Raw genomic sequence first — 71,675 nt, 5'->3', positions numbered from 1 at the left:
CAGCAGAGATTTGTGTTGGAGTGGAGTAGTAAATGTTCTGAGTCCTGTCTGGTGTCTGCTTGTTCGTCTGTTGTTGTCTCTATGTTTCAGGAGGAGGCAGTGGATTAATCTAACGTGCCCTCGGAGTATCTAGACCTGAAGGAGGTGTTCAGTAAGTCTCCCACTGCTTCTCTCCCTCTGCATCGTCCCTATGACTGTGCCATAGATTTATTGTCAGGTAAGTCTCCGCCTAAAGGCAAGTTATATTCGCTCTCTGTCCCGGAGAGGGAGGCTATGGAGAAATATATTTCTGATTCTCTAGCAACGAAATTTATCCGCCCTTCCTCTTCTCCAGCGGGGGCGGGGTTCTTTTTTGTGGGGAAGAAGGATGGATCACTGCGACCTTGTATTGATTACCGAGGGTTGAACAGCATCACGGTAAAGAATATCTATCCTTTGCCGTTGATGTCTTCAGCCTTCGAGAGGTTGCAGGGAGCATCTATCTTCACTAAATTGTAAATTGGACTTAAGAAATGCTTATCATTTGGTTCGCATCAGGGAGGGGGATGAATGGAAGACTGCTTTTAACACCCCTAGGGGGCACTTTGAATACTTGGTCATGCCTTTCGGGTTGTCCAACTCCCCAGCAGTCTTCCAGGCACTCGTCAACGACGTGCTGAGAGATATGGTTTACCAGTTCATATATGTTTACCTGGATGACATATTGATATTTTCATCTTCTCTCCAGGAACACGTATAGCGCGTCCGACGAGTGCTCCAAAGGTTGCTAGAGAATGGGCTTTTTGTCAAGGCGGAGAAATGCGTTTTTCATGCACAGTCTGTTCCGTTTTTAGGATTCATTGTGTCGACTGAGGGAATTCGCATGGATCCTGAGAGGGTTAAGGCTGTGGTGGATTGGCCAAGTCCAGAATCCCGTAAGGCCCTACAGAGGTTTCTGGGGTTCGCCAATTTTTAACGGCTGTTTATTCGCAATTTCAGCCAACTAGCCGCTCCTCTGACCGCCTTGACCTCCCCCAGAACTACGTACAGGTGGTCAGACGCTGCTGAAGCAGCTTTTGCCAAACTAAAAAGCCGCTTCGTTTCGGCTCCCATCCTCATCGCCCCTGACACATCACGTCAGTTCGTGGTGGAGGTCGATGCGTCAGAGGTGGGGGTAGGTGCAGTGATATCCCAGCGTTCTACCACAGACAACAGGATGCATCCGTGTGCGTTTTTGTCACATCGATTATCCCCTCCCGAACGTAATTATGACATTGGTAACCGAGAGTTGTTGGCAGTCAAGTTAGCGTTGGAGGAATGGCGTCACTGGTTAGAAGGGTCAGGGGTACCTTTTATCGTCTGGACCGATCATAAGAATTTGGAATACATCAGAACTGCTAAAAGATTGAACTCCAGGCAGGCTCGGTGGGCACTTTTTTTTCGGACGTTTTGATTTTACTCTCTCGTACCACCCGGGTTCTAAAAACATCAAATCCGATTCTTTGTCGCGCATTTTTGATCGCTCCGAACGCCCGTCTACTCCCAAGTGCATTTTGCCGGAGAATCTATTCATCTCCACACTCGTATGGGAGGTCGAATCGAGGGTCAGAACGGCCCTAGAAGGGGTAACGCCTCCGCCCGGTGGCCCACCGAATCATTTATTTGTGCCGGAGGGGTTACGGTCAGACGTTATTCAGTGGGGTCATTCCTCCAACGTGGCTTGTCATCCAGGAGTTAATCGCACTAGTTTTTTTGTCAAGCAACAGTTCTGGTGGCCACTCATGGCTCGTGACATTCACAGTTTTGTTTTGGCTTGCTCGGTTTGTGCCACTGGTAAGACTTCCAATCGACCCCCAGATGGGTTACTTCAACCGCTGCCTGTCCCTTCGAGACCCTGGTCCCATATCGCTCTAGATTTTATCACCGCCCTCCCACCCTCCCACCCTCCCAGGTAACACGGTTGTTTTAACTGTGGTGGACCGAATCTCGAAGGCGGCAAACATTATTCCATTACCCAAATTGCCCTCAGCTAAGGAGATAGCGTCGTTGATCACGTCTTTCGCTTACATGGCCTCCCGATAGACGTGGTCTCCGACAGAGGACCCCAGTTTGTGTCCAAATTTTGGCGAGAGTTTTGTACGCTACTGGGAGCGACTGTTAGTCTGTCCTCAGGGTTTCATCCCCAGAGCAATGGCCAAACCGAGAGAGCCAACCAGGATTTGGAAAGGGTGTTGCAATGTTTGGTTTCCAAGAACCCTTCCTCATGGAGTCAACAACTGTCTATGGTGGAGTACGCCCACAACATATTACCAGTGTCATCCACGGGTCTGTCTCCGTTTGAATGTAGTTTAGGGTACCAGCCACCTATTTTTCCCAGTCTGGAGTCCGAGGTCGCGGTTCCCTCTGCTCACGCTTTCGTCCAGAGGTGTCACTGTACATGGACTAGAGCCCGTGAGACTCTACTCCAGGTGGGGGCCACACCAAGGCCAAGGCCGATCGCCACCGGTCGATGCCTCCCGTATACGTCGTCGGTCAAAAAGTGTGGCTTTCTACTAAGAACATTCCTCTCCGCTCCGTCTCTAATAAACTTGCTCCCAAAATTTATTGGCCCGTTTACTGTCACCAAAATCATTAGTCCGGTGGCAGTCCGCCTCAACTTGCCTCCAGTGAACAGGAGGATTCATCCCGTCTTTCATGTATCTAAAATTAAACCAGTGTTTCACTCTCACATTAATCCGCCAGTCCCGGTTCCTTCCCCGCCGCGTCTCGTAGAAGGGGAACCCACTTATTCGGTCAACCGTATTCTGGATTCTAGGCGGAGGGGACGCGGATTCCAGTACTTGGTGGACTGGGAAGGTTACGGTCCGGAGGAGAGAAGTTGGGTACCTGCTAGAGACATCCTGGATCACTCCCTTATTGATGATTACAATCGACAGGTAGGGGAGCCTGGGACCGCCAGGAGGCGTTCCTAGGGAAGGGGTTACTGTCACGGTTTATAAATTCATTGTCTCCTTCTAGTCTTGTGTTTCTGTTGTTAGATGTGTGGGTGTGTGTGAGTGGGCGGCTCCACTCTGATCAGGTCGATTAGCAATCCAGCTGATCGCAATCACCTCCCCAGCTGCTGCCTATCTTCTCACCTTTAAATATTCACTGAACTGTCCTCTCTTTGTCAGATCGTTGCTTGATGTTTCCCCGGGTGTGATCCTGTTCCCGTCAACGTCTTGTCCTGTTTCCAGTCTGGTTCCTCGGTTCGTCACACTTCTGGATATCTCATCACCTCATCGCACGGCACTTCACTCTGGATTACTGACCATCTTGTCCCTGCGTCACCAGCTTGTTGTGTGTACTCTGACTGTGTGTGTTACACCATTAAACGAGTTTTACTTGCATTCTGCTTCCGCATCTTCTATCGTGATAGTAACTGATTCTGTGTCAGAGAGAAGGGCGAGTATGGCTGTCATCAGCGTATTTGAAGTATGTTGTAATGGGAGAAGAGCTAATGCAGTCATTGGTGTACAAAGTGTAGAGAAAGGGGCTCAGGACGCAGCCTTCGGGGGCTCCCATATTGACAGTGATGATGGTGGATGTGGTGTTTCCCACCCTTACTGCCTGTGGTCTGTCACTGAGGAAATTATGAATCCAGCGAATAAGGAGAGGTGGCGCATGGAGGTGGTGAAGTTTAGTTATCATGGTGTGACATTGAATTGAAGGCAGAGCTAAAGTCTACAAATAGAATCCTGGCATAATGGCCAGGAGTGTAGAGTTAGCAACAAGCTAAGCAGTTAGCAACAAGCAGAGTTAGCAACAAGCTAACTCTGTTGTGTGCCGGCGTCCCTTTGTAGCTTCCGTGTATGCCGTCACATGTTATGTCATGAAGCAGCACCAATCAGGATTGGATTAGTTTCATTCATACTTCAGATGCGTTACGCTAAGGGCGTTCTCCAAAGGGTCGTATCGACGCAGTCCCGCAATAATGATCAGTTATAATACTAGTCTATGATACTCACAACAATTAAAAAACAAATACAATGACAAATTTATTGTCCCCATTTTTTATTTCATAGATAATGACAAGTGAGATTTCAATGACATTTTGACCACTGAACTAGGAAATGGTTTTCATTTCAGTAATCTGGTCACCACATTATCTACAGCTTTCATTTTAACTAGTATTTGAATGCAGTACTATGATGAATTCTATGCTTTCATTGCATAAATAAAGTGTCTCTAAATAAAGTGTTTTATGAGATAGAATTCTTCATTTAAGAGAAATAAACCTCCCACTGTATACTCTACTTTTCCTCTGGTTCTAAAATCTAAATATAACCACATTTAGTGTTTGTCTACCTACTTCTATCTTGTTTTGATTCCCTCCTGCATGATGAAACTATGAGGTCAGAATTCTCCTCTTTTGTGTTGCTTTCTTCTCATGTCAAGCTGTCAGCATCAACGCACGTTTCAAGAGGATTCAGTGTCATTTATCTTACAGGCCTGGATTTGGTTGCACAAAGAATGTATTTTATTCCTGATGAAATATGAAGGCTGATAACAATAACAAGTGCGAATCTGGAAGAACTACTGAAAAATCATGATCCTAACCTTACATACAAAATCTTTTCATTGTCAAAATATTGGTGTCCGGGTTTTTAAAAGCTTAGCTTAAAGGTGTGCTAAAAATGAGTGTTCATGAACGGCTCGGAGTGGAGCCTTTGAAATGAATTCAGTATGTCATGATTTAACCACCGGATTCTTCCAGCTTCCCTCTTCAGTGTCCTTATTTTATCTAACACTAATAATAATCTGGGTTAGCTCAGAGCGCAAACTAAGTCTCAGGAGCAAGGAGAAGCTAACTGAGTGGAAAATAAGCGTTAATATCAAAATTTACAGTCAGTTTTCTCTTCTGGGTCAACTGCTATTTATTCTTGCTGATAAACTTTGTCAATAAGCTATATTTCAATATATAAATGACAAAAAAAGCAAATTGGCAAAATTGACAAAGAAAGGCAACTCGCAAAAATTTTTTCAATGTAATTTAAAATGTGCATTTAAAATGATTTATTTATTTGTGTCCTTAATTCTACATATTGGCACCATCTCATCTCTGTTCGCATGCTTGCAAAAAGTATGTTTCAGGCCTTAAACTTGACATGAAACGGAAGTTGTGATAGCCTTTTCTTCCCTATTGTGGCATATCCGAGCGGGGCTTGATTTTGTCCATTGGGAATTGATTGGATGGTTGTGGTTTGCTATTGCTGTGATGTCTTGTGAGTGACAGGATGTCCCGCCCTCACGCCAGTAAACATGTCATCAGAGAAGAGATGTTGCTGCAAGAGGGAGGGAAAGTTATTTTGATTAAAGTTTATGAGGGCATGTGAATAAAAAAAAAGATGATGTGCAAGGATAAATCATTTGTAATATACGTTGCATTATTTCATATATTAAAAAAATAAGAACTGTCAATCTTGATTTGATGGTGACTTTAATATTGGGTTTGTATGAAAATACCAAACATTTTACATGAGTACTGGAGCCTGTAATGGGCCTATAAATAATGGTGGATATGACACTAATAAATAATACAACATGTAAATAATATAATACAAAAAATAACCAACAAAACATACATTTTTTCTTAACAGGGTTGTTAAAATTCATGGGCCCTGGGACAAAACAGGAGGCACGGAACAAATCTGAATCTGAAAGTATAATTTGAACCAACAACATGTGTGACCACTGCAGGATAAACACTTTTTGAGAAGACAGTACTTGTTATATTAAAATGCACATTGCCATGAATGAAATAAATATTTATATGTCAATATATCTCCTCCAGAATGAAATATAAATCAAAATAAAGAGGGAGGTATGATGAATCAGATCATAAATACTAAACTAAATCAATATCAAACAATCAAAACATATATGGTAGAAACAATTTATTAGTTCTTATTTTATTAATATTAGTATTAATACTTTTATATTGTCCCAGCTAACAGGAAACGTTCTCAGAACTTTGACTAACATTCTGGCAAGGATGTCTCAAAGTTATGAACAAACATTCTTCTAGTAATGTTAATAAAATATTTGTTCAAAGTTATGTCTTTAATCGAGCACAGCGTTAGTTCAGACAGGCCACGTAGGCATAGGCTGCGATCAGCTGACGCGGTCAGCTGTCAAATCGCTCCAACCACTACCGTTCTCCAATTAGACCGGAAGGATATACACGCGGCACTTCCGCCTGGGATATATGGTTAAACTGCTCGCAACCCTCCCCCCCACTCTGACCACTAAGTATCAAGCATTTTTCTGTGCACCTTTTGGCTGATGTCTTCTTTGTTTCAGATCACGGCTTCCAAGTCCTAGAGTCACGGACATCATCATGAGAAACACACCCTCCCTCATGGCATAGACGTCCCGGACTTCACTGATACATTTAAACCACAGCTAAAGACATTACTAACTGTCTTAATCATCTGTTTATTGCCAAGCCGATGGTTCCATAGGGGGGTTAATGCTAAAGCCATGTATGTCATTAATTATGGAGCAAGAACCCCCATAAGGAACCATACCGCCAAAGATAAATTGTGTTCAATAAACTCAAGTAAACTTGCCAAAGTGGTCTCGTCTGAAATAATGTTCTCTAAACGTTAGCACAACAACGTTATTTATATATCGTTTTCTGAAACGTTTCAGTTGGATGTTCATCCAACATTATTGAGAACATTTCAGAGAACATTCAATAGTAACTTTAATATTTGCAAAATGATCAATTGGAATGTTTTCTCTTAATATAATAACTAGACAATTTGAACATCCAGAGAAGATTCAGAAATAGAGTTTCATAAGTTAATATGAGCATTAGCAAAACGTTCTTATGGTGCGTTCAAGTCATCTCGTATAGATCATATTTACGAGTTGAACGCACTTGAACGCCACCACAATGTCATACATACCAGTGGGGAGCTAGGGATTTTCCCCGATCTTTCCGAGTTGTGGGCGTGTCACTGAGAAACATGGCGGAATACCACAATACTTAAATATTAGGCAGTGATATTGTCAATATTTTCTATTTACAGCGCAGTCAAAGGGTTAGTTCACCCCAAAATGAAAGTTCTGTCAGTATTTACTCACCCTCATATTGTTCCAACCCCGAAAGACCTTCGTTCATCTTCGGAACACGAATTAAGATATTTTTGATGAAATCTGAGAGCTGGATCACTCCTCCATACTAGTCCATAGGCTTCTTCAGGGATTGAACTTGCCGGCCTCGAAAAGTTATTAAAGACATCGTTAAAATAGTCCAAGTGACTACAGTGGCTCAATCTTAAGTTTATCAAGCGACGAGAATACTTTTTGTGCGCAAAAACAAACAAAAATAACGACTTTATTTCAACTATTCATTTCCTTCTCTTTGGGCCTCGAGTCAGTTAACGTAGTGTGATTCCGTAGAGCTACGTCACACGTAGGCTCACTATTGGCCGACTCTGGTCATGTGCGTGATGCGTGTGACGTACAACAACAGAAGCTTACGCTATTACACTAGTGAACTGACTCGAGGCCCACATAGAAGGAAATGAATAGTTTAAATAAAGTCGTTATTTTTTTTTTTTTGCGCACAAAAAGTATTCTCGTCGCTTGATGAACTTAAGATTGAGCCACTGTAGTCACTTTTGGGTGAACTAACCCTTTAAGCTAATTGCTTGCACAGAATATGACATTATAATATAACAATGCAACATGTAACGATAAAGTCGGCAGTGGCTTCATAAATTAATTAAAAACATTAAAAAAACAGAGTACATCTGATGCCAATTTATTTGTTCTTCATTTTCTAGAACAAGAGTTTAAGAACCTTATTGTATTTTTGTGTAATTAATTAAGAGAAAGTACTCCGCCATCTTACTCCGACGAAAGTGACTTGAACGCGCCTGCCGTCGCAAACACGACTTCCCACCTCGTACGTACGAACTTCCCAGGAGGACTTGAACGCACCATTAGAACATATTTCCTAGCTGGGATGTCAAGGCGTGCTAGCTCAAGTGATTTTGTTCTTAATTTTATTGCTATGCTCATTTCATCACAGCATTGGCACCATGTCCCTTGTCCCTGTCTGGACCCTTGTCTTTGTCTAGACACACCCGTCACCAAAAACACGTAAAAGAACAAATGTACCCCTATCTGATTGAACAGTGACCTGATGGAACTGTCTTGTGAAACACTGAGTACATACTATCATAAATATTAGCAAGAAGTTGCTGATAGATATCTAGCCTCATAGTGCTCTTGTATGATCTTACAGAAGCAATGTGTCAGTTCATCCTACAGCTGTTGGGGATAATGTGATACATCTTTATGGCAAATTTCCACTGGCCTGAAACATATCATGTTTGCGATGACAAATTCTGTGACTTAAGCAACGATACTGTAGTTTAGTGACACTAGTTTTTAGTTTCAGTAAAAGTAATAATGGTACAGAGCTTGAGGTGAACTTGAAAATAGGTCACTTAGGATCTGTTTTTTTATGATAAGGTACAGTAACAAGTATCTGACCAGATAAGATAAGACCGTATTTATGGTGTTTGTGTTTGAATGTGAAGAGCTTTAAATATTAGCACACTTTTATTTAGGCTACTATAAAATGTAGGCCTATTTGTAAGATGTATGCATTCGCATTTTTCCTCACAATCTCAGGTCAATAAAGTAGCACAAAGTTTTCATTGTATTCTCAAGTGTTTTGAATAGCATTCCATTTCAATCTATTGTGAACAGCCTCAAGGGAATGGACATACACACCATGATTCCACCATGAGAGATACACTAAATCTCATTGTGTTTGTCAAAGAAAAAAACTCTTCATTTTAAAAATCTGACAGAAATCCTGTTTTTTTATTGGCCAGAAAAAATCTTAGCTGACATTTAGTGTCATGTTGTGTTTAGCCCTCCCTGTATTTCTCCCCACCCCTTCATGCGGAGTTCCCCATCACTCAAAACTAAAGGGACATGTGCAGCAACAAAATGAACAGGGGAATAACGCATTTAACAGGTATTTTTGTCTTTGATTTCTTAAAATATTTATCTAATGTAAAAGCATCAAATGATCTTATTCCTTTTTTGTCAGGCCTGAATTTGCTCTTTCAGTTCGGTAAGGTGATTTTCAATTCACTGTGTGAAAGATTATTCATTCAAATTACATCACCAAAGAATTACTGCTGACATATTGTATCTTATACTCGGTTTCTCAGTAACCTGTTCAAGACTGGTGTGTTACTTCCCAAACTGGTCTCAGTACAGAGCAGGAACTGCTAGATACCTTCCCGAGAATGTGGACCCGAACTTGTGTACTCATTTGATCTATGCATTTGCCATTATAAACTATGCCAATAACATAGCTGCAAGTGAGTGGAATGATGTGGCCCTTTATTCGACCTTCAATGCACTTAAGAACAAGTATGTTTGTAGCTCATGCTACATGTTTCTAGTCTTATTTATATTTGATTTGTCAAATGTTCTGCTATGTGACAAAGAGCTCATAAAATGTCTGTTTCATTTCTAAAGAAATCCTCAGTTGAAAACCTTGTTGTCTGTCAGGGACCAAGATTCAAGCCAGTAAGTGTTCCTTCTGTGTTTCTGAGTAAAAGTTGCCCTCTACTGGTAACATACCATTTTTATATAAAAGCTTTCTTCTTTTCATTTTCATTCAAAAGGTCAGTTTGCAATTAATCTGAAATATTTGTAAGCCACATTACCAGTTAAATAAGCAGCCATACATTTTCATGTTCACACCAGATTCTCCAATATGTTGTCCAACTGGACAAACCGTCAGACATTCATCAAGTCTTCTATAGAATTTCTGAGGAAGTATAACTTTGATGGGCTGGATTTGGACTGGGAACACAAGGGCACTCCAGAGACGCGTCCGGAAGATAAGTTGAAATTCACTCTTCTGTGCAAGGTTAAGACTAATAATATGTTTTCAAATGGGGTTGCAAGAGTTTTCCAATGGATCATAAGAGGTCAGAGAGACACCTTATCTGTGTAAAATTTTAGTGGTACATAAATGTAACACTAAATTTAACACTATACTGTACAAACATTTGGGGTCAGTAGAATTTTTTTAACGGATTTTGAAGAAAAAAAAGTATCTTATGCTCACCAAGGCTGCATTTATTTGATCAAATACAGTAAAACCTGTAATATTGTGAAATATTATTAAAATTTAAATAACTTTTCTATTTGAATTTTTTCAGGATTATTGGATGAATAGAACGTTTAAAGCATTTGTTTGGAATATAAATCTTTTGTAACATTATAAATGGTCTTTATTGTTACTTTTGATCAATTTAATACATCCTTGATAAATCAAAGTATTAGTATTATCTTTAAAAAAACAAACTTTTGAACGATAGTGTACAAGGATGGAAATCAAACCATAATTGGGCAATTTATTGGCAATTGGCTTTTTAAAATCTTACCAAATGTATTGAGGTTTATGCTTTTAAACAAGCCAAAAATACAACTTGCTAAAGGACTAAATAAAACCCTTTTCCAAAAAACTTTGGTGAAACTTTAGGAACTTCTGGAGGCATTTCTAGCTGAAGGCCAGTCACACAAAGATGCGAGACTGATTCTAACAGCAACTGTTTCAGCACAGAAAGAAGTCATTGAAAGGAGCTACAATATTCAAGAGATCTCAAAGTAAGAACAACATGTCATTCCATGTCTATCCTTTCTTATGATCATTTTAAAAATGGCAGTTGAAAACAGTTTAAAAATGTGGAAACATTTTTTTTCTAGGTATTTGGACTTTATTAGTGTCAAGACATTTGATTTCCATACGTTTAAAGATGGCATTGTGAGACATCACAGTCCTTTGTACAGTGCTGTCCATGACCAGGAAAATATTAACTCAAACACCGTAAGCACAGTGACTGACATTGAGCACATGGGTTTCAAGACAGTGAATAACTTTAATTTGGTACTGTGTGTAGTTTGCATAATTTCATCTTTCATGCAGGATTTTGCCCTACAATACTGGAGATTCCAGGGAGCTCCTGCCAAGAAGTTGTTGATGGGCTTTGCCACATATGGACGTTCCTTCATCCTCACCTCCTCTCCAGCCAATAACTTTGCCTCTCCTGGACCTTATACACAAGAGATGGGCTTGTGGTCTTACTTTGAAGTAAATGGAAACATCATTTCTGGACAGAAACTAACGGCTTGCAAATACTTGTCAGTGATATCAAGTTAAGGAATATTTTCTTTTTTCAAGATATGTCTTTTCCTAAATGGTGGCGTAGTACAGTGGATTGAAGACCAGAAAGTTCCTTTTTCTGTTAAAGGCAGTGACTGGGTGGGATTTGACAATCTAAGGAGCTTTGAGATTAAGGTAAATTTCAATTAAGTCACGTAATACTGTTATGTCTACTTAAAGATTATTTTACATGACAAATAACAGCACTGCCTTGTATTGTTAAGATAAAATACTTACAGGAACATAGCTTTGGAGGTGCGTTTGTATGGGCTCTCGACCTGGATGACTTTTCTGGAAATTTCTGTGGACAAGGCAGTTACCCTTTAGTTAACAACCTGAAGAAATGGTTAATACTTGGTGAGATTTTCATAAATAAATAGATTTTTTTTAATGGTTATTTATGATCAGATTCTGAAATATATTTATTTATTTGCAACAGGAGCCTCCATGGCTACAAGCACCAGCACTCCCAACAGCACTTTTGCAACAGTTGGGAAGGGCTCTTCACCGCCAACATGTGTGAAAACTCTCAGCTCTCTTACAGCACTGGGAAGTCAGTTCTGTACAGATAGATCAGATGGACTTTATCACAGAATGGATTCCCTTAACTCCTTTTATAGCTGTACTGGAGGAATGACAAATATCACGTGGTGCACCCCTGCCGTTTTAAATCATTCTGGGGCAACACGACCATCCCAGATTATCATTTTCATTACATTAGGAAGTGCAAGTCTCCTAACTCTGTGGCATTGGCTTAGGAGTAACGAACTGATTTAATGTAAAAACATGGATGGAAAGACGACTCAGCACAAGTTTTAAAATCTCTATTAGCTTATTGCAGGATACAGCCTGCTATGCATGTTGAGCATTGTTGTGAATGTTACTGGTAAATCTTTTTTTAACTTTTTTTTTAAGTCGGCATGAAACGGAAGTTGCGATAGTAGTTTATTCCCTATTGTGATGTGTATCAGAGTGAAATTTAGGGCGACATTGATTTTGTCCATCTGGAATTGTTGGATGGTTGCTGTTTGCTGTTTGGATGTGAGTGACAGGTTGCTCCGCTTTCACAGTATCATCAAAGAAGAGAAGAGATGCTGCAAGAGGGGAAGCTATTTGGATTATAGATTAAGAGAGCACAGGGGCACATACATTTTTTTTTATATAATGACTGTGCACAGATAAAACATTTATAATAAATACGGCAATATTTCATAAAAAAAAACCAAGAACAGTCAATTTTGATTTCATGGTGACTTAAAAAGTCTGCTTTAAAATGAGCCTAATTTACCTGTGAGCCATTTTAGTCAATAGTAAAGCAACTCCTTTATCATAGAAAAGTGGCTCACTAATTTTTGTTGGATGTAAAAAATGTTTCTAAAACAAAACTGTTTTAGCAAATTGCCTCTACACATGTAATGTGAAACAAAAGATGTACTGTTGCATGTATTTACTGTTTTATTTTTCTTATTAATAATAATTATTATTATTATTATACATTTCATTGTTGGTGTCATTAAAATTATACATTAGTAAGTGAGCAACATTGTCTGTGTATTTTTGGCTATTCCACATTGTGACTGATCTGTGTCAGTTTATAGTCAGTTATAAATAAACCATGCAAAATATTGCTTTTATTCTTTTTATTGGGGCAATTTAACAAAAATAAAAATCCCACAGTATAGGGACTATTCTAGCTAACCTGACTGCAGTAGCCAATCAAGATTGCCGTGTTTTCACATGCGCTTCAGACACTGGTTCATGCGTGTATATGAGGTCAACACTGTAACGAATCACACAATAATAATATACATAAAATGTATTTAAGGGGGCCGGAAGGCCAATTTAGCTCAAAAGGAATGATTCATCGATTTGCAATGAATCTTGACCGAATCACTATGGAACCGAGCAAATGACTCGTTTAGAGTTCATTTGAACGGGCCGTAATTATAACCTTGGCAACAGATATGAATATCCAATCTATAGTGAAACACTATGTATTAGCAAGGTAACTTTAGATCGACAGTACAAGACATTAAATGTGCAAGCACAACACAAGGCAAATATCTTTTCAAATATAATGACGACTTTATTAACTATTCTAAACACATAAAACTAAGGTCTAAACACAATCACACACACACGCATTCATACAAGGCGCAGAGGAAGAGAGAGAGAGTGAGTTTTCACGTGAGATGCACTTTGTAAGACATGACCTGAACGAACCACCAAGCATTAATTTAAACCTTCGTTTCTTAGACAGGTTATTCAATTTACATTTAAAGCACCAGTCAGTTAGAGTCTGGAGTAAGTTACTTGCTTGTCTTTGTGTTGCTCAGGGAGTTCCGTTTTTGCGGTGCTTCGTCAAAGGGGTTTCCCGACCGGGTCCGTGTGGCTGGTTGTCTTTGAAGTGCCTGGATGGAAGTTTCTGAACAGCCGGTCACGTGTGGTTGGCAGGCGAATAAGAGTCTTTACAGTTTGAAGCGCGTTGCAGGAGAGACGTTTAAACGAACTTCGCAGCAACTTAACTTTGAACCGAGACTTTTACGAAAACAAGAAAATAAAGGAAGAAATGAAAGTAAGACGAGTTAGATGGCTTGAATGAGCTGTTTTAACCCCGATCTTGATGGGTTATTTGTCTGCTGGTCTAATTTGGTCTGGTCGATGTAGAAGCGTGCGAACACGCTCTTTGGTGTTTTCAGAGAGAAGCACGAACAGGAACACTCTCTTGCTGTTGCTAGAGAGAGGCGCAAACTTAGTTCAACACCGAACCGAACTCAAAACCCCGAACTGCTCTCTGAACCGAATTTCTTTTTCTAACTCTTACTCTAACTCCTTTGTTCGGGTCTTTAACTTAAAGTTAGTCCGACCTCTTTTGGAGAATTCTGACCAATGAGACAATGGCATCATTGTGGGAGGTGGATCGAGTTCCTAGTTATCGTTATCTGGGATCTGCTTGGGTTCCAGCACTTAGCAGAGAACAAGAGACCCCAGTTTAAACATTATAGATTATTATAATCATACAAAACATTTTACACAGATTTCAAACAAGCCACCTTTTGAATTAAAGACATACGATTCTTTTGATTGGAAGCACGATACTCTTTCATCCATACACACAGTTATATCACAATTACATGATTTATATGTGATCTACGCATAATACAAACATGAATTGTAGGAACAACAAGAATTATGATGTTTGATTAAGTCCACGGAGCATTGTTCTGCGTGAGTTTTAATTGGTTTGATATGTGAAGTCTGTAAGTCTCTCACGTTCCGTGAAAGCGTGGTCTGTTTTACATCGCTGTCCTGCTCAGCAGTGGTGGTGCTGAGGGAGGTCAAAGGTTGTCAGGCCCCTTGGTGGTCAGGCCTGTTTCACCATTTTTGAGCAGCTTTGTCTTGCTTAAGGATGAGACAGTGACAACGTTCTTCCTGTTTAGGCTTATCTCTTGGGCCATAAAAGTCTTCTCTGGGGGGTTTTCTAGACAATTTGGAGCCAGTCTTGTGACTTTGGAATGTGGTATTCAGATCCGAAATGCTGAATCACATTTGAATAAATCCCATGAGAGATTAGAAAGATTAATTCGTGTTTGGTTCATCCTTAAAGTCTCTACAACACTATGCAGATGCAGTGTTGAAGTTCCATTTCAAAATGCGAACTGTACACATTTCTTCTGCTGGACACAAAAGAAATATCCTTTTAAAAAAGTCTCCTGCTATTCCTCGCACAACCGCTATTTTACGGCTCCTGAAAACGTTTTCAATGGGGTCCGCAAGGGAGTTTAAAGGGGTCGAAGGAGGAGTTTAGAAATTAAAATAAAAAAATAATAATAATATAAATTATTATCTCGGCAAATCAGAGTGGCACAGATCATGGTGCTGAGTTGCACTGACTGACTGACTGCACAAAGTTTCCACCTTCTTCTCTCCACCTGCCTCACCTACTGTGAACTTCCAGGCAAAAGTTTGAGAGAGAGCCAAACGAGCATCAGCTGTACAGTAGTCTTGTGATTCTGTGTTGAAGATTTTTGAAGATTTTTATGATGGAAGAGCTAAAACAGCTGTTGGAGGAACGGATTAATCGCCTAGAAGATCTAATCACCAGAGTGCTTCTCCGGTCAGATAATGGGTCCTACTCAGTAAGTGTACCAACAAATGCTAATGCTAATATAGCAAAACATGCTACCATAAGGCCAGAAAGCTTAAGAAAACTGGTGAATAAATCTGAACTACTCCAGAGCGAACGGATGAATGAGACGAGAACGCAGCTCGAAATTCGGGAAAGCGAACGGATGAATGAGACGAGAACGCAGCTCAAAATTCGGGAAAGCGAACGATTTATTGACTCTGTGGCAGCTAATCTAGGGCTTGAGCCACTAGATAACGGACTCACTCAGATTGATATTCAAGAGCTTACCGGTATCTCCAATCTAGACCATTCTGTCACGGACTTGATTGACGTTTTCCCCAGCACATGTGTTGATGTCACTGGTTTGGCCGGGGAGGCTTTCAAATCGAACTTCCCCGGTGGCTCGTCTTGGCACAGGTACGGGGCTAGACCGAAGGCGTCAACTCCAGCAGGGACCTGGTCTGATGTTGTGCGACGCAGGGATAAGTCAAACGGGAAATCAAGAATGAGAGCGCCCGTCCTCAGATCGCCGCCAAAAATCGTGCTACAAAATAGGTACGAACCTTTGACTCAGAATGAAATGTCTATAAATGAACCTAGGGACGCTAACTACAGTACTTGCACAAGGTCCAAACAAAATCTAAGGAATGGCCCTAAAACTATTGATAGTATGGGCGAAAGAAGAAACATTGCTAACCTTACGGATAAGTTAGATACGATCTTGATTGGGGATGATATAACCAAACATATCAGAATGGCAAAGACTGAAAATCTAACAATGCCTGATACATCGGTTAGAGAGCTAACAGAAATGTTGCCAGTTGTTCTCTCCACATATCCAAGCACCATGCAAATTATTATCCACACTGGGTCTTTTGACATTCTACAAAGGAAAACGGGATCTGAGATCCTAAAAAAGGATTTCTCTTTGCTATTGAAGGAAATAATTAATCTCCAACAACAAGTTTTTATCTCAGGTCCCATTCCAACTATGGGAAAAGGAATTGAATCTTTTAGCAGACTCCTCGGGCTGAATACATGGCTGACATCGGCTTGCCTCAACCATGGGATAAGGTTTATTGACAATTTTAATATCTTCTGGAACTGTAAAGACCGTTTTAGATCCGATGGGGTACATCCAAATATCATGGGGTGCCGTTTGCTTGGTGCTAATATACGTCATGATGTTGGGATGCCTTTCTCAAATAAGACATGTAAGAAGGACAGTACTCACAGGCAGATTATCCATTCACTCATCCCAGCTTCTCCAATTACAGACAATCGCTTTCAGAATTTGCCTCGCGCCAAAAAAGGGGCAAAACAACACCCAACTCTCTCACTATCATTTCTACCTCATTCACATCCCCCGCAACTATTACATACACCCTCCTCTCCTTCATTACATCCATCTATGAGGGAGTTAGTTTTAACCAAAGTGAGCAAACCTCGATCTACTCTTTGTCCCTCCCCACCCCGTTTTTTAAAACGAGCGCTTAGACAACTGCCACATCGTCAAGCATCTTGTCCATTAACTATACAGAGCACAAAACACACTAAGTGATGTGTTCCGGGTTCCTGCCATTGTGAAAATAACTTTGCTGATTGTGTTGAGTATAAGCTAGGACCCGGTATTTCTATTCCTGTGATGATTGGAAATAGAATGAATCGTGATGAGCGTGTAACTAATAAAATAAATCAGTCTAATCTGTTAACTGTACCACGCCAACCCACCAGTTTAGGATCCCCCACTATATCTATTAAATTGGCCTTACTTAACATTAGATCCCTTGCCAACAAATCATTCTTGGTAAATGATATTATATCATCCCATAACTTGGATTTTATGTTTCTTACTGAAACATGGCTTACAGAGGACTGTAGTGCTATCCTTAATGAGACAGCTCCTGAAAAATTTGCGTATTTGACTACATGTCGAAATGGTAGGAAAGGAGGAGGGGTGGCTGCCTTATTTAAAGATACATATCAGTGTAAAGAAAATAAATTAGTTCATTTTACTTCGTTTGAATATCTTTGTTTTATATTGAAGGGTACTCCCAAAATTCTGTTTGTAACGATTTATAGACCACCGCGATATTCTGCTAATTTTATTGAAGATTTTGCTGAATTACTCTCTATTATATCGGTTGATTTTAAGTTGTTTATTATTACAGGGGATTTTAATATTCATATAGATAATAGTACAGACAATAATGTCAAAGATTTTTTTGCACTTTTAGACACCTTTGACCTCACTCAACATGTGAAAGAGAGTACACATACTCATGGTCACATTTTAGATCTGGTTATTTCGAAAGGTCTTGATATGTTATCTGTCATGGTTAAGGATTTAGCCCTATCTGATCATTTTTGTGTCTTTTTTGAATTGTCTACTACTTTTAATTTGCCAGTAAACTCTGTTTTTATCAAGAAAAGGTACATTAGTGAAAATACTCATGTTCAGTTTATAGAAGCTATAGCCAGATCTCCAACAATAAGTGCTGAGTCAGTTGATGCACTTCTAGATAATTTTAATGCTAAAATATTGAATGTCATCGATGGTATTGCACCAGTAAAAGTAAAGAGAAATATGAGCAAACAAAAATCACCATGGAGAACTGTCACAGTCTTCGTCTGCACCTGTCTGTCTTAGTCATCTACACTACACTACCCAGAATCCTCCTTGTCTCCACACCTGTACTCACTCCCTCATTATCCACCTGTCCCTCATCATCTGTGTCACCTGTCTTCACCTCGTTAGTGTTCATTTGTCTCTGTATTTAGTTTGCTTCTGTTCATTCAGTCTTTGTCGGTCGTCGTCTATGTATGGTTGTATTAGTGTGAGTTTTGTTTGCCTGCCTGTACCTGTTTTGAGTTAGTTATCAGTAAATGTTTAAATTGGAGCCTTCTTGCCTCAGACTCTTCTTCAACCCGCACCACAACCCTGACAGAACGACCGACCTTTAAAAAACTGAAGATGACCGAGCGGGAGAGAGGACTTCCATTTGCGGGGACCCGGTTGGCCATATTTCGCGGGACCCGTGGAGGCCGCAGTAGAGGAGGTGGTCGTGTAGAAGCCCGACACCACTCTACATTCTGGCCTCTTTTCAACCCTGGGTTGATTATGTCCAGTCCAGGGCTCCATCCGCCACCGTGCCCGTCTAGCCCAGAGCCCTCGCCCCTGGTCCCGACCCAGCCCAGATCTTCATGTCACGCCTGCAGAGCCAGTCTTCGAGCCAGAGCCCGCTGATCCTGCGCCAGAGCCCGCTGATCCTGCGCCAGAGCCCGCTGATCCTGCGCCAGAGCCCGCTGATCCTGTGCCAGAGCCCTCTTCACAGCTGGTCCTGCCCAGCTCAAAGCCTTCACTGCTGGTCCTGCCCAGCTCAAAGTCTTCTTCACCACTGGTCCCATCCAGCACAGAGCCCGTCGCCTGCCCGCCAGAGCCTGAGACCGTCCAGCCAGAGCTTCACATCCTCCACGGTCCTGCGCCAGAGACCGTCCAGCCAGAGACCGTCCAGCCAGAGACCGTCCAGCCAGAGACCGTCCAGCCAGAGACCGTCCAGCCAGAGACCGTCCAGCCAGAGACCGTCCAGCCAGAGACCGTCCAGCCAGAGACCGTCCAGCCAGAGACCGTCCAGCCAGCTCTGGAGGACGCAGTGCTCCTTGTGGGATCCATGGCTGTTTTGTGTGTGTGGGCAGCACACACATGCATTACAGCCCATGAACCCAGCCCTGAGCTTCCTTCGCCACTGGTTCCGTCCAGCCCTGAGCTTCCTTCGCCGCTGGTCCCGTCCAGCCCAGAGACCCCTTCGCCGCTGGTCCCGTCCAGCCCAGAGACCCCTTCGCCGCTGGTTCCGTCCAGCCCAGAGACCCCTTCGCCGCTGGTTCCGTCCAGCCCAGAGACCCCTTCGCCGCTGGTTCCGTCCAGCCCAGAGACCCCTTCACCGCTGGTTCCGTCCAGCCCAGAGACCCCTTCACCGCTGGTTCCGTCCAGCCCAGAGACCCCTTCACCGTTGGTTCCGTCCAGCCCAGAGACCCCTTCACCGCTGGTTCCGTCCAGCCCAGAGACCCCTTCACCGCTGGTTCCGTCCAGCCCAGAGACCCCTTCACCGCTGGTTCCGTCCAGCCCAGAGACCCCTTCACCGCTGGTTCCGTCCAGCCCAGAGACTAGTAATGACTCTGTCACTCTCCCCATTACATTTTTGGGGGGGGGCCATAGGGCTCCGCCATGGCCGCCCGAAGGGTCCGCACCGCCATGGCCGCCCGAAGGGTCCGCACCGCCATGGCCGCCCGAAGGGTCCGCACCGCCATGGCCGCCCGAAGGGTCCGCACCGCCATGGCCGCCCGAAGGGTCCGCACCGCCATGGCCGCCCGAAGGGTCCGCACCGCCATGGCCGCCCGAAGGGTCCGCACCGCCATGGCCGCCCGAAGGGTCCGCACCGCCATGGCCGCCCGAAGGTTCCGCACCGCCATGGCCGCCCGAAGGTTCCGCACCGCCATGGCCGCCCCCACGTCCTGCTCCGCCCTGGTCACGTCCTGCTCCGCCCTGGCCGCCTGCACGTCCTGCCCCGCCCTGGCCGCCTGCACGTCCTGCCCCGCCCTGGCCGCCTGCACTTCCTGATCCGCCCTGGAGGCTTCCCGTCCCAGTTTGGCCACGCCCTGGCCAGCCTTCAGGGCGCCCGCCCCCCCCACCCCATTGATGTTCTACGGCGCGAGGTCGCGCCTTGTTGAAGGGGGGCGTTCTGTCACAGTCTTCGTCTGCACCTGTCTGTCTTAGTCATCTACACTACACTACCCAGAATCCTCCTTGTCTCCACACCTGTACTCACTCCCTCATTATCCACCTGTCCCTCATCATCTGTGTCACCTGTCTTCACCTCGTTAGTGTTCATTTGTCTCTGTATTTAGTTTGCTTCTGTTCATTCAGTCTTTGTCGGTCGTCGTCTATGTATGGTTGTATTAGTGTGAGTTTTGTTTGCCTGCCTGTACCTGTTTTGAGTTAGTTATCAGTAAATGTTTAAATTGGAGCCTTCTTGCCTCAGACTCTTCTTCAACCCGCACCACAACCCTGACAAGAACCACCATGGTGGTAAATGCCCTTAAAAGAGAATGTAGGAAAGCAGAACGCAAATGGCGGAAAACTAAATTACAAATTCATTACGACATCTATAAACAAAGCCTTGGCAATTTTAATATTGAGTTATGCAGGGCCAGACAGCAACATATATCGGAAATGATCAATAATACTATTAATAATACCCGCACTTTATTTATCATGGTTGACAAGCTTACAAATCCAATACAGCAAGCAACATCAGAATTCGCATCTAATATGAAATGTAATGAATTTGCGTGTTTTTTCAGTGAAAAAATTATTAATATTAGACGGACTATTAGTACTACACAGTCTGACACTGATTCTCTACCGTTACTACATCCACCAAGACATAACTTGGTTACTATGTCGCAATTTAATGTAATCGATCAAAAATTCCTAGAAGAAATAGTTAGACATCTTAAATCTTCTACGTGCTGTCTAGACATACTGCCCTCAGACTTTTTTTAAACAATTCTTAGCTCTATAGTAACAGATCTGCAGCAAATAGTCAATAGTTCTTTGCGATCAGGCATTTTTCCAACGTCCTTGAAAATCGCTGCCATTAAGCCTATATTAAAAAAAAGAACAATGGATGCTTCTACAATGAATAACTATAGACCGATTTCAAAACTCTCTTTTATAGCCAAGATTATTGAGAAGGCTGTATTTATTCAATTAAATGAGTTTGTGACTTCAAGTGGTCTTTTAGATAAATTTCAGTCAGGTTTTCGACCACAGCATAGCACTGAAACTGTCCTAATTAAAGTTTTAAATGATATACGGCTGAATACTGATTCTGATAAAATAACAGTTTTGGTTCTATTAGATCTCAGTGCAGCATTTGACACTGTAGATCATAGAATTCTTGTAGATAGGCTGGAAAATTGGGTAGGAGTCTCCGGGACAGTCCTTGATTGGTTCAGATCTTACCTGAATGATCGGAGTTACTTTGTTACCATTGGAAATTCTGAATCTGATAGGGTGGGCATGACATGCGGAGTTCCACAGGGATCAGTTCTTGGACCACTTCTGTTCAATCTCTATATGTTACCTTTAGGCCAGATTCTACAGAACAATAACATTAACTACCATAGTTATGCCGATGATACTCAAATATATATGTCTCTTGATTCAGACGACAACAGTTCAATAGACTCTTTGTGCCACTGTATAGAGCAAATAAAAACCTGGATGAATCTAAATTTTTTACAATTAAACCAAGACAAAACTGAGGTTATTGTGTTTGGCAATAAAAATAAAAGAACAAGTATTATTAAAGAATTAGATTCCCGTGCCTTTAAAACCAGGGATCAAGTGCGTAATCTTGGTGTTATGATAGATTCAGATCTCACATTTAACAGTCATATTAGAGCGGTCACTAAAACAGCATTTTATCATTTGAAAAATATATCTAGAATCAAAGGCTTGGTGCCTCAAAAAGACCTAGAGAAGCTTATCCATGCTTTTATCTCTAGTAGGGTTGACTACTGTAATGGCCTATTAACCGGACTTCCGAAGAAGACTGTAAAGCAGCTGCAGCTTGTTCAGAATGCTGCTGCTAGATTATTAACCAGGACTAAGAGAATAGAGCACATCACTCCGGTTCTTAAAACTCTGCATTGGCTCCCAATCAGTTATAGAATAGTTTTTAAAGTGATGCTCTTAGTTTATAAAGCACTGAATTGTTTAGGTCCTGAGTACATTTCTGAAATGTTTCAAAAATATAAACCAAGTAGGGCTCTTAGATCAATGAACTCAGGTCAGCTAGTGGAGCACAGAGTTAGAACAAAGCATGGAGAAGCTGCGTTTAGCATCTCTAATGTACACGACTGGAACAAATTACCAGAAGATCTTAGATGTGCTCCAAACGTATTGATTTTTAAATCCAAGTTGAAAACATTTCTTTTTTCACGTGCTTATGACTGAGGTCTTAAACCTAGCTGTACTCTTCAGCCTTACAGTTTCTTACGTCTTTTTATCTTATTGTTTTAAATTTTTCTTGTGTCTGCTTGTATCTTGTATTTTTATTATGATGTTTAATTATTTTTCATTGTAAAGCGCATTGAATTGCTTTGATGGATGAACTGTGCTATATAAATAAACCTGATTTAATTTGATTTGATAAAAATAAAAAAATAATAAAAACATAAATAATAAAAACAATACTTTTAAAAAAGTAAAAATTTGATTAAAACAAACAAAGTAAATAAATAAAATTAGGGTTACAACCAATAAATAAATAATACATCTAAAAGTACAGTACTATGATGAGTAGAAAAAAAGAAACATAATAATGTCCCTTAACAGAAACTAAATATTTTCAAAATAATACTTTTCAATTTATTTATAAAGCACGATTAAAAACAACTGCTGTTGACCAATGTGCTGTACTAGAAGACATAAGCAACAGACATAACCATCAAATTCAAGCAGGCACAAAGTCACAGATGGACAAACAGAGCATAAACAGTGAAGTATCGCATCACAGACTGTAGGCCAGATCAAATAAAAACATTATTAACTTTGATTTAAAAATGGGTAGTAATCTATCTGGATGCAGCTCTGATTTGAACTGGTAAGCTGTTCCAAAGTTTAGGAGCGGCTACGGCAAATGCCAGATAGCCCCTAGATTTTAGTCTGGTTTTAGGAACAACTAAAAGCCTCTGATTGACAGACCTAAGAGCTCTTACTGGGTGGTGATTTATCAACAGGGTGCTAAACCGTTTAAAGACTTAGAAACCAATAGAGCACTTTAAAATCAATTCTATACCACACAGGTAGCCAGTGTAAAGACCGTCAAACAGGGGCAATATGCTCACAGTCAGCTCTCGCAGCAAATTTTGGACCATCTAAAGGCAATTTAAAGACAAGTAGGCTACATAGAGTTATAATAGTCAAGCCTATAATCACTCTTTCAAAATTATTAAAAAAGTGAAAAGACCAAAGACTCGCAATTGATAGAAACTTGATTTTACAACCTGATTAACTTGTCTTTCAAGCTTTAGAGCACTTTCGAGAAGGACTCCTAAGAGTTTTCACATAAGCCTTAACATAAATTAGGTATTCTCTGGGCACCAGAAGGGGTAAAAACAACAATCTTGTTTCTTGTTTAAGCCTAAAAAAATGTAAAGGCATCCATGCTATAATATCCACAAGGCAAGCAACTACACCATTCTTGTGTTTCAGGGAAGATACATTTCTGTGTCATCTGAAACGTGTACCATACTTCTCAAAAAAAGTCAAGTAAGTTAAAGGTGCAGTCTGTAAGAATGACAGTGGTCGAAATAGGTACTGCAGTCCAAATTCAAAATATCTGAGATCGTCGTTTCTCCCACCCCACCTCCTCAGACTCTACGGGGCTCACACGGGGTAGCCAGTTTGAGCACCCGCAACAGGAGTGCAGTATCACAGACCAATAGGGTTGGGAATCGTACGAAATTTTTCGGTTCCGGTTCCGATTCCGCCAAACAATTCCGGTTCCGGTTCCCATTCAATAAAAATTATTAAAACAACTAATACAAATAGTAGTACGGGGAAAATACACAATCCTTTTTGTGTTTTATTTCTGATACTTGTCAAATGAGTTTAACAGACTGGCAATGTCAACAAATGCAACATATTATTTAGCAATCATTTTTTTCTGAAGGAAAATAAAAAATGTTGCATTCTCAAGGATAATTTGGGACCTCTCCTATATCTTATTGTATCTCCAGCAGTGGAATACCCTCTCAGAAGGGGTAGAATATGCTTGAACACACATGTAAGATCCAGACAGGTGAAACATAATATTTTAAAATCGGTTTGAATGATTGATTCATAAAAACTTCACTTGTTTCCTTACTGGATTAAAGTGCTCTAGCAGTTAATAAACAGAAATGCATGCGTCTTGCGGAAGAACATTGTAGCCGGAGCTACTTCTCTGTGTTTATGTCTATGACGCGGGTGAGTCACGCAGGCACTGGGCTACTCCGCAGCAGTGCCGAACCGACCAGTGTAAAGTAGTCCGAGTCTAAACGCTTATTACAGCCTTACCGTAGTGATTCAGGATAAGACAAAAACACGTTTTGAAAAAAGGCATTCATGATGTAATCGCTCATTATATACATTTTGTAAATTCTGAAGCGAATTTTCGTTATTTGAAGCGACTTTCAAAAGGTGATTAACTGTTTTGGTTGCTACAGTAGACATCAGTGTTTATTCTCGAACTATAAACTTTTATCTCAGTACTTCTGTGATCATTTGAATATTTTTAACACAGAAATATCGATACTGTGTTGTTGAAAAGACTGAAAGTAAAGCTAGCTGTTTTATGTAGAACTGCTCTCTCTGGGTCAGCGACAGCAAAACAGATTTGAATGTCCCGGTGTGAAGTTTTTGTCATTTAGGAATAAGATCGCGTGGGTGTTTGAATCGAGATCGTTTAAAGATTAATGGTGCAGCTCTATTGTCTTTATTCTCTCTCTCTGCGTTGATATCTAAGGCAAAAAAAAAAGTAACTTGTTATACGAATAGCGCGAGGGACAGTGCATTCATTACAATTTTAATATTCATGTGGTGAGACGTCGCTATTAAAGGATAAGCTCCCAGCACTTCGTCCACACATCGCATCAGAACCGTTTTCGGAACCGAAACTCAGGAATTTCGTACGGTTCCGGTATTTTTGAAAAAAACACTACCGGTTCTGCATAAGAACCGGTTCTCGGTTCCCAACCCTACAGACCAAAACAAAAACAAACATTCCAGCCTGGAAACGCACATTTCAAAGTAAAATAACTGGCTGTAGAAGTGTTTTTTCAGAGAAACGAGTATGTGAACTAAGCATGTTTCCTCAATATATGCAAACATATTATGGTATTTGTATGCTTTAGTAGAGTGAAAAAGTTACATACAGCACCTTTAAACGGGGTCGCACACCGGACGAGAAGCGCTGCGCCACGCCGCATCTGGGACAACTCGAGGTATCGCAGACCGGACGCGCACTTTCTCAGTTTATGGCCAGCAATATTGTTTAAGGACATTATGAAATTAAGATAATGTCTGTATGTGTACTATGTTATGATTGTACTGTACAATTAAATACAATCGTTGCTAAGTCCGCAGTCTGAACACTTTACCTGCGTACGTTAAACTGAATGAATTGAGAATCTCACCTGAAAATCCGATAACATCAGCCATTTTCATTCAAGCAGCTGATTTCTGTAAATGAATGTAAAACTAAATGTTTATTGCAGCACAGGGTGAAGTCAGTATATACATTAACGACGATTTGAGACAAATATAATGTAAATTTAATATAAAACTATGTAAATGGCGCGGCAGGAATATGAGCATGGTCCTGAGCCGTTGCTGGGTGGCGCGGACAGACGCCGATCAGCACCGCCGGTGTGTGTACACCATAGACTGTAAAAAAATCTTCGCTCTTTTCCATTGGAGAGAACTGAAGCCGCCAGTGTCCCGATATGGCGCTGACATATTGGAACTTGAGTCTGCGCAGTAGCGTTTTCGGGACCAGTCATGCGCAGTCGTGAGCAGGAAGTAAAGCCGGGAAATCAAGGCCCCGCCCCCACTTTTGCTGAATCAATCCCAAGCACACGCCCCTGAACTTTTCTTAAGTGGCCTTGTCTGCTCCGTTCCTCTCCAATGATGTCTGCTGATTGCAGTACCTCGTTAAAATAAGGTAAATACAATTACTAACCACATAGTCAACATTATGAAAAAAAGTCCGTTGGTGCTTCAGTGACTACTTCACACAGAGAAGCTGTCAATCACAGCTGTCAATCATGATGTCACAGCACCGTTTTTATAGCATCAAATAACTAACTAAAAACGAACTTATTTTAAAAACAAACACTTGAAATTACATCAACGTGATAGAAACTACAGTAAATGACAGAAACTATCTTTAGAAAAAAGATATGTGAAGTGTAATTTAATTATTTAGTTGGTCTCACGTCCCGTTGAATAACATGGGGAGGCGGGGCTTATGACCTATACTAGGACCGGTCACCGGGAGGCGATCGAGACGTTTTGGCCTCACTTTTGAGGGCTTTTGCGGCACGCTTGGTGTACACTCATAGAGAATAATGTGTTCGGATTTTAAAAACGTGGCGCTGCGCGACGCAACTCTGCGCTTCTCGTCAGGTGTGCGACCCCCTTAAGAGTAAACAGCATGGGAGCTAGAGAAGAAACTTGGGGGACGCCACAAGTCAAAGGAACAAAACCAGAGGGAAATTGCCCTATATTGACAATCAAAACCAGCTTAGGGCAGAACCACTTATGCCCACAACCTTTTCTAAGAACAGTCAAAAGAACATTGTGGTCTACCGTATCAAATTCAGTACTCAGATCTAAAAGTAGCCTTCCAGCGCTACAGAATCCCTAGAGTCGGTGTCTTATAAAACATCATTTAAAACTTTTAGCCGCCTTAGAATAAGCTTTTCTTAAAACACGATTGAAATGTATCGAAGATGTTGTTTTCAACCAAGAAACTTTGGAGCACTAGGCTACTTTCTGTATTATTTTAGATAAAAAATGACAGGTTGGAAAATGGGTCTAAAATGTATAAAACTAAGGAATCTAGATTAGGCTTTTTAAGTTTGGGTTGTACCAAGGTGTGCTTTAAATAGTCTGGGACAACTCGTGATTCAAGGCATTAGTCGGACCAACAAGCCTATAGGCTATCAAACACTAACTTGTTTGAATAACTGCAGGGGAATAACATCTAAGGGTGAACCCGTGGGTTTTAGTTGGTTTACAACATCTTGTAAGAAAGAAAGAGAAAATAGGTGTAAACTAAAAACATTGTTTAGCCAACAGGATTGCAAAAAGCAGGGTAAATATTCTGCTTAATCTGTTATTATTAATAAAAAATCTGGCAGAAACGTTCACACATCGCTTTACCTACTCTGTAGATGAAAACAACCGGGTTTAACACAGCATTCAAAGAGTGTTACTGGATTGTGATGGTTCTTGTCTATAAGAGCCTATAGAAAGACTTTTCACAGCCTTCTGATATTTGGCAAGAGAGTTCTTTAAAATTTCAAATGAAATCTGAAGCTTTTACTTTTTTCCTTTTTCTTTCAGCCTGCTTCTGCATGCCTGTCTCAAGGCACGGATTGTGTTATTCAACCATGGTTCGGGGGTAGATTTGTGATGTTTAGTCCAGTAGAGGATCCTGGCCATAAATTAAGGTAGGGCAGATTCTGTGTGCGCTAGTTTATAATAAACATTTTGTAAGCTTCTAATCCCTCAAGCCTCAACACAAGGGCTCCTTTGGCTCCTCCCAAGACACAAACCTACATTCATAACTTCATTTAAAGGTACAATATGTAGGATTTTTGCAGTAAAATATGCAAAAACCACTAGGCCAATGTTATATATTTTGTTTAGTTAATTACTTACAATATCCCAAATGTTTCAAACTATTTGTAAATCGAGAGAAAATTGCGATTTTAACCAAGGAAACGGGGCGTGTGAGCAGGGGTGAGGAGTCGCCAGTCAATGGCGTCAATCCGCGTTACCCTCGGTTTCCGCTCATACTGCCATAGTAACCATGGCGACAGACGTGGACAACTGGGCTATGCCCACCTAGCAGGATGCTCACGCTGTTGTTGTTTTGTTCAAACATTATGGCAAGCAGACTTTGAGACAAAAGGAGAACTAAAACGAAGATCAACATCTTACGAGATGCCGTGAGCTCCACGTCCGCGACTAACTTCGACTTGACAGAGACGCGAGTGTTGCATGTAAGTTACTTTATTAGACAGGTGAGCAAATGTACATAAAACGAATCAATGTTATTTAGTTCAACATGATGAAATGTTAGAATATGATCTGTATGTTATTCTAATGTTGATCTAGCTTACTGCTAGTCTCATATAGCCAACAAACAACCTAACTAACAACACTCAACACACTCAAATGCAGTTTAGTGTGATACGCACAACCGGCGCTATGTCATAAGTCTCTGAACAGATTCACGCCCACTTTTGGGGGAAATGAACTAAACTTGCCATAGACTTCAAAACAAAATAGCGTCACAAAACAACGTCCGTACACAGCCGAAAGGCGTGAATAACTTAAGAAATCATTAAGATTAAACATGTCAAGTAATTATATGTCCACCCTGTCTGCCATAGAGCGTAAAAGATACATACACAAACTTAATTTGGTCAATTTAAAAACATGTCCCTTCATTCTCCCAGCGTCAAATTGGTGTAACAACCCCACCCAGTAGCCAGAGGTGTCTTTCTTTTACTGTCTATGGTCTTACCCTGACATTTACTCGTATCGTATACTTCATCGAGTCACCATGGTAAGCCAGTGAATGATTTTCGTTTTTTAAAGTAAACGTCTTTAAATGTATATATTTTGTCTTATAATATACATTATAATATATATAACCTCACTGGGTGGGGATGTTACACCAATTTGACGCTGGGAGAATAAACGGACATGTTTTTAAATTGACCAAATTAAGTTTGTGTATGTATCTTTTACGCTCTATGGCAGGCAGGGTGGACATATAATTACTTGACATGTTTTATATAAGTGATTTCTTAAGTTATTTACTCCTGTCGGCTGTGTACGGACGTTGGTTTTTGTCGTTATTTTGTATTGAAGTCTATGGTCTAGTTTGTTTTCCCCCAAAAAGGGGCGGGGACGAAATTGACAGTTAAGTTCCCGGATGTGCCGTGTAACTGTTAGAGCAAGTGAAACAGCGCTGCGTTACCTCAAGTTTCATTCGTCTAATAAACGGACCCGTGTGAGTATTAATTCAGCACTTGCGTGTAGTTCGGTACTTCGGTATGAAATGTCCTTATTTCTTTATATCCGAGGGACTCGCGTGTGGCGCTGGTATTCGTCTCTCATTTGCAATCGCGCCCTGCTTCATACCACAGTCATGTTAAAAACATCACTGTATTCACTCATCCATAATCAGCTTGACGACAAGATCCATAATTTCGCTTAATGCTTTGCGTCATTATACGCCTTTGTTATTGTAAGAGGTTAGCGAGTAGCGACCCCTGGTGGCAAAAAAATCCTACATATTGTACCTTTAAAATATCTGAGATAAATTCACAATTAGCAACTGGTCAAAAAATTACAGCCTAACAGGCTGGCGGTCTAATTATGATTGACATTTAGTAGCCTACCAGTAGGCCACACGACAAACAGCAGAGAATGTCATAGAAATGCCTTAATGTATTTATTGCGTCCGAATGTTGTTTTAGAATGTTGCAAATTAGGAATTCGCCTTTGGCTAAGCCACACCCTAGAATGTAGATTGACCAATCACAGCGCAGCCAAGAACGAGCTCCCACAGTGGTCCGACACTTTTTCACAGCGCTCCATTGACTTTAACACAGGCGTCTCATATTTTTGGTCTCGGCAGGCTATTACCGTCGTAGTTTTATCAAAAATATGGTTAACGTTGTGCCTGGGGCATTTGTAACACAGATGCGTGTTTCCCAGAGAGGTTGGAGGGGGGTGTCCGTTTTTTTCCCTTCCCAAACCGAAGTCAAATCCTGACAAGTGTCGTCTAGCACACGCTGCTAATAAATAAATTACAACGTTATACTCGCGTAGTCCGTTTGCTTTGTAATAACGATTATAGAAGTGAATAGAGACCTACCCAGCTTTGCATGAACAGTGTTGCTCCTTGATATTGTTAGTCCCAGCCTCCGTCTCGATTAGTAGGATATGCGGTGGTTCATTTTTTTACTGTGACCGGTATGCTTTTGCCTCTATTTGGATGCCTTGTTGTTCCTTGCGTTTCACCTGTATGTCGTGAATATAGCCTTCGAACGTATATTGCAGCCCCTTTTGCCTACTTCTATCGGACACTTTATTTGCTGCTTTATAAAAGTTTGATAAAATTTCAGCAGGAAGAGCTGTCACAGCATAAGCCATGTTGATACCAGAGCCCAGATGAAGTTTGTTTGTCGGACGTAGCAACAGTAACTAAGGGGGGCGGGGCTTAGCCAAAGGCGAATTACGGTGAGGAAAACAGTCTATTCTTTGTCAGAACAAACATAAAACAAACACAACAGAACTACTGTATACAAGCTATTCACATGAGCATGTTTAAACTACTTTAATTAATTTGACACGCTACTCCACATTAGAAGATTTGCCAACTATAGTAACTGACCTGATGCAGATAGCTGAAGCGTCTTGTTCTGGAGCGAGGTTTGTGATCACATGAAAATACGAGAAACCGGCTGCCCCGCTTCATATCATAAGCCTATGCCTGCCACATATAATCCATGCGCTATGTTTTAATATATCCTGCTCACTTTACGACTTAAAATAGTCTATAAAATCCGAATTCTGAACACATTTATAATTTATTATTAATTCAATGGATATTGGAATTAATTTTACTCTTCATTTATTATGATTGTCTGCTGTTAAGAAATAAAATTAGACTTAATCATCTGACTGGATCTCCTCCCTGCATCATTTTCAATGCACATGTGTTCCGCAGAAAAAAAGAAAGTCGCAAGGGTTTAGAACAACATGAGGTTGAGTATAATAGCAATGTCATTTTTGGGTGAACTGTCCGTCACACTGACGCAAGCACTTTCCTGCCTGTACTGACTGGCGCCATTTTGTTCCCTTGTGAAGTCGTAAAGGAATAACTCCAGTCCGGGAACGTCGACCACTCTACATGCACCAAACCGATCGTACTTAATTCCAGTCGGTATAAACTGGTAATTGTGAACGCTTTATTTGTGATTGAACGTTTTATTTATTGATTCATTTACTTTAGTTAAGTGTAGTAGTCGTTCTAAAGTTAACAACATGTTACCTAAAGTTAGCAACATGCTATTCGAAAGCCAATAGAATACTGTGTTATTTTCACGCAACGTTACACAGCTCTTAACACAGGGCGTAAAATATACAAATTACTTGTTGTTTACACGTTGTTTGTATCGGTGTTTCTCATCTGACAGCCTAGTAAAAGGAGTTAGGCCAAACACAGGGCACCAAGGCCTAACACGACGAATGATAGAACTATTTTTTGAGCAATGGATTTAAATCTGAATTTATAGTTAACGTTACCACATTTTAATCGAACGATTGAAAAACTCTGTTCATGGAAACGAACGCGCAATTTCTGATGTTCTTTCGTTTCATTTATTTATGATCACGTATATTAGGTAGGCCTACTATTTGTTTAAATATTTATCTGTAAAAAATGTGGCTTAAATATGTAACTTTAACGTTATTCACAAACGCTGATTTTGTAAGACGCACTCTGAATTTACAGGTGCGGACACAAAATCGGCGAAATATGAATTCGTATAATACCAATTTTAAAACGTGACAAGTGTGGTTTAACGTGGTCAAAAAAAGAAGGCAAGAGCCAAAATGTGGAACTTAGATTCTCAAGACAATTTCGTATTTCAAATTGTTTGTATGCATTATCACAGTTTATTGTGTCCAATTACATGTTCTATGAATCCAAAAACATGTCTCCCATGAAAATATTTTCAATGTAATATATATTGTGTTCCTGTCCTTATTCAAATAACCAATTATTCAGCACATGGGGAGTGTTTTTGTCTTCTTTTTGAAATGTAGGTTATGCAAGACCTTGTCCTTCATTCCAGAGGACAACTGGATTTGGATAATGAATTGGCTTCCCTGAAGATTGCTGCTGCTTCTTCTTTTTTTTTCTCACCATAGGTTTTTGTTTTTCCCCTATTGGGTATTTTTTAAATAAAAAAAAAGTTCCAGTCTACCCCCTTTAAATTTTCCACCTGGCTTCAGGAGACGAAGATATCCCTCCTTTTTTTTCCTTTCCAAGATATCCAGTCCCATCTTTGCCCTCGGCTATTCTTTTTGACAACATCTAGCTTGACGATTTTTTTTTAAATTCCCCCAAACCCCTTCACCACTCAATTATCAACAATATTGGAGAGAGAGAAAAAAAAACACGAAACGGACATTTTCCTCCATCTGCCAATTTTTAACAGCAGTCTGATGGGAACAGGTCTCTAAGAGGCAAAAGTTGCCCCCTCTTCCCCTGTTCAGTCTTTACTCATCAGTCAAGTATTCCTTCAGGATCAACACAGTGCGGAGCGACCCTTCAAGAAGCGCTTGAGATCACCAGGGAACGTCTCAGCCACTGCAGGTGAATGAAGTTCTTGCAACGCTTTCTCTCATCAGTATTTAAATATTGGCCTGGCCACCATTTTGAGTCATTCAGGACAGAATGTGAAAGTGAAAAATGTGAAAGGATCAACAGGAGCATGAATAGGCTTGTAACACTCTAAATAGGGAGATTCACGTGGACCCTGTCGCAGACATCCGGAACGAGATTCCAGCATCAGTGAAGAGCTCCTGACCTGGAAGAGTACAAACTTGTGCCAGAATGACCATGCAAGGAGATGACTGCTACTTCTTCTACTATTCCACCTGTACTAAGGTAAAATGAAGTGTAGAGACACTCACCTGACACTGTTTTCAACAACAACAAAAAAAACACTTTATATGTGTTTTGGCCATTCATTCGAAGGCCAAAAAGATTTTGGCAGCCTGAAAATGCAAGCTTTTGAAATCGTGTTTCAAAGTGCAAGTTTTTGAGAAAATATATATCTTTATCGTCTCCTACAAAAATGCAAATTTGTGAAAACGGTTTCGTCATGCGCATGCATGTGTTCAGTCCATTAACACGGTGTTTACAAAGTGACTTCGCCAACTACTGGTCTGGCATCCATAATGCAGCGTTTTTACATCGTTGTTGTGTAAACACACTCTTAATTGGAAACTTTGTCACATGCTAGCAAATGCTCAGAAATGTTCCTGTTGTTCAAAGTAGATTTTTTTTCTCATGTTCAGATTTTGATAATGTAGGTCATTATAACAACTTATTTCACGGCTCTGTGGAATACTTGATTCTGATTAGTGAATAGCGCCATTCAGCAGTATGTTATTCCTCGATAACATCCACTGAAAACCGATAACAGGCTCATCCAGGTTACTGAAGTCAGCAGCGCTATACGCTTGCTAGGAACGTTTCTTCTTCGCGGAAGTTTTGCTTTTGGTGAGCTAATAAAATATTAAAACTCAGTCGAATCAATATTTTGTGTACAGTTATTTAATTATGCCATTCAGTATCATGGCCTCGCTCTCTCTTGTTTCATACAATCATAGGATAATCATAGGATTATAGGATAACAAACCGGTACGATTTTAAAAGTTTCATCTCAAATCAATGTCTCTTATGCCCATAATTAATGTGGCGAAATGCTGTGTAATAAGTGGTATGACTGTACCGTATCCCTTAAATGTCCGTCTAGTTTGAACTTTCTGCGCTAGCAACTGCTCCTTCCACGGAAGCTTTGCATTTAAAGAGCTAATAAAATATTTAGACTCCGGTCAATATGTCTAATTATTTACAAGTAGCTGTGTAATAAGGAGGATAATGTAGATTATCCCTTACTTAAACAAAATTGTTTTTATAACAAATTTTAATTTGTGTATTGTATTTAATGTGTTAATGTTTTTGTACAGCTCCCTGGCATGCTTTTACAGTTTTTTTAATGTGATCTATAAATAAATGATTGATTGAAAAAAATTAAGTGAATTTGAAATCAATCTTCAAAAGTAAAATGTATACTGTATATTAAATTAACAATTAATTGTAATATATATAAATAAGTAAAATATTAAAATATGAATTATAAAAAATGTAATTTTGTCCTGCAATTTGCCTTTGTAGGGTGACAGCTGTCCTTTTCGACACTGCGAAGCCGCCATGGGTAGCGAGACTGTCTGCAACCTGTGGCAGGAGCAAAGGTGCTTCCGTAACATCTGCAAGTTTCGACATATGGAAATAAAGGTTTGTGACCATTTCCATACTCCCTTTATGTTGAGATCCTTTCATTGTTTCTTTAATGAGACCTTAACAATTATCCACCCTGTTACTTCCTTTATAGAAAAACCGTAAAGTAATCGCATGCTATTGGGAGAACCAGCCAGCTGGCTGCCAGAAACCTCACTGTGCTTTTCATCATGAGAAGCCACGCATCATTGATGGGAATTATTTTGCCCCAGACAAAGGTATTTGGCAGTCTGCAGTTTTTTTAATAATCATTCATAAAAAATCGAAAGTTCAAATAAATAAATTGGGCTTTTTATCATTGTTTTACAGGTCAAGCAAAGGAGAAAGAAGAGACCCCACACGAGGACCAAGTCAACCAAGTCCCTGCGCCCACTGCAAACCCTACTAACCCACAGCTTAGAGGGGTCATTAGAACTGAGACCCAGGAGAACGTCCCCAGCCCTACCCATCCACCTGTGGTCATCAACCCCGTGGATGATGATGATGAGGATGGTAAGCTCACGATCCTGTGACGTGTCATTTTGAAGAAGTACTTCTGAATTCAAAATAATAAATATAATTGAAATGCAACATGTAAAAGTAAAATAACTCACAAAATCTTTCTTTGAAGTTTACCTAAGATTGGCTTTCTTCTCACCGATCTCTATATAGATTGCAGATAGGCCTATATTATATGATATCTATATTATAGATCAGTATTTCCTTGGTGTTTCAAAATCGACACTGCGACACGACTCGTGTATCATGTGGAATTTCTAGTTTCCCCACTTGTAAACGTGACAAAAAAGCATAAAACATTCTAAACATGAATAACACACAACGCGTCTGTGAGAATTGAGATATGCTGTGATCTTGTTGCTCATCTGACCGTCCCAGCATATAAGTAGTGGCTAATGCACCAGGGCTCGACATTAACTCTTGTCCGGGACAAGTGGATTTTTTGAAGGGACAAGTGAAAAAGAATTTTACTTGCCCGACCGGACAAGTAGCCTGATTAAAACGTCATTGACAAAAAAAAAAACTAGGAAATCTCTAAAAACGAGAGAATAATTTGATTTTATTACATTTATTGTAAGTTGCAATCGATAGTGGATAATAAATGTATTACTGGCGTAACATGCAGTGTTGGGGAAGCTACTCTGAAACTGTTGTTTGACAAGCTACAAGCTACTCGCAAGTTAAAGTAGTTAAACTACAGTCAAGCTACACTTTTGGAAAAGTAGTTAGCTACATTACAAGTTACTATCAAAAAGTAGCTAGCTACATTGAAACTACTTTTGCTTTTTTTTTAACAACGTATATTATAAATAACTGGATAAGTGCCTGAGCAATGTTTTAAGTCAAATATTTAAAACAATTCGCTCTGAAACCAGTCACAACAAATCTATACAGCAATTTAATTAGATCAAAGCCTTTGTCGTGCGATAAACAAACTAAGATTACATTTTTTGTTCAACTGACAAATACGACGGCGCAAACGATAGTGGTCTTTTATGTTCATTACCAAACTGGCGGACAGATCATGGCGGGTCATGGTAATTAAATAGAAAATTTGATGTAACATAGAGAGCAATAAAGCAGGAATACATTTAAAATGGCCATTACTGTATGTGCATCCTTAAATTTGTGCTTGAGGTCTTCGACGTAGACAGCGTTTTAAACCTTGGTTTGCAAAGATTGCATACAAAAGTGTAACCTTTACTTGTCGTTTCTTTGAGAGACATGAACTTGGACAAATAAGGCCATGGGTAATTAACGTTAGTTGTTTCTCCATCCTCCAAATCTGCCGCCACGTCTTGCTCCATCATGGGCTGTGTCAACCCACTTCTGTACGTCAGTGAACCGTTAGCCGCAGGATGCGTGATTAAACAACAGGTGGCGGTAATGGCAAAAAATTCATTTGTAATCTAACAAGAAGAAGAATATCCTTGCATCGCGCTGATTCACGCAGGCTCGACAAAACGCAATGTAGCTTTTGCTCGCGCTACACCGCTACTTGCTGCAAAAAGTAGTTAGCTACTGGAAAAGCTACACTGTTTAAAAAGCAACTGAGCTACTGCCAAGCTACTGAAAAATGTAGTTAAGTTAGTAGCGTTGCTACTTGTAGTTAACTACTCCCCAACACTGGTAACATGGTTGCGCTGTTGAGGCTCGAGGAGAAATGGAAACAAATGAGCGCAGCACACAAAGAAACGCAGTTAACAACATACTGCCGATATAAATTCTAAGTGTGTAGTTTTATATTTTTAACATATGATACAGTTTAAAGTCCCCATGAATTCAAAATTGACCATACTTTGTTTGCCTAAATTGATCGTTTTGTGGTGAACAATTCATCCATGCAAGTCAATCCACACAAAAAAATTTTTGGGCTTCGTAATCTTTAATCAAAATCTGAAATTTCCCCTCCCCTCTGCGTTGGAGGACCTTGCCTGATGACGTAGGTTTCACGGTTTGGGCGTCTTCTTAACATCCGTAATCACGCCCCTCCAACTGACAGTAGACAGGCTGAATGAAAACACCTACTTTTCTAGATCCAATCAGGTGCTAGTTGGGGAAAAAGCCACGCCCACCATTTTGCCTCATTTAGTATTCCGTTTCTCTCGGAAATACGTCACAACACTGGAGAAAAGTCGTTTGCAACTTCCGATTCACGGGGACTTTAAGCAACCTCACATGACGAGTGCTGTTTTCCTTAATACCTTCACGATTGAAAATGTGACATTGATTTCATACAACAGGTCAATAAACAGTTAAAAAATGAAGTCACTTACATTTTAGACACGATATTGACTGTTTTTGTTCTGTTTCAGCAGCGCAAATAGTTACAAACAAAGATCACAGCAGAACCATAGCGCATCTTACAGCAACACTTAACCTTGTTTTCATTACTGAATGAATCAGTCGTTTGAATGTATGACTCAATGACTCACTCATTAAGACGGTCGCCTGCCGCCACCTACTGGCGGTTTAGTGTTATGTTTAAAAGTATCATTCTTTCCAACGTTTCTTATTTGCATATTCAAAAATATTTAAAACAATCTCATAACATTATTTAATGCAGTTGTAATATTTCAGTGTAAATGATTTTGAGCCCTACCTAGGGTAACAGCCCTGTAGTGTTTTATTATTCTAATTGAATTAATTGATCAAATTTAGGAATTTAAAATGAAAGATGAAGCATACATTTAATAAGATTAGGGGGGGGAAATGCCATTTAAAGGTGAAATCCAAACACCAGTCGACTGAGGAAAGACAGCAGTCCATCACTGCATCACGACTGCAGGTAAAGCGCAGCTGTATACCCCGAGTGATCCGAGATGATAACTTATCTTATAACTTAATGATTTTGAGACATATGCTTCCTTTAAATTTCATTGAGGGAGACAGGTTTAAGAACAGAAAACACAAAGTGCTGTTAGAAACTTTGCTTAGAACACCGTTATCTTTGTCTCTGCAACGTCTGTCAGCGCAGCATGTTTTCTCACTCGATGATGTGGATATTATTGGTTTCTCAACATGAACGTGAACCAATATAAACACGATAACCATATTCTGACTCGACCTGTACGATAACTGGCGTAGTCTGCTTTATTAGCGTTTTTTTTCTCCATTAGCCTGCTTGAGCTTAAATGCTTTTGTTCTTTATATTTTACTCATATTGTTTAATGTTTTCAACTAAAAGAAAACCTTAAGATATATTTTAAACTTGTTGTGTATATTGCCTAATCATAAGCTTGTTCAGAAATGGTGACAAAAACGTAAAAAAAAAACCTTAAACGTAAAAAATAAAGTCTTTTTCGTTATACGTCATTTAAATAAACAAATATTCGAATATTAGATTTTTATGAGGCCGAATTATCGCATGCACGCAATTCTTAAAATGCCCACAAGATGGTGCCATTTATTGGTGAATCAAATATACCCGGTTATGGAAAATGCTTAAATATTGTGAAAAATATCGGTAACAATTATTAATCGGTCGATCTCTCTAATGTATTGTTCTCTTTTAAAATATTTTATTTTAAAACTATCATGTTTTTATGTGTATGATGTGTGAATATTCTCAAACTCTCTGACAGTGCGATCTCTTTATGGGTTATGTGATTGTCTAAAAAAAAAATTCTAAAATATGAAAAAAAATTTGTATTAAAGTAAAAATTATTGATAAACACGTCTTTCGAATGGAATAATAAATACTTCGGGAGTCTTGTTTGTCATTTATTTTTATTAAAAAAAGCACAAGAACTTAAATTAAAAAAAATTAATAGCAACACCACATGAATCTGAATCACGCGATATTCACCTTTGAACTCATAGGTGTATGATTCACTACGAGAAGAGAGATCTGTCCATCTTGCCTGCACTTTTTCACTCCTCCCCTCACTTTAGCTTACTTTTGTCTAAATTTCAGGCGAGCGAATCTCAAATTAGCCTATTCAGAACTCATAATTATGATATTTCCCACTCACATTAGTTAATTAATCTTTGATTAGCTGGTTCAGGTGTGTTTAATTAGGGTCGGGCTATGGTCTGCAGGTGGCCCTTCAAGAATGCAATGTGTCATCCCTGATCTTGATATATTGCTCATTGTTTGCAGATCAATTCTCAGAGGAAGGAGATGAATCTCTCGGAGGCTCACCCCGGAAACTGATCACATATAAAGGTGAAGACGGTTTCCATGTTTTGTTAATATTTTCTATTATGTATTGAGCGCTTTATTTCATTATTGGTCTGTCTTGCAGATGATTCGCTGAACTTTGGTATCCAGACACTGGAGGAGATCAGATTGAGGAAAGCACTCATGGCCAACCTGAAGAAAGCTGGTAAATAAACCCTCACCTCTATTGCTTTCCTGTGATCTGTTGTTTAACATCTAATCTTAATTTTCACTTTTTGTTTGTTTGCAGGGCAGTCCACCATGCAGAGCTCTGCCCAAAACAATGGAACTGCTATTGAAAAGGAAAACATTCAGTCTCTTTCACGTCTGGAAGTAAACAATGCCAAGAATGGTAAGCCTTCTAAGTATTGGAACTTTGGTTTTCAGAGCATCAAACCATTTGTTCATATTAAAGCCCATTTAAAATCTGTTGCAGATTCGTTTGTTAATGAAACTGGAAAAAGAAAAATTTCAGACAGACTTGGGAAAAGAATTTTGAAAAGAGGTGCGTTTATGAAAACGGTTTGCTCGATATTGTAATACATTTATGTCCCTTTTTACATACTTCGGCCAAAAACTGACAGATGTTATCATTTAATTGAAGATGGTCCTGTGGAGGAAGAGCTACCTTTGAAACGAAGCCTTGCTGAACGACTCGGTGCAACTGTTGAATCCTCCACAGACGTTTTACCACAGAAAGGTACGAGGCTTGTTTTTTGTCCCAGCTGTGGCTGTGGAGGCATTTTGTATCCCTTTCACAATTTACGTAAATCCCACCCTCGGACATAAATCCCTTAATCAACAAATACATATTAGAGAAATGCCAAGCAGAATGGGTAGAATGTCAAAATAGCAAATTATTTGTTATAAAAAGATGTCTACCCTTTTAAATCAAGACATGACTAAGTTGTATTTACAAGGTGTCTGATAGGCCATACTAGACTGACTCATGGGCATTTATTGAAGGGTGAAGGACAAAAATGTCAATACTTTAGTACCAACTTGTCTGTAAAACATTATTTTGGACTAGGGGTGTAACGGTACACAAAAATCACGGTTCGGTACGTACCTCGGTTTTAAAGTCACGGTTCGGTACGTTTTCGATACAGCAAAAAGTAAGAAATGCCAGAGAAATTTCCTATTTGTTAAAAGAAAAAATATTTTTTAAAGAAGTGTGTTTTCCTACATCTTGAAACTTTCAGGTTTATAAATGGGTGTCATCTTTGAAGGATGAACAAATAATGTTTTGGTCATCACATTAAAAATAACATTTAAATATATGAAGAGTTCAGATGCAAAAGCCATTTGAAATTTTCTTCTTGAATGATCAAGTTTGAATGTGTACCGAACCGGAGGCCTCGAACCGAAACGGTTCAATACGAATACATGTACCGTTACACCCCTATTTTGGACTGCCCAATCTTTATGCCCAATGTTATGAAAATAACAGCGCTTTTTATCAGGACAAACTTTAAGGACTTAAGAATCCAGCACAAGTACATTTAAATAATCTTTTATAGAATTGTACTCATTTTGTACATGCACTTATTTTTTATTTTTTGTCTAAGTTTGTTTTCATTGTTATACTTCTATGACATTGTTAAATGTTTAATATGTATCTGCCATGTAATAGCCAGTGATGCTGATATAAAAATAAACTCAAGTACTACTACCACTTCACAATTTACGTTACTAACTCTTTTCAGCTCAGAAACCAGTGCGAGAAAGACTTGGATTGACCTCCGACCTGCCCAGCTCCAACAGCGAGCCAAAACCATCCGGAGACATCCGTATAAAAACCCTTGAGGAGATTCGGCAAGAGAAGGCAGCCAAAAGCCTCAAATCGAGTAAAGTTGTGCGTGTTGTGAAAGAAGTGCCGAAGGAGGAGCCGAACCCTTCCAAGAAAAGTGTCAAACCTGCTGGTGGACCACAAGTTAAGACTTTCTCTGAAATCCTTCACGAAAAGAAAAAAATGCAGGAGAAAAAAGTCCAGGAAATGAACACGACTGCCAAAAGTCCAGAGGGGAATGAAGGACTTTGCTCTGCAGAAGCTGCAGTCAAGGCCCCTGTGCCAGCTGCGGAGGTACGAGTTAAAACGCTGGAGGAAATACGCAGGGAAAAGGCTGCAAGGATGCAAGCACAACTTCAAGAGTGCACAGACGACAAGACCCCAACCTCTAGTGAAGCAGAGTCAAGTGGACCTCCAAAAAGGCGCATTCTGCGTGTTAATAAAGCCACTAGTAAGTCAGACACATTCATGTAGTTTGTTTCAAGGAAATTGTTTAAAATTGTGGAAAACAGCCAAGGAAGTGTTCACATTTTTTCATTTGTAATTTTTTTTTTTTAGCTGCTGTCAGCACTGTAGGTCAAACAAAACCAGACACATCTGATAAGAAACGGGAACCCGCTACAGAGGTAAGACCGTTCCAAGACAACAAGCCTAAGAGCATATTGTTTCCTGATTTTATATAATTTCCTCTGTTTAACTTGCAGACAAATGGAAAAGGCGAACCCTCCAGTGTGCCTGTTAAAGTGAAGACGTTTGAGGAGATCATGCGTGAGAAGAGACTCCGCAAGCTGCAGGAGGAGCAAGTCACCTCCACCAACCAGAAAGACGCATCACCTGCTGCCTCTCCGCCAGCATCAGAATCCTCCGCCCAGCCTCAAACCACAGTGAGACCGAGGATCGCCCTCAAAGCCAAGCCCTCTCCGCTCCCTGCTGCTGTAGTGCCTCAGAAAAGCTCCCCCGAGCGGTCTGGAGATAGTACTCCATCGTCAAACACACCAAAGCCCTCCACCTCTCCGGTCATTCCTGTCCAGCTAACTGAGGGAACTATGCAAATTGTGGAGAAAAAGGGTAGGAGTTATATTCATGATCTCTTTATTTGATCATGTAACTCAATTTCCATTTTTAAAGTACTTCACTGGCTGGATTGTTTTTTACGTACAATATTACTCCTACAAAAATAGGACAAATAATAGAGATCATGTGTTAAATATGAGAAGCCGGTAATGTTTACAACAGTACTAATATAAACTAAAATAAGTGTGTGTATTTATTTATTTATTTAGAAATGGAATGGAATTGTAACTCCCTTTTCCAAATGGCCTATTCACTTTGCTGCATTTGTCTGCATTTCAGTGAAGCCCAAGGTGAACGTGAAGCCATCAGTAATGAAGCCGGCCCAGAGGAGGAAAGCTGCAAAAGTGAACTCTGCTGTTGCTGAAGTGAAACCTCTTAACACTGCCTGTCAATCACCTTCCTCCCTGGTTATTCCCAACAAGCGCCTTAAGGTGAGGTTTATTTACTTACTTGAGCAATTCTTTTGTCACTGATGGTTAAAAATAATAGTTTAAGCTTTTTTTTTTGTACTCTTTCAGGTGGCTTCACCAACCTCTCTGACAGATGTTCGGTTCGACACTCAGCAGGTGCCCTGCTCTAACACAGAGGATATTCAAATGGTTCCTATGAGCTGCCTTGAGCCTGCCAGTACTACATCAGCTGAGACCGTTGCAGTCCCTCAAAGGTATGGGAAATTATCTCTTTTCAGCTGATGGAAGACTACCATTTTTAATTGATTTATATTAAATCGTCAAGCAGAAACGAATTAACACACTTTTTTTTTTTGCTTTTTTTTTCTCTGTAGCCCTGTGATCAGAACACCCAGTGTGCAGCGCAATCGGCGGTCCAGCACCACTTCTGGTCGAACTGCTGCTGTTACCAGTTCATCGATGGATGACTTTGAAGACCTGTTAGATGAATTTACTGATGATCGGCTTGAGGATGACTTGGAATTGGATTCGGGCAAGGGAGAGGATGACCTTCTTTTAGAACTCTCAGAGATGATTGACAGCTAGAAATGAGCGATGTCACCCCTTTACTTAACACTGCCACTATGAATATAAAAGGACTGAGACATAATTCAACCCACAACATTTTAAAATAAGATTTATTTTCAAACTCTGATAGATCTGTTTTATTGCTCCTTTTAGATTTTTCTTGTCAATGTAAATATTTCTTCATCATCAAATAGTGCTTTAGAGTTCTTTTCTTTAGTTGACTTCTTAAAGCTGTCAAAAATGGGGAAAAAACGTAGTTGTTGCAGGTATGAGCAAGCAATCATAAGACAGCCTCAGGTATAATGATTGTGTTGGAGGTCATGTTAGAGCACTAGTCATCATGCATTATAGGCAGGAAGTTTTCAGTTGTGTACTGTGTATGCCGGAATTATTATTTTTTATTTTTTTGTATTGGAGAGGCACAGCAAGACAACATATTTCTCAGTGTTCATTTTGAGTCGCATGCATTAATCTGAGTTATTAAATGTTCTTTGGCTGTCATTATCGACATTATTTTAACAGGTCATCTCACTAACCTTTGATCTGCTTTAGGAAAAACATTTTATGTTTTTGTTTATCCCCCCCCCCCCCCCCCCCCTTTTCATTTGGGTGGAAGCAATTCTATTATAAATGTTATGCTACATGAAATTCCCTTGGGAACCATCTACACCTTTTCACCTTGTGAAATGATTATCAAATTATTTTAGCAGTTACTCAGACTTCTGAATGCATGACAAAGCTGTGTTCTCAGGGAAAATCCTTAAGCTTTGTTGACCTGTTTTTTTTTTTTTTTTTTTTTAAATGTCTTGACCATGTCTTCTCTTCTTAGTTGTATTCACCTTAGTTTATTAACATCATGTATTAAGGGGCTGGGATGAGAAAATAATGTTATCTGTTCTGCAGTATCACCTAAGTTGCACCTCTTCAAAAACATTGTAAATAAAATGTCTATGAAAACCTTATTAGTGTTTAAGTTTTGAACAGCATTTATCAAGCATTGTTATGCATTGGTAACTTTAGTATTTTTTTTAAATACATACTTTTTGGGAATGTGCTATTTTTACGTTTGAGTGTTTTGGATGCTGCATTTGTTTTTACTGCCCCCCAATGTAAAAGCTTAACATCCTATCTAAATTTGTTGTGAGAGGTAATATCTGGTTTTGGAGGTGCGAGTTAAAAAATAACCTCAAATTCTCTATTGAGCAGCATTTACATCTCAGGATGTTTTCTTAGACATTTGTGCAGTAACAATATTTTAAATGCATTCATTCTAAAATAATGTAATTTAACCCCACATTATTGTATCAGAAAACTAGCATATATCCTAAATATGAATTTTTTTCAATAGGTTTTACATTCACAAAATGAAAATGCCTTTGTAAGCTTTTACACATTACATCAATACTTGCATGGGAATTTGGAAAAAAAAAAAGTTTAACCATAGTCAGCTAAATAAAAGTCAAAAAGCTGTCAAATTAATAATACACTTAGTGATGTTTTATCATTGGAAGCCTCTGTATCTTACAGTGGACTTGGTAAATATGAGCAAAACTGACTGAAAATTTGGTTTTACAATTTCTCCTAGTCTTTCATTCAAAATATTCACAAAAATCTAATCTTTGGTTAAAGTCAGTAGTTTTAAAAGAAAAATAGGCTAATACTTTTTTTCTGAAATATTTATTCCTCAATTATTGACACCCTTTCATTTAATATTTTGTACAGCCTCCCTTTGCCAAGAGAACAGCTCTCGATCTTCTCATATAATGTATAAGGTTGAAAAACAGGGCAAGAGATCTGAGGCCATTTCTCCATACTGAGTCTCAGATCCTTCAGATTCAGAGGTCCTTGTGGACTCTTATTTCAGCTCATTACACAGGGTTTTTATTTATTAATTTTTTTATGGGATTTGGATCAGGGGACTGATATGTCCATGGGGCAAAACCTTCATTCTGTGGTCAGTAAACTGTTCAGTTGTTTATATTGAGATGTGCTTTGGATCAATGTCAAGCTGGAAGATCCAACCATGGCCCAGTTTAAGTTTCCTGACAGGGTCAGTCAGGTTATGATTTAATATCTGCTGGTCCTTGATGGAGTTTATGATACTGTGTATCCTAACAAGTTGTCCAGGGTCTTTGGAAGAAAATTAGCAATGCATTAAAGATTCACCTTCACAGTGGGGAAGTGCTTTTCTACATGTCTATGTTTCTGTCTAGACAAACCCACATCTAGTGATTTTCTAAAAAGCTTTACTTTAGTCTCACCTGAGCCTAAAACCCAGCCCCACAAAATGTTTGCTAATTGTTTGTTATTTTTGCTAATATTCAAATGTGCCGATATTTGTGGAGCTGGGGCCCACTGTAGCCTATGTATTTCCTCATTATTATTGTGAGAAAAAGGGAAACGATATTAAACTCCAAGCCAGCAGGTGGCGGTAAACATGTAGCACTTTTGTCACTATGACATCCTTACCCCCCCCCCAAAAAACACAGGAAATAGACAAGTAACTGCGTATTACTCTTGCTGCGACCGAAACCTGCAACACAAAACCCTCGTCCTCTGCTGTTGTTATTCTTCCACACAAATAGACATCCATAACCCGAGGATTAAGGCTTTTATAAGCCTGGGAATTCTCCTCAAGTTCTGATTCAATAGCTGGGATGCATAATTTCCCTCTAAATTTTAGCTTGTTTAATGGCAGGTATTGGAAATTTCACAGTAAAAAGGAAGAGATATTTATTAGATATAGAAGTCCATTAAGCAACAGGCGAAGATTATTTACGCGGTCGTAAGAATCTGCAAGGGAGGCTTGTTTTTTTGTTGTTGTTTTTTTTTACATTTGAAGGTAAATAGAGCGCTGTTTTTTTTTTTTTCGAAATTGAGAGATTTTTATATGTGCTTCTGTAGGGGACATCGAAATTGAGATTATTCGGTTTTAACCCAGTATTGGCTAGTTGCTTCTTATTAATACATTTCGGGTTGTACCAATATTCTCCAAACTAACGTGCTAATCATTGTTTAAGTTTGGTGTAACGGCAGAATAACTGGTCGATGGTTGTTTATCAAAGGACATCTAGTGTTAGTAAAGAGTTGTTGCAGTTCTGTCAAAATATATATATAGTTGAATAAACCATGAAGCTCCTGGAAAACTCAAGTTTTGAGGCCATGAACAGTCTGCTCACTATTGAAACGGGAGACTGTAAGATAATTGGACGGTAAGTGCAATACTCACTTTTATAAGTTACAACTAAGAAAAGTGACATCCTTTTGAAAAACATCTGCAACACTGTCAGACAAAATCTGAACACTGTCAGATCACAAAGAGGAACTGAGTATAGAGCATGTTAACTCTGTTCTGGTACACAAGAGACGTCTTTGATGTGCTTGTTTACATCTAGAATACGTATTGTTTAGAGTGTTTGCTCGTCTGCAATACGTCTATAGGACGTTTCCTGTCAGATGTCAAATAGACGTATAGAAAATGTCTTTAAGATGTTTATTATTTAGAATGTAGGCCTATGTAGAACTGACATCTTAAAGACCTTTATCAGATGTTAGTAAACAGCAGATGCTTTCCAGATGAAGTGATCTTTAACAGACATCTGGCAGGCGTACATGTGCTATCTGTTATTTGCAGTATTTTATGATTATTTTTGTGGGTGTAACTCAAGTCACTCTTTGTCACTGTTGTGATGTGTTTCTAGTATTGAGAGCTACTCCTGTAAGATGGCTGGTGACGACAAGCAGATGTTTAAGCAGTTTTGTCAGGAGGGGCAGCCGCACGTGCTGGAGGCTCTGTCTCCTCCGCAGAGCTCCGGAATCAGCCCCAACAAGTAAGTCCAAGTCTTTTCCAGAGGTATCGATAAGCATTTCACAGTCATCAACCCCCTCAGTTACACACTGTACAAATATCTTCCAGAAGGTCATTGCGTGTTGATTGAAATATGTTGTGCTTTCAGATTGAGTCAGAGTTTGGAAGATGGGGAGGGTCCTCTCTCGGATAAGTGCAGCAGAAAGACTCTCTTTTACTTGATCGCCACTCTCAATGAATCCTTCCGGCCAGACTATGACTTCAGTCGCACCAAAGGCCATGATTTCAGCAAGGAGCCCAGTGTTAATTGGGTAATTTTGACATGATCTAAAATGTAATTTAAAACTGACTATTAATAATAATAGTAAAACCTGCGACCCTACAAAGATGGGGCTGATATATATATATATATATATATATATATATATATCCATCCAGCCAAAAAAAGTCGCTGTTTGGATTTAAATTGGCAAATGCTTAAAGGGATAGTTCACTTTGAAATTAATTTTTGGTATGTTTTAGCTTACCTCAAAGGCATCCAAGATGTAGGTGTCTTTGTTTCCGCAGTAGTTTCAATTTTGATATTTTTAGGTCAAACCGTTCTTGTCTGTCAGTCATATAATGCAGGTCTATGGTCACCACCTCAAAGAGCATGCACAGAGAAGTCCAAATTAAACATGATTTAATGACTCGTAAATGTAAGTACACATTGATGGCCTAAGACACGAAACGAGAGGTTTGTGTGAGAAAACGAACACTATTTATATCGTTTTTACCTCTTGTAACCACAGCCACGTCCAAGTGATCTGAGGGCGCGGGCGCTTCGGTCTGCGCAAGCGCCGGAAGTGATCTCTCGCGCGTGTACGTCACTCATTGTTTACACAGAAATTTCGGAAGTGTTACCTTTCACTGTGAAGATCTAAACATATTTAGATATACAGGAAATCGCAATGGAAGACGATTTCGATATATCAACAGACAACGTTGATTTTTTTGGGGTTTTTTTTGGAAGAGATCACTTCCGGCGCTTTCCGGCGCTTGCGCAGACCGAAGCGCCCGTGTCCTCAGATCATTTGGTTGTGGCTGTGGTTACAAGAGGTAAAAACGATATAAATACTGTTAGTTTTCTCACACAAACCGCTCGTTTCGTGTCCTAGGCCATCAATGTGTACTTACATTTACGAGTCATTAAATCATGTTTAATTTGGACTTCTCTGTGCATGCTATTTGAGGTGGTGACCATAGACCTGCATTATATAACTGACAGACAAGAACGGTTTGACCTAAAAATATCAAAATTGAAACTACTGCGGAAACAAAGACACCTACATCTTGGATGCCCTTGAGGTAAGCTAAAACATACCAAAAATTAATTTCTATGATTAGAGTCTATGATTGGATCATTATTGTGGTCATTACATGTTATATGTTTGGCAACAATTCTTTTAACCCTAATTAATGGAATGTGTTGCATTTCCTTTCTTAAACAACCATGTAGAAATTTATTTTAGGAATTAATTAATTTCCATCAAGAGGCGCTTCAATTTTTGGTCAAGATCTTGTATTGTCAATGCAAGAGTCAAGCACTCTGTAAAGTCCACTCCAGCACATCCCAAAGACTTTCAATGAATTCAAGGTCTGGACTCAGAGGTGCCGATTCATGTGTGAAAACGATTCTCCATGCTCCCTCCCACCCATTCTTTCACAATATGAGCCTGATGCATCTTGACATTGTCATCGTGTAATATGGCCATGATGTGTCTTCCTACACGGTTGTTTAAGAAATGAAAAGCTACACAATCTATCAATTAGGGTTAGAAGAACTGTTGCCATTAAATGATAAAAACATAATAATCAGTGCAATTATGATCCAATCATAGACTCTTTAGCTCTTAAATCCAAACCTTTTTTTTGGCCGGGCAGTGTATATATATCAATCAATTTAAATCAGTCATGTTCACCTGAATGTGGAGAGACATGTTTAACACGATAAAAACGAGGTTCATTAAATGGTTAATTTTTGCGCAGGTGTTTAATGCAGTGAACAGCAGTTTGTCTGCTGCTGCGGGCGAGGTGTACAGTCACCTACAGCCTCAGTTATGGGAAGCGTTAGACAAGGAGATCAGCCTTGCTGAATGTGACATATACAGGTAGATATACTGCTTTCAAAACCCATGTTCAACTTGATGATTGCTTTTGACATTTTCAGTGGTGTTTGTTTGAATAATACATCATTAAATTGTGATGCATGTTCATTCAAGTTGTGATTGGATTCTGTGACAGTTACAATCCTGACCTGGATTCAGACCCATATGGGGAAGAAGGCAACCTGTGGTCCTTCAACTACTTCTTTTATAACAAAAGACTGAAGAGGATTGTGTTCTTCACATGCCGTTCTGTCAGGTGAGGGTCTGTAGGTCAGAAGCAAATCAGCATTAATGTATGAAAAAGGTATCAGATTTTTTTTTTTTTTTGGTGAAGAAATTAATACTTTTATTCAGCAAGGACACATTAAATTGACTGTAAGACATGTATAATGTTACAAAAAATAAACTGGTAACACTTTACTTGAAGGAGTGTGCATAAGACTGACATGACACTTTCATAATCATGACATGACACGTCATGAATACGAAGGAGGTTTTATGCATGTTTATGACAACTGTCATTAAGTGTCATTTGCTCAATTATGACATTTTTAATGCAAATATGACATAGTTTGAGATGTCTTTGTTATGACAACTTGCCATAAACCAATACATCATAACTTGTTAGTGTCTTGGTAATGACAATTTAACATTACCAAGACAACATCAATTGTCATAAATATGTCATAAACATGTGGTGGTTTTGACATTGGCTGTCATGAGGCCATTATAACTGTGTCATGAATATTTTTCTTGGCCTCAACTACAGTGGTACAAATTGAATTTGTCATTAAAATGTTATAATGGCCTCATGACAGCCAATGTCAAAACCAACTACCTGACAGTTTAATGTAATGTTAACCCATAAAGCCAAGTGGTTTCTTAAGTTTGATAATTAATCTGCTATGTCATGTTTATGACTCATTTATGACAGGTTGTGTTGTCTTAGTAATGTCGAATTGTCATGACAAAGACACTGACAGGTTATGATGTGTTTGTTTATGTCAAGTTGTCATAACAAAGACATCTCAAACAATGTCATTTCATATCACATGAAAATGTCATAATTGAGCGAATGACACTTAATAACAGTTGTCATAAACATGCAAAAAACCTCCTTCATATTCATGACATGTTTCATGTGTCATGTATGTATTTTATTTAATATCTTATAAATCTCAGGCTCAGCATGTCCAACCTGAAAACATTTCAATGACCTTTGAGTTCTGTGTACTTGTCCTTTAGTCTTTTCATGGCTCCACGAGACTCTGGCATCGGCACAGAATTGGATCTGGAATTGGATGAGGGCAGCTATGAGGAAGAGGAAGAGGGGAACATGGATGAAGAGAGGTGATGAACATTATTATTTGGTATCACTTCTCCAGGAAGTACTGCATCACCAACACCCACACTCTTGCTTTATCATCATTAAGATTTGACTGCCAAATGACTGCTAATAAACTACATGGTTTCAGTGTATTTGCTAGTGAAGGGTTAAAAGCCAAAAGTTACATTGCAGTGTATCTAAAGACAATATTACTCTGATGTTACCAGCCTTTCATTTCATCAGTGACAGATTGATTGATCTGTCCTCAGGTATGGTGCACTGTGTGCCTGGTGAAGCCCTCATCCCTGTCCTCTGGAGCCTGCAATCTCTTGCCTGAGTTTTTATGCCTGTTATTCTTTTCTGTTTTTTATGTGTTCAATTTTATATTGTTGGTCATTTCTTAGGAATGGAGAGATGTTGTAATCCAGAGATTTTCAAGTGCTGGTTATTGCACTTTAACTTTTTCCTTGACTTCATTGCATTCACTAGACTTACCTCTGACACCGGCCTTTGAGGGAACCAGTGTGATGTGTGTTGGGATATTTTTACTGTCGTGTTTTTTTTTTATCTCAAATGAGGTCTTTTTTTTATTTGTCTCTGAGTGTAAGTTGAATTATGCAGGTTTTATTCTCCCTCTCTTTTCCCCCTCAACCCTGTTCAATATCTCCAGTATATTTTATGTCTCCATAAATGTCACAGTATTTTCACTAGGTGGCATATTTCAACATCTCATCATCTTTGCTTCCTGCCTCTAGTTACTCTTTACTGGCATTTTGAGCATAGTTCAGATTTAAATGTTTAAATCCAGTTTCCATATTTGTTAGGCCTACACGTGCTCATAACTCATATTTTTTTTCCATAAATGATAAAATAACTAAATATTCGTGTTTGTTTTTAGGCCTTAATACATTTTCCTGCAACTTTTTTGCCTCAGAATTTCTTTTTTTTAAACGGATAACAGCATAAACATTGCCCAGTAGATTTATTAATGTTGACCTACGGATCAACTTCCCTTTTTAGTTTCGCCCCCAAAGCTAATAAAAATGTAAAAGAAAAACCAGGATGGGTCTGTAAAATTCGAATTTTTATAAAGCTTTTTATTTGTCGTTACTGGTTTTTATTTTTGTGAGGTGTAGAACGCGAAGTGAACATAGCAGTTCCACTTTCTTCCGTGAAAACCTGCTTGTGGTGAATGAATTTACGTTGTCTGACAACACATTTGACTATAAAGGCAAAAATTCTCTTCAAATTCTTTACTGTGTTTATAGCTGTTGTCGATATAACATGATTTTGTGGAAAGATATTACGGTAGATATTATGACCTATAAGAGTGGGTGTCAGTGAACATTATTGCATCCCGTTTGACATCGTACAGCTTGATCAGTTTCATCTACTGTGGCTTGAATACTTCCTCATGATGAGCTCTGTAGTTCGTATTGTCCACTGTTATGTTGGAGGGCCTCTTGAATATCTGGCCATATGTGGTGAAGTCACAATCTTTCTGAATTCCTTTTCCATTTTAGATTTGACTGTGACCCATCCATGTTTGTAATTTCAAGCACTTTGATATATTACAGAGTTGAGCCAGTATAAGAACAGAGATGCAAGATCACTTTTGGTGTTAATTGCATACATTATTTCTACAAATGTTTTTAGAGTATAGTCCTACAAAAGTACCAGGATGAGCCCAACTGGATGCAGATTAATGCATTAACATGTCCTTCTTTTGTATAAATTTTCTTTTTAAGAGCATTTGTGTTATTTCCTAAATGCTGTGTCAAATAAATATCTACTGACTTAATGTGCACTGATTGCGATTTTTATATAAAAAAAACGTGCTGGGTTCCGAAAGTACTAATGTACAAGTCTAGGCTGAATGTCAACATGATTATTTTAGCATCATTAATCAGACCACATCTAGTAATGAATCATTAATTAGCAGCAAAGCAATACAGTATCATTTTTCATTTTATTTGTACTGGCAACAACACAATACTTGTTTGTGGGTACGTCACCCCTTGAAACAACAACAACACATGTAGTGTCCACTTCTCGCTAGTAACAAAAAGATATCTACAAAATGACAAGTACTTTACCAAGAAAAGAAAAAAAGGGTCAAAGCATTGCATGCAGGCATCACAAACGATAACGTATGTAAAGCCTTTGTTTAGCTCGACAGGCACACCTCTAAACCATTATATGGACGTTTCCTGTGGCGCATGACGTGCCCCACTTCCCTTCAGGGTCAAACCTGCTCTACAGCACAAATACATAGTTTAACAGACATTTACAAAAGAGAATCGCAGAAAACACAGAACCCTTTTGAATTCTTCACTTGAAAAGGAAACATGAGCACTTGTGCTAACCCGTTGCAGATACATGCGCTCAGAGGGAACTCAAATCTTTGGTACTTCAACAAAGTCCAAATCTAACAACATCAGCTGTTTTACTGGGAAAAAAAAGGCACTTTAAATAGTCAAATCTGTGTTTTCCACTGCAAAAATATGTAAACAGTACATAAAGGCACGAAGTGTGCATCAAGTATACCAGGAATTAAGTTAGAGGTACTTTAATTTACACAACATGGTTGTACAATGGGAAATCCATGCACTGATTAGACAATACTGATGTTAAAATTGTGTGTACGAGCCTCGTGATTTTCTGTGCTGTGAACGAACATCTGCTAGGAAAGAGTTTTTAGCAGCAGCATTTTGCACTCCGTGTGTCATTTTCTTGAAGAGATCACCACAGATGGATATTTTCAGAGGTAAGAAACTGTCACTTCTGTTTGTAAAGAAAGACTACGAGGTCAGTCTCTGGCCTGTCCCGAACACCTCAGCAGTTTCTCACTGCTGTTAACCACAGTTTACGGAATCTGTTCCATTCGATGCCCTTGAGCTCTGCATACCTTATGAGGTAAAATCTCTCTCTTCATAGAGTCCACTCCCCCTGATTGTGGGTAAACAGAATGAAGAATGCTCTTAATGGTCTCCAGTCTCATTCGGTTCAAAATCGGGGACCACCTGATCCGTCGAGTGTCTGGTGCTGGAGTGCTGGCTGAGGGATACATTGTTGTTACAGTGGAGCCACGGGTGGAGAAGTATATCTCCAGCCTCAAGCCTCTCTGAGGGAGATTTCCTCAGCATGCAGTACACCAGTGACTTGGCCCTGGGTGAAAGAGTCTCAGGGATGGTAAACGCACCCCTGCGAATTTTGCTGAACAGTGCTGTGGGTTCCACGTCCTGAAAAGGGTAACGTCCTACTAGCATGGTGTAGAGAACAACGCCAAGGCTCCATACGTCGGCAGCCTTCCCTGAGTACGAGTGCCGTGAGTTTAAGATCTCCGGGCCCACGTAGGCCGGACAGCCATGTTTGTCCGTCAGCGAATCATCGTTCCCGTTAAGAAGACAGGAGTCCTCCAGGTTTTGCAAGACAAGCTTTGTTCTGAGGAAACAAAAAAAACATCTATCAGTCACCTGATAACTAGATCCTACGTTAATGAACGGAAAATATTTGACAGATGAGCAAGATAAGGTAAAACCTATGCACAGTTTGGAACTAGTATGGATATATATATAAAAAAAATGTATATTAAAATATTATTATACATATAATTATTTTACTTTATTTTTTATTAGTAAATTTAAAAGAAATTAACATCTGTTTATTTCTGAATACTATATATTTGAAATTTAACAACTTTGTGGAATAATCTTGTAACACCTGTACACTGACAATAAAAAGTAAGAATGCACCGATATTAAGTGGATTATTTTCATGCCATGACTGATAAATAAATTACCAATATAAAAGGTCTATAATGTTCAAATAAATTTTACATTAAATAAAAATAAAAAACATTTGAAATACTACAATTGAATTTAGGCATTACATCATTATAATGTATGTAATACAGATATTAATTTTGAGATTTGCTAAAGATTACATTAAATTATTATTAAATTATTAGTAGGCTACTTATAAAATTTAGTTGGTGTCAGATGACAACAAAAGGTAATAAAAAAAGTGAAAATGAGCACCCACAATTAATTATTGGCCAGTTTAGATTGAATAATGTCCGGGGGAAAAAAAATCATATTTGCTTTTTGTCATCGAATATCATGCATCCCTACTATCAACAGCTGATATGAATTGACTAACTAGCAATTAAAAAAATTAAATTGAGTTACTGACCTCTGTGGATCGGTGAACACAAACTTGCGCAGTTTAAGGTCTCTTAAAATGACGCCATTCTCGTGACAGTGCGCCACCGCGGCTGCCATCTGTACGAACAGGCGCACTGCCTCATCCTCCTGCAGCCTCTTACAGGTGCGCACGTACGAGTGCATGTCTCCATAGTTACGCTCAAAGAATATGTACACGTTGTTCTCCCCGAGCACCAGCTCTGAAATCTTGCAGATGTTGCTGTGTGGAAGCAGACGAGTGTAGGGTGCGATGAACTCGTGGTACTTCTTTATGGAAAACACCTGGTGGGAACATACCAAAACAAAATGATTATTGATCCTTCGTTATATAAAAGTTCCAGAACTTATCTTAATATAAAATATTTCAAATCCACTATAATGAAGAATCTATGCTCACTTTGCATGTGTACTCCTGTTCTGTGACCTGATGAACAGCTCTAAATGTCTGCGCTCCTTCCGTGGCCTCCAGCAGGATGTAGGGTCCGATGCGTGAGACGTGGTGCTTCTCGGACCCCGGCTGCTCAAGGCTCTGGGACAGGGGGCGAAGACAGGGCGCGAGACCCGGGGAAGGAGGCTGGCTGAGCCTGCGGCGCTTGCATTTGAAGGTGTCAGTGTTGTGAGAGTCCTCAAAGTCAACCCGCTTCAGTCGCAGTGGAGGTGTAGGAGTTGACAGGTTCATACTCATCTGTGACAAAAACAAGTGAGTGTAAGTTCATGACCTTGTGACAGAATAACTTAACATACCATAAATGCTGATTGGATTAAGAATGCAGAGTCAATGCACAAAGGTGACATGAACAATGGATAAAATTAGTACATTTGATTATTGCACCACACTTGAACACTCAGTATAGCCTGGGATAATAACTCACTAACTAACTAAACAAGAATGGGTGGTTCAATAATGTTGTGTAATGAAAGGAGGTAATTTATATCTATTGAATGACTATGTGATGAGCAGTGTTGCTTGATCATACTGACTCAAGTTCCTTTCGAAATTCTGTTTGGCGCCTGTGAGTCATACAAGTGTTTAAGTTATTACACATTCAAGTGTACGTCATAGAATGACGTATCCCAGTTTCTTCCACTGCACTATTTTTAAACTAACTTTTCTATTCAAATACCCTGTTAGTAGAATTTTCTCGTCATAAATTATAAGATTAGCACATTGAGTAGCCTAATCATATGCGGGTACGAGGTTTCAGAACTCGATTCCGATAATGTCGAACCTAAATCTCCTGATCAAGCAGTTCTCAATAGCCTATGCGTGAACCACTGCGCCACAACTCGCAGTCCAGAAAAGTAGCCTATAAAATATTACTAACAGAATATGCTCAGTAAATAGAATGCTTTGTGCAAGTTGACAGAGTTCAAACAACAATATGCGCAGCCTGCAACACTATGTAAAGTTTAACCACCAATATGTTTCTCATTACTCGTTTAAATGGGAAAGTAGATAAATAATTGACATTAATCGTAAGGAACCTTGGTTGGAAAGTATGAAGTAGTGATTTCTAGAAGTTAAGGTGACGCTTGAAGTCTGACTTACCTCGCTGCTTTAGACAAAGGACCCGCTCCTCTCCAAAACAGAACAATGAAAACTAGGCGCACTTAGTTGTCTACTTGTCAGAGAACATTTCCACCGGGGGGAAACATAAAATATAATGAAATGAACACTGGGAAATTGTCTCAACTGTAGTTAAGTCTCGGCATAAGAGAGATAATGTTGTCTCCAGTGAATACAGAATAAATATGAGTTGGTTTAAAAGGACGCGCGTGCCTTATACAGTAGTTGATTTGAAAAGAGTCTCCGGTTTCAATGTGTTTTGCAGATATTCGTGCATTTAGCCTCTTTTCATTCGTAATCTTTCTTCTTTGTCCTTGAAGTTGAGCAAATTGATACTTGGGAGTCTGGCGGCAACACCAAGAGCTCTTCAGTTGTTGGCACGAATGTCTTTGTTCCTTATTCCCGCTGAATGAACGCGTCCTGAATGGACAATATTTCCTTGGATGTAAGTTTTCACTAAAAGTCCTTTGGTCGGATGAAGTTTAAGATAATTCACGATGAGTATCGGACAAATCAAACTTGATAAGCCGCAGTTAAACGTACTTTACTGGAAGTTTTGCGATACGACAAACAAGGAATTGCCTGAAGAAAGTTGAACTAGAGAACACGTCCGAGTCGGTGACAGTGTAGAAATGGAATAATTAGTCCTTTAGTTCCTATTTTGTTGCTGCAGAAATAAAGCTCCCTTTAGTAATGAGATCACAAATCAGACGTGGCCCCTCAGCCTGACCGTCCGACTGTAAAGTCTCAATTTGGCTGGGCACGTCTAATATGCTCGGTGTGTTACACCAGCCTGACTCGATGATGCTGTTCTTAGTAAGATTGCGACATATTGGCTCCGCCCATCGGGTCTGACGACATCTAGTACAGGGCTTCGCAATAGTACGCACTACTGTTGAAGTTTGCTAGGGCTGGGTTGCAAACACAACGCGTGGCATTTCATGGAAATGGTTAGTCAGTTTTACACTGTAAACACCTCTGATTTGACCATAATATCTCAACAGTGTATAAAAGCAGCGAATATTTTTGACAACGCGTGGCATTTCATGGAAATGGTTAGTCAGTTTTACACTAAACACCTCTGATTTCACCATGATATCTCAACAGTGTCTAAAAGCAGCGAATATTTTTGTGCACAAAAATATTCGCTGCTTTTAGACACTGTTGAGATATGGTCAAACATTGTAGTCTGATAGCCTACGATTGAAATTCAACGGCGAGGGAAAATATACACAACAATGTGATAGATCGTGTAAATATACAGTGAAGCCAGCAAGAACCGTGCTAAATAGCTACGTTAAGTCTGTCCTTTTTACTGTTGTGAAGATTAATGCCCCACCCCTGCTGTGTATGACTCAATACCAATGTTGGTGTTGCACATCAAGTGTTTGTCAGGGTGACATGCAGCCAGGTGTAAGATATAGAGCAAAATACTAAATAGAAACCCAGCAAATATATTGTTTCTCCTACACATCAATAATATTAATGGAGAACAAATTAAGACTTACATGTTTCTTTAATCTCAAGTCTCAGAGATGTCTCAAACTGCTCAGATTTGCAGATACCAAAAGTCAGACATTTCAATATGAACTCGAACATTTTCCATAATTATTACACTGTAAAAAAAATATTTTCATGATTTATCACAACTTTTTATCTTTCGTCAAATCAACTTAGATAATTAATGTGGTTCAGATAACAATATTTTGAGTTTCGATTAATTAAATCAATCTCCATTGTATTAACTTGTTTTTTTTAAAACAACATTTTTAATTTCAATGAACTCAAAGTTTTAAGGCAACCAGGTAACTCACTTTTTTAAGTTAAACAAACAATATTTATTTTACTATCCATACTGTCCATATTGTTGTTTTGGTCAACAATTATCTAATTTGTGTCGATTTTAGGATGCATGTGTCAACTTTAATTAAAAATATAACTTAAATTAAACTCATTTAAACCTGTGAGCAATTCAAATGTTCAGTGAGCTAATAATATTATACAAAATAATCCCAACCTAATTCTATGTTAAGTTCAGCAACTGCCATTTGTGTTAGACATAACCTCTATTCGATTTCAGCCTGTATTATTGCTAGAGTACTGGTTATTTAGCAAACTGCATGTTTATCTTTCTCAGGTGACCTACAGTAAGCAGACTGCAGCGACAAACGCTGTAACCTGAGGCAGAGTGCACCAGTCAGTCAGCAGGATGCCTCCACAGAGCTCATGGTTTCAAGTTGAGTCAGAGGTTTCATGCGTGTGTGTGTGTGTGTGTGTGTGTGTGTGTGTGTGCGTGTGTGGGGGTGGAAAGAGGTTTCCTGGGCTGTTCCACCATCAGAGGCCTGAGTGGGAGACCAACCACTCCTTAAAATTGAAACGTTTCTGCTGCACAGTGCGTTTTATCGGTCAATCTTGCACCTCTGTTGTCCTTAAGACACCAGATGCAATCGTTCAAAATGAGCTAAATAGTCAGATAGATATTCAGGGGATTTCTTTGAATTGAATCCTCTGGTTTCACAGCCACAGCTGAGTTATAACATTTTAATATATCACCATCTAAAACCTAAAAGTGTAGCGCAGTTTCTCTCCATGTTGACAGAGAGGGAATTGTTTGGATGAATATGACTCTATTTCCAAGAAATCTCCTTCCTGTCTGTGTCTACACAGATGTCACACATTCTGGATTGAGACATATTGTCACCATGGGAACAAGCAATGTCCTCACAAAGGCTCTGTCTCATCTTGATGGACACTAATGGTGGTTTACCGCCATGGAAGCGCTGGTCCAAAGTGATCAGGAAGTCATGAATTTCCTCCCTGCAGCTTCCACCAGCTGATGACAGCCTTTGGGTGAAAAGGACACATTTGTTCTCTTTATGTCTCAGTTGGTTTTGATAAGAGACATGCTGACCTATTCGAATTGGCCCTGCATCAGTCTTTCACACACGTAGCCACAAATACAGTCAATCGACAACACATGTCGCTGAATTAGCCTAGTTTACGAAAAGGGACAGACCTGTATATCAATGTCTAATTGGATTAGCGGTGTCATCGAGTGGGTTACTCTATAAGCTCACAGATGTCTCTTTAGAGGACGGGGCTCCACCACTTCCTCAACTAACTGGCTAATCATGTTAACAGCAATACTAGCATAACAGAAACACTTAAAAGAGACTTGAACTTCACTTTGTAACTGTTTTATCCAACAGTTTTTTCCAAAACAGATGAACGTCAATCTGGCAACATTTGATCCCCTTGGTTGTTGTATGCATCACGTCAGTGCAATAATGAAATGTCCAATGAGTGCGCTTAAAAGTTAATGTAGAACAAAAATTTGTGTACAAACGATTTTCATTTAGAAAGTGCTAATAAATTTCGCAAATAATAACAAAGAAAAAAGAAGACATATGCCATTTTGAACATTTTGAAAAACATATGCCAATAAACTTCACTGTAAAGAAAAGTTGTTGCCTTAAATTTTTAAGTACAATCAACTTGGACGTTTAAGTCATTGCAACTTAAATTACATTAAACTGACTTGAAAAAAATGTGTTGAATCTTGAGTTGAGTTGAAAAATGTAGAAAATTGCTTAACTTAATTTTGATTAGTTAATGTAAAAAAATGTTATCATAACATATTGATAATATGTTTTACTTTTTACTTTTTTTTTTTACTTAAATGAAAAATCATTCTTTACAGTGTATTGTGTTTAAAAATAACGTACAACCAACACTAAACCGTACCCTAAAACTAACCGAGCAAATGCGTATGAAGAAACCATTTTAGCTTGCTTCTACAATTATTTAGCTATTTTATCGTGTTTCACATGCAGGAGTCATACTTGAGTGCTCTGTATCTCAAGTGAAATGCTATACCATGTGAGCTACTCATCAAGTTTACTACATCAGAAAAGCCAAATGGAGATGGTTATGTAACGCAAACGTCAAATTGTATTAGTTAACAAATCCTACACTATGGTAAACACACTTTGAGTTCATTACATATTGTGCAAGGATTTATTAATTAATTTGTATGAAAGTTAAAGTTGTTGGTGTATTACTGCCACTAGTGATCATTTCACCTGGAATTGGCAGTGAATTGCATGAACGTTTTTGAAGTTACGAAAAAATCTTGAGGCATGTTTTTTTCAATGAGCCTGGGCTGGATGTTATAATCAAGATTAGCATATGCTGAAATGTAAATATAAAGAAACTCACACCTGAAGTAATCACTAACTATAAATCCAGACTAAGGGAGTGGATTTGTGAGGGGATGAGTGGGCTATTCTCATTTAACTTCTCTTCAAAACCAAAATACTCTCCCATCACCATAACAATTATACATCACAGAGCAGCAATTTCTTAGAAGAGTATTGGGCAACTTGAACTCGAAAAGGAACAAAAAATCTGATATTTCATGATGTGCATTTCTGATTATTAACCTATATTGTTATGCTAAAAGGCACTGTCTTGAAGATTGTGTCAAATTATTTTAATGAAACTATCATGTGCGCTTTAAAGAGAGATAGAAAGAATGCAGTCAGCAGGTCACTTCTTTTTTCAAGCCTCACTCTGGATCATCTGCAGTGTTTTTGAAAGATTGTGAAAGTCTGAATTCCTCAGCCGTGAGCGGTCTCTCACATAAACAAGTTACTCAGAGCTTTTTAATGGCACATTGAATGGCTTTGTGCTTCTGTTTTTTGCCTTCTTTTTTTCCAAATGGCTTAAAGTGGCTTTAAATGGCTTTGTGGAAAAAAAAAACGAAAGTGCATTTATAATGTCAGCTCCAATGGTTAAGTCATTTGATTCTTTTAAACTCTTTAACGTTTTTTTTTGTTTTTTTTGCTGTGTGTATTCAGGGATCCTCTTTATTCCGCTTAAGTTTCCTCTGTGGTCCTCTGTAAACAGATCTCCACCCTATCTTTCTAGATCACAAGTGCAAAGTGGCAAGTCTTTTCATTTCCAGCAGTTAAGCATTCTCTGTGTAGTTGGGCCCAAAAGCCCTATCCGATTTCAAAGCTTAAATGTGTATTGTGTGTGTATTGACTGTATTGACCTCTAAATGGCTCATTAATGGACCAACAAAGAATGAAAGAGATTCTTTTCGAAAAAGCAACTTTTTTTCTTTTCTTAATCAACAGTTTTGTCTAATTATCGTGGTGTAATAATATAGGTATACTTTCCCGTCTGGTTTTGTTTGGAATAATTCTTGAATAGGACCTACCTTCAAGTTTTTAAGTTTGTTTACACAAAGCCTAATTAGCATAATGAGCTCACGTTTTATTGTGACAAGAAAAAATGTATTACAGGAACATTAAACTAAACAGACAATACAAAACATAGAAGATAATTCAAAGATACAAACACACACACGTGTATGTATGTATAAGACATTTTAACTGACATGCCCTCTCAGACTGAAATTGGATTAATTTAATGTTGAACATCTTGTGAAACATCAAGAGAGTGCTGACTGAAATGAACAATGCTCACAGGTTCATTACTAATGACCTCAGTCTCAAATGTTTATATTGCGTGTTCCTTCGAGCCGTCTGTTGACTGTAACCACCAGGTCTGGCTGCTCTGGAAGATTTTGTCCTTTTAAGCCTTTGGTCTCTTAATCACTAAGCTATTTTGGCAACAGCTGTCCTGAGACCTGAATAAATTGAATACTTCCGTCTGGACTAGGCTTTGAGTCTCTCTCTCTCTCTCTCTCTCTCTCTCTCTCTCTCTCTCTCTCTCTCTCTCTCTCTCTCTCTCTCTCTCTCTCTCTCTCTCTCTCTCTCTCTCTCTCTCTCTCTCTCTCTCTCTCTCTCTCTCTCTCGCTCTCTCGTGTAAGGTTACTTGGTCTTGGCTTGTAACCATGGGCATCATTTGTTTTAAGCAGGGACCCTGGCTCACTTGTGGCCTTACTTGCCTAGGGTTTTTATTTTTAAAAATATGGTTTTAAGCAACTTTGTATTTTAGAGTTGCATGACATTGAGTAGTAGATGATTTAAAAAAAAAAAACAGTTTTACCAATAATCACAATAAAAACTTAATTGAATTCAGCCAAATAAGTCAATAAATTTGAGGGAGTACATGCAGTTTGAATGATCATGGCTCTTTAGCTTGTAACCCAAGCTAGCTGACACAGTGATAGATCTAAACATAGTTGAACACAGCCTGTAAGACTGCTGGAAGTAGAGTTGCTGCCGTACCCACCGGCTATTGAATAATGTACACGCTACACGGTTGATCAGTTAAATATGCAACATGATTAAAAACATCATCATGGAGAGAATTAAAACAATGTCAAAACCTCCAACAAATGCACATGTAGGTAGTTCACAATAATTCTTATGGCGCATCTCCGCATCAGACTATGAGATCTTTCCGTTTAAAGAAATGCCTCTTGTTTGAGAGGTGGCGTGTTTAAATCTTGCTTGATTTGTTGTGCTGTTTGTCAGACATTCAACTCACGCTGAATATGACTGACGACCATTTTCTCTGTTGTGTTGCCTGCACTAATTGTAAAGGGCACTGTTTTTTTATCTGCTCTCTGTGGTTTAATCCATTTATGCATACCAAGAGCTGGTGCCATTTGCACAGTAATCTTGTGAGTGGGTAGAAACTGGTGCTCAACATGTGGTGTGTGTGTGTGAGGGAAACAACCATAATTTATTTTAGAACGGCCTGTCTGTTATCTCTTTTCTGTTTCCTACTAGTCTGGTAGTAACATTTACAGTTAGTTGCACTTTGCAGATGTCATCCAACTTAAAGGGTCAAACTAATTTCAGGGTCAGTTCATGTAGTCTTCATCTTCTGATGGCAGGATTGTGATCATGGCGCCTTTTGTTTTATCAGCCTTGAACCAACACTGCTAAACAACGTAATAGATTTATATGAAGTTGCATGCAATGAATTACAGATATAGTCCTATAAGTATTATGATTAAGAAGGTGCTTTAAGCGAACCTGCTGAACTAGCAAACAGACTGAGGTGGCGTTATAATTTGCTGAGTCACTGAGGTAGATTGTGGTTTCAAGCAGCTGAATTACTGCACTAAACCAATAAACAAGAATAAACTGAACACATGCTATAAGACACTATATGCTTTCACACTTGGCATCTAACTTTTATGAAATTAACCATGTCTTGAACATTGAGCAACTGGGCAATTTGACTAAATTATATCCAATTATTTGGAACCTAAACTTGTTTAATACGGTCCTGCTATAAAAATACACTGGTAAATTAAGGCATCAGCTGAATGTGTGGCAGGCAGTTTGATTGAATGCAAAGGCCAAGCTAACAGGTGTGTCTTGGACAAATTTGCTCGCTATGTAGTATCACGTATAAGAAATGTGACACAAAATTACCTAATTGATTAACTTCCCATTCTGCTACATAGAAAGTCTCTATTTAGAGGAAATTTAAGCCGAAAGATTACTTAATCTTCCAGCAGACGACACATCACTTGCCTCAGCAGTTTTCTCAAACTTTTTCAACATATCATTGAGTCTCTTCCACATTAATGCTGAAGTGATAATGTGTGTGAAATAACCGAAACTCTCCAGAGAGGTTTTGGACTTTATTTAGTATATCAGACAGGGGGCGAAAACAGCGGAAAGTCATAACCGCGCTCACTGAGTCATTTTAATAGTGTCATACATTTTCTGTGACCTATTTCTGTAGGTTTCTGTTAGCTGTACCACTTTTTAGATGTTTTCTGAAAATACAATCGATTACCAGTTTATTTGAATAAATGACAAAATATGCTGACCAATGACTTTTTTTCCCATGTATTCTGATAAAAAGCCCTGCATTCTTTTCCATTGATCATTTTCACATTTGTATAGTCAATAGATAGCTATGGATATAAACATACAAATATTGAAGTACTTTGAGTGTACAGAGACTGACGTCAATTACATCATTCTGTAAATTCGCTAAAATGAAGTAATAAGCTCCAAGAAGCTGTGGTTTACTGTGAATTTATAACAGCTAAGTGACATTGTTAGTCACCACGTGAAGAAGGGTGCCTAAAACCCCCTTAGCTGTTCGAAATTCACTGTAAACCACAGCTTCTCGGGGCTTTGCTTTTATAAAACAGTTACCTGGCAAGGTTTCATAAAATAAACACACAGACACAAAAATGTAATGCTATTGATAAAAAAAATGATTCTTCCACCAAGCAATGTAGTTCTTCAGATGCGGAATGTTTGCCAAGGTACACAGTAATACTGAAGTAATGCGGTCACAGGTGTATGTTTGTAGAGTCATTTACAACGGCCTCCAATGTGACTCAACCAATCATAATCAATGACCGGAACTATCCATTTTATAACTGTTATTTTGGCACAAATAGTTGATCATGATTCTCTGGATGGTGGAGATTTCTCTGCATAATCATGGGTAATTTTATTTTTCCACTGTTAAACACAATTAGTTGAAATAATAGGTTTGATAGCTTCGCATGTACCATCGATTAACAACCTTGTAACTCAAAGAAGGCCTGTTTATTATTAAACATTTCCCTATGGAGAAAATGAATGGTATTTTACTGGGGTTTTTTTTGGAACCCAACTGTTGCACTCTATAGTGGTGAATGGGAGAGAATGAATAAAGAAAATATGATTTTTACATTTCCATTTGCTTCAATAGCAAAAGAAAAAAAAGACAATGATAGAATTTCCAGACTTTCTAAAACAGAAAAAATATACATTGCTTGATTATGGCAGTCAAAAGAAATAAAAATGTTATTTATTTATGTATGTATGAATGTATGTGTATGAATATATGTATGTACAGTATAAATATATGTATGCATGTATGCTTGTATATGCATGTATGTGTGTATGTATGCATGTATGTATATAGCTACTGTATGTATGTGCGTGTGTGTGCGTGCGTATGTATGTGTGTATGTATGCATGTATGTGTGTGTGTGTGTGTATGTATGTATGTATGTAATATAACTAGTGTTGTCACATATATATAAAAAATGTGTCATCGCAATCTGTGAAAGGTTCGTCAAACGGTCTTTGAATGCAAGAAACATGAATGTCGTCAGCCTGGTTCAAGCTTCAACTGCCTATAAGTCAAAGGCCGTGATTAATATCGTCCATTTTTATCGCATTATGATCTGCATTTGTTTCACTGCTAATTTTAACATAAAGTTTTCTTAGTTATAGAAAGTACAATGAGGGACTCCCTTAAACCCAGATGTTACAAAAGCCCTACGATCAAGATGAGCTGTTTCAAAAGGCTTTCTGAGATCAAGATAATTGGTGTGGTGTATGCGGTAAGGTTTTCCTTGAAATCACAAGCACTCTTAGCCAGAGGCATCTCCTTGATTCTGTTTCTTGCAGAAAGTGAGAAATGAACTCAACACAGAGTTGAAAAGTCAAACGATGTGTTCTCTCTACCATTATATAGAAGAGCAAGCACATGACTGTTAAGAAACTGCAGGCGTGGGTTATTCTCTTTGTCAGACTCTTTGATGAGTCAACCACAGTTTCTTACTTCATTATTTTACAAGGCATTAGAAATGTGCATGTATTTGTTTAGTACTCAATACAACACATAACAAGTACCTCATGATTGTTTTATAAAGCTGCAGACCTTGTGAAAGTATGATCAGTATATGCCAGTGTAATATTTCCAGCTTCGAATGGAATCAATATGATTACTTTGTATTACTGTAATTATAACAGACTTTCAACCCTAAAAATGCAATAAATCCTGCAAAACTGGTCCTGTTTATATCATATTCAGACGCTTTCATGGGCCACTGCTGTACGGTTATATTGAGCGAGACACATTGCAAATTCCATCCCACTCCCAGACACGTAAGCAGCTTTTTTGAGTCAGCTCTGTTTCTCTCTGAATCACATGCCTTTCATAATATATGTGATGAAACCAGAGGCCAAATGGAATGAGTCAAACATTGCTTGACATTAAAGTTTAAAGAGACAGGAAAAGATAGAAAACAAGGTAAAGAGAGAAGGAAAGTGTTCAAGTTTATGCCGTCGTCGTCACAGTTACAGCCCTGCTTAACCCCACTGAGATGAGGAGCATGGGAGGCTTTCACAAGCAATCCCATCATCATTAATTGCCATTGTCCCTCGACACTTTCTCTCATGTTTTCCCCTGCCTGTTCGTTTGCTTCCTCGTGCAGCTGGGCAAAAAGCGAAAGTCTTTTCCTCATTACGAAATGAATTTGAAATCTTTCAAGTTAATTATTTTAGAAGGATTTAAACATTAACTCATTTCCCACAGATTTTCGTTTTTGCCGATGCCAGCTGTAGGTTGAGTTTTGTCTTCCTGACTGAACTTTGGGATTAATTCCAGTCAGCGAGACCACAAAGGTTCAGCACAACGTAGCTCATGTGATTGCTCTTCACGCCCCGGTGACCAGCATTAGTGGAGGGAGAGAAACATATAGGGAAGGTGTGGCTCAGCGGTTACTGTCATGAAGGCAGGGATTCTTTTGCGGTGACACTAGAACATTTGGGGAATTGGACTGCTTAGACAGCAGTCTGCATTGGGAGTCCCTAAAAAAACCCAGTTTGTTTATTTTTTTGTTTATATTTAGAATGTGAAATTATTTTAAATTATTTTATTTTTTATCTTACATTCCATTATATTGCTGTTTATTTTTTTCTATACACAGCCAAAAATATGATCAATAAGTTGTTTACATTATCTCATCCAAATAAGTTAAGCAAATTCAACTTGATTTTTTTTTATGTCAGTTTAATAGCATTTAAGTTGAAATAATTTTTTACAGTGATAGTATTAAAAAAGGCAGAAACTATATATATATATAATCTTAAGTTAAATTTATTCTTCTAACCGCATTGTTAAGTAACTTTTTAAGCATCAAATATTAAAATTAGTTTAAATGTAGTTTTTGGTTTTTGTTGTAATACACTGTTTCTATGAAATTAACATAGTACAAAAAAGAAGCAAAAATAATCTGCACTAAAATATTTAAATATATATAAAAAAAATCTTAGCATCTATAAAATGTTAATAAATTATTAAATACAAATGTTTATTTATTTCACAAGAGAATAATAAGACTGCCTTAGAACTAAAAAGTGCAGTGTAGAGAGGTTTCTTAGCAAACCAAAAACAAAAGTCTCCTTACCATCATTAAGCATGATAACCAGCGATGCTGGGAAATTAGAGGAGAAGTGCTAAAACAAGGAACAGGCGTTTGCAGCTTTTCCGTTTCTTTTCTCACTTTTTTGTGGGTGTTTTTTTTTTGTTTTTTTTTTAGAATGTAGGGAAACCACGGCTTCCGCTGTGTGTATTTAAACATCTGCCACTGATGCCTTCACGAGAGGGATTTTTTTCTGGTTATTCGTGTTCTGTTTCTGTGCATATTTTTTTTCAATATATAGTATTGCAAAATAAATTCTGCTGTATTTCTGAGCTAATCCACAGGTTTAATCTAAAGTGTCTATTTCTTGTTTTGCTAATACCCTCATTGGAGATTCCCATGTGAGCTTGCATTTTATTAGTACAGATATCGGATCTATTAGCCTTTGCTACTGACCATATGGTAACACTGAGCACATATTAAATGCAGAGAAATGTTTGGGAAGTGACCAGATCTTGTCAATGGGAACCCAGGAGACAGGGCAGGGATAGCAGTCAGGACTCAGGATACAATTATCAGGCTTTCCAGTTCACACAGGCCCATCCTAGAGTACAAGGATTTCCTCTATAGGGCCGCACTTCCATAGGCGTCAGTGGGAAACAGGAAGCAAGGAGCCACAGAGTCCTTTTGCTTTCTGGCCTGTATATATTCACTCCTCTTTGCTCTTTTTCTCTCTCAAATATTTCTCATTATATTTCTACTAAATGTTCAAAACTAACTCTAACCACAACCACAGCAATATTACAATGAAGTGAGCCAGGCATGCAGATTCTCTCTTTCCTGCAAGAGCCGAAAATCAGTCCTGAGCGCTGAATGCAAACCAGAAGTTACAGTGTGTGTGATAAAAACAGAAGTAAAGATAAAATCAGGTTTTGTCCCCATGCTTGACTGACATCATAGTCAATGATTGATAAATATTTAGTGGATACTAACACGAAAGGTTACAAGGGGATTTTACAGCTCAGAAAGTTTCAGTTTCAATAATTGTTTGAAATGTGTCTTCCTTTTGATTACAATTGAAACATTAAGCTTAAGTAACAATTTAGAATGTGCATTTGTGTGTTTGTAATTGTATAAAGGTCTCTTCCTCTATCAAAGGATGTCTTTGTAAGTTGTGGCGCTCTGCTCTTGTTTATTTTGGTATCTGCGGAATGTCTTCCTGTCATGACATTTCAGTGTGATCCTGACGGCCAATCGTGAGTAAAGGAGGGGAAGGATGTTGTTTGTACTTATATCTGTATGTGAGATAGATAGATAAACAGCTCAGATAACCCAGACAAACATTAGATTATCTCATACATCATTATGTCTGGGAACACGTAAAATGTTCCTGACATCAACATTTTATATTTTGTATTATTGTATTATATTAATTTATGTTGTATACAAAAATTGTATTGATGTATTATTTAGTTTTGTTGTATTAATAATATTATTACATAAATACGGTATTTATTTAACTTTTTTGTACAAAATATTTTTTTTATGTTGGATATGGTTCAACGTATAATGATTTTTTTTTTCTACGTAACACAAAATGAGAACCATGAAAACCATCTGAAATTTCAGTCTGTTTATTGGAATATAGATACATTTTTCAGATTTAAAAAAAAAATTTTTAGGAGCTCGACAGCCGTTGGTCCCCATTCACTTTCATTAAATGGAGGAGAGCAGCAGCCGGGCTCTACAGGAGTTACAGGCTGATTTATGCCCGATTTACCCCTCCTGACATCCAGAGAAAAAAATAGCATCCAGGGCATTTGTCGGTTCCGATGTTCGGCCCAGACTAGCCCCAAAAATATCAAACATGTTTGATATTTAGGATTTTAAATCGGGAAGATTACGACTATGATTATGTCAGTACTTCCACAATAGCCAATGAAAGACAAGTCTACAAGGAGAAGGAAATGAAGGAACTTTTGAAGTGGCTTTATCTGCAGATCGAGAGGAGACTTGATCTGTAAACGCCTTACATTACCAGATAATATCGGCCGAACATCGGAACCAACCGATGCCTTGGACGCGATTTTTTTCTCCATATGTCGGGAGGGTTAAATCGGCCGTAAATCGGCCTGAAACTAGTTTGACCTCTGCTTAAAGGGTTAGTTCACCCAAAAATTAAAATTCTGTCAGTATTTACTCACCCTCATGTTGTTCCAACCCCGTAAGACCTTCGTTCATCTTCGGAACACGAATTAAGATATTTTTGATGAAATCTGAGAGCTGGATCACTCCTCCATACTAGTCCATAGGCTTCTTCAGGGATTGAACTTGTCGGCCTCGAAAAGTTATTAAAGACATCGTTAAAATAGTCCAAGTGACTACAGTGGCTCAATCTTAAGTTTATCAAGCGACGAGAATATTTTTTGTGCGCAAAAACAAACAAAAATAACGACTTTAATTCAACTATTCATTTCCTTCTCTTTGGGCCTCGAGTCAGTTAACGTAGTGTGATTCCGTAGAGCTACGTCACACGTAGGCTCACTATTGGCCGACGCTGGTCATGTGCGTGATGCGTGTGACGTACAACAACAGAAGCTTACGCTATTACACTAGTGAACTGACTCGAGGCCCACAGAGAAGGACATGAATAGTTGAAATAAAGTCGTTATTTTTGTTTGTTTTTGCGCACAAAAAATATTCTCGTCGCTTGATGAACTTAAGACTGAGCCACTGTAGTTACTTGGACTATTTTAACGATGTCTTTAATAACTTTTCGAGGCCGGCAAGTTCAATCCCTGAAGAAGCCTATGGACTAGTATGGAGGAGTGATCCAGCTCTCCGATTTCATCAAAAATATCTTAATTCGTGTTCCGAAGATGAACGAAGGTCTTACGGGGTTGGAACAATATGAGGGTGAGTAAATACTGACAGAATTTTCATTTTTGGGTGAACTAACCCTTTAAGACATTCAACTCATTTTGTGTTCCACAGAGAAAAGAAACTCAAATGGTTGTGGAATGACATCAGGGTGAGCAGATGATGACAGAAATGTTATTTTTGGGTGAACTATTCCTTTAAAGAGACTCCATGGACACAATTGTCTTTACATTTTTCACATTTATAAATCATTTCTTTATGCAAGTCTGTGCCTGTTGGCTAAGATGCTTGTTGTGATTTATGTTATTTTGCATCACCTCTCAACTCTATTATAGTATTACAGAAGGCTTTTATCATCCTTTCTCTAAATGTAACAGAGGCTCAGCAGTGTCCAAAGACAGCTTGTTAGCTTAGGGTTGTGGCAGCAGGCTACAATGTATCTGTCTCTGATGAAACTCTCTGTAACGCTTCATGGTGGTATTTATAATACTGAAGGTCTTTCTTTCCCGTTCTGTCTTTCTCCATCTCTCTTTCTTTCTAATCTTTCTGTTCTCGGCTCTCTCTGCAACTTTCTTTCTTGCACTCCCTGTCACTCACTGAATGATTCTGCTTTTCCCATTGCAGCTCATCAAAATTGCATGTGTGTGACATCTGAACGGGTTTACACTCTCAAAGACATACAGTGCAGAGCTCCAGCTGGGGAAAAACAGAGCATGCCTTATATGATGCAATCCAAAAATCATCATATCAGTGGGATTAAAATGATAGTGGCAGAGACTATCAGCAAAACATGAAAAGATCTGTATTTCTTTGCCATCAGCAGGGAAAGATATAGTTAAAAAAAAAGTTCACTCTCAATTATTTCACATTTAAAAAAAACTGTTTGTGAAAACCTTGAGGAAATAACGCACTGTTTTAATGGTGCAAATATGTGTGCTGTCTGGAATTCTGTTTCCAGGATATTGTCTTCCTAGTAATTTCCTCTTTTCAACTAGAATGGTTTCACAATGAGCTGTCAACACACATAAGCAGAGGTGGATGTGAAGGTCTAAAATATCCATAGCAAACGCGGTGCAAATGCCTTGTTCAACTTTTGACCCAGAGCACATTTACCTAAGACTGACCTGCAGCTGACTAAACACCTTTTACCACTATGACAAAGCAGCTAATTAGTTTATAGGTGTTATGCATGAGGAGTTCTTAAAGGGATAGTTCACCCAAAATTTTCCATTCGGTCATCATTTATCTACTCTCATGTTGTTCCAAAATCAAATAAAAATCTATGTGGAACACAAAATATTTTTTTGTATTCGTTTTTAAAAATATATATATTTCTGTTTAGCTTTAATTTATTTTTATTTCAGTTTTAGTTTTAGTAATTTTAGTTCTTCAACTTAAACTTATTTTATTTAAGTTATTTGCCAAGTCAACATTTTATTTTATTTCATTTCATTTCATTTCATTTCATTTCATTTCATTTCATTTCATTTCAATGGTTTTAGTTAACTATACCAATGTTGGCCTGGAATCTCCAGTCCCCATTAATTCTATGGAAAACAGAGACCAGGAAATTCTTAAAAACATCTCCGATTGTAAGAATAAAGAATTTCATACATGATTTAAACAACACGGTGGGTGAACGATTCCTTTAAAACCACAACAATCACTTGTTCCCATCAGAGTTTTGCCTATTTGATTGCAGGTTCGTGTACCGATAGTCACCATAGTCACCTATCAACTGTGCTTTGTTTTTCCCAGCCTGATGTGTCGACATAGTTCCTGTAGGCAGTGAGAAGGTTGAGCAATCCCAGGGCCATTGCGTAACCCTGCCCTTCTCCCT

General features: G+C 38.9%; 4 protein-coding genes and 1 long non-coding RNA gene across 6 annotated transcripts; 3 read left to right on the top strand and 2 right to left on the bottom strand.

Moving 5' to 3' along the window:
* Positions 1-8,947: 8,947 nt before the first annotated feature.
* Positions 8,948-12,177, top strand: ovgp1 (oviductal glycoprotein 1). 2 transcript variants are annotated; one of them, XM_056269880.1, is made up of 11 exons: positions 8,948-9,022; positions 9,098-9,121; positions 9,222-9,426; positions 9,535-9,585; positions 9,766-9,931; positions 10,550-10,674; positions 10,774-10,894; positions 10,994-11,158; positions 11,249-11,365; positions 11,455-11,587; positions 11,670-12,177. In XM_056269880.1, the coding sequence occupies exons 1-11, from the start codon at positions 8,980-8,982 to the stop codon at positions 12,005-12,007; spliced, it is 1,488 nt and encodes a 495-aa protein (XP_056125855.1). In that variant the 5' UTR covers positions 8,948-8,979; the 3' UTR covers positions 12,008-12,177. The 2 variants fall into 2 exon arrangements, with proteins under 2 accessions (XP_056125855.1, XP_056125856.1); XM_056269881.1 differs by having other exon boundaries at positions 11,673-12,176.
* Positions 12,178-12,730: 553 nt separating this feature from the next.
* On the bottom strand, positions 12,731-12,960 carry LOC130103601 (uncharacterized). Its single transcript, XR_008809382.1, has 2 exons — positions 12,889-12,960; positions 12,731-12,777 (listed from the first exon to the last, which is right to left on the bottom strand). It is a non-coding gene; the product is annotated as an uncharacterized LOC130103601 (long non-coding RNA).
* An 18,722-nt stretch (positions 12,961-31,682) lies between these two features.
* On the top strand, positions 31,683-43,370 carry zc3h11a (zinc finger CCCH-type containing 11A). The gene is made up of 16 exons (XM_056269886.1): positions 31,683-32,596; positions 32,743-32,890; positions 34,187-34,306; positions 34,404-34,527; positions 34,619-34,801; positions 38,910-38,975; positions 39,055-39,135; positions 39,220-39,321; positions 39,406-39,474; positions 39,574-39,669; positions 40,676-41,209; positions 41,317-41,384; positions 41,463-41,826; positions 42,112-42,263; positions 42,351-42,496; positions 42,617-43,370. The coding sequence occupies exons 2-16, from the start codon at positions 32,837-32,839 to the stop codon at positions 42,825-42,827; spliced, it is 2,370 nt and encodes a 789-aa protein (XP_056125861.1). The 5' UTR covers positions 31,683-32,596; positions 32,743-32,836; the 3' UTR covers positions 42,828-43,370.
* A 2,309-nt stretch (positions 43,371-45,679) lies between these two features.
* On the top strand, positions 45,680-50,938 carry maf1a (MAF1 homolog, negative regulator of RNA polymerase III a). The gene is made up of 7 exons (XM_056269885.1): positions 45,680-46,021; positions 46,511-46,639; positions 46,766-46,928; positions 48,646-48,767; positions 48,901-49,020; positions 50,010-50,114; positions 50,361-50,938. The coding sequence occupies exons 1-7, from the start codon at positions 45,939-45,941 to the stop codon at positions 50,383-50,385; spliced, it is 747 nt and encodes a 248-aa protein (XP_056125860.1). The 5' UTR covers positions 45,680-45,938; the 3' UTR covers positions 50,386-50,938.
* A 1,103-nt stretch (positions 50,939-52,041) lies between these two features.
* On the bottom strand, positions 52,042-56,667 carry trib3 (tribbles pseudokinase 3). Its single transcript, XM_056269858.1, has 4 exons — positions 55,846-56,667; positions 54,694-54,981; positions 54,286-54,578; positions 52,042-53,535 (listed from the first exon to the last, which is right to left on the bottom strand). Exons 2-4 carry the CDS (start codon positions 54,979-54,981, stop codon positions 53,073-53,075), a joined length of 1,044 nt encoding a protein of 347 aa, XP_056125833.1. The 5' UTR covers positions 55,846-56,667; the 3' UTR covers positions 52,042-53,072.
* Positions 56,668-71,675: the final 15,008 nt, after the last annotated feature.

The sequence above is a fragment of the Rhinichthys klamathensis genome, unplaced genomic scaffold, assembly GCF_029890125.1.
Source record: "Rhinichthys klamathensis goyatoka isolate OS25496 unplaced genomic scaffold, OSU_Roscu_1.1 h1tg000291l_1, whole genome shotgun sequence".
In the NCBI taxonomy this organism is placed as follows: domain Eukaryota; kingdom Metazoa; phylum Chordata; class Actinopteri; order Cypriniformes; family Leuciscidae; genus Rhinichthys; species Rhinichthys klamathensis.
This window is presented reverse-complemented; position numbering and strand designations above follow the sequence as displayed.

Coding starts and splice junctions, on each gene's coding strand:
- ovgp1 (XM_056269880.1), top strand. CDS start 8,980: ATGTGCAGCAACAAAATGAACAGGGGAATAACGCATTTAACAG. Junction 9,122..9,221: donor GAATTTGCTCTTTCAGTTCG/GTAAGGTGATTT, acceptor TCGGTTTCTCAG/TAACCTGTTCAAGACTGGTG. Junction 9,586..9,765: donor AGGGACCAAGATTCAAGCCA/GTAAGTGTTCCT, acceptor TGTTCACACCAG/ATTCTCCAATATGTTGTCCA.
- zc3h11a (XM_056269886.1), top strand. CDS start 32,837: ATGACCATGCAAGGAGATGACTGCTACTTCTTCTACTATTCCACCTGT. Junction 34,307..34,403: donor TTCGACATATGGAAATAAAG/GTTTGTGACCAT, acceptor CTTCCTTTATAG/AAAAACCGTAAAGTAATCGC. Junction 39,322..39,405: donor AGTAAACAATGCCAAGAATG/GTAAGCCTTCTA, acceptor AATCTGTTGCAG/ATTCGTTTGTTAATGAAACT.
- maf1a (XM_056269885.1), top strand. CDS start 45,939: ATGAAGCTCCTGGAAAACTCAAGTTTTGAGGCCATGAACAGTCTGCTC. Junction 46,022..46,510: donor GACTGTAAGATAATTGGACG/GTAAGTGCAATA, acceptor ATGTGTTTCTAG/TATTGAGAGCTACTCCTGTA. Junction 49,021..50,009: donor TTCACATGCCGTTCTGTCAG/GTGAGGGTCTGT, acceptor CTTGTCCTTTAG/TCTTTTCATGGCTCCACGAG.
- trib3 (XM_056269858.1), bottom strand. CDS start 54,981: ATGAGTATGAACCTGTCAACTCCTACACCTCCACTGCGACTGAAGCGG. Junction 54,579..54,693: donor AACAGGAGTACACATGCAAA/GTGAGCATAGAT, acceptor TGTTCCCACCAG/GTGTTTTCCATAAAGAAGTA. Junction 53,536..54,285: donor GTGTTCACCGATCCACAGAG/GTCAGTAACTCA, acceptor TTGTTTCCTCAG/AACAAAGCTTGTCTTGCAAA.